General features: G+C 38.4%; 1 long non-coding RNA gene and 6 gene segments (V, D, J or C); all 7 read left to right on the top strand.

The window, feature by feature from the left end:
* The first annotated feature begins 1,720 nt into the window (after positions 1–1,720).
* On the top strand, positions 1,721–2,479 carry LOC120434905. The segment is given in 2 exon segments: positions 1,721–1,826; positions 2,000–2,479. Coding segments are annotated over 2 exon segments (429 nt in total).
* Positions 2,480–7,347: 4,868 nt separating this feature from the next.
* LOC120434961 lies at positions 7,348–7,891 on the top strand. The segment is given in 2 exon segments: positions 7,348–7,436; positions 7,521–7,891. Coding segments are annotated over 2 exon segments (432 nt in total).
* Positions 7,892–13,358: 5,467 nt separating this feature from the next.
* On the top strand, positions 13,359–14,482 carry LOC120434962. The segment is given in 3 exon segments: positions 13,359–13,475; positions 13,561–13,865; positions 14,351–14,482. Coding segments are annotated over 3 exon segments (489 nt in total).
* Positions 14,483–14,590: 108 nt separating this feature from the next.
* On the top strand, positions 14,591–15,124 carry LOC120434963. The segment is given in 2 exon segments: positions 14,591–14,656; positions 14,787–15,124. Coding segments are annotated over 2 exon segments (396 nt in total).
* Positions 15,125–29,363: 14,239 nt separating this feature from the next.
* LOC120434964 lies at positions 29,364–29,905 on the top strand. The segment is given in 2 exon segments: positions 29,364–29,483; positions 29,583–29,905. Coding segments are annotated over 2 exon segments (357 nt in total).
* A 6,927-nt stretch (positions 29,906–36,832) lies between these two features.
* Positions 36,833–37,430, top strand: LOC120434965. The segment is given in 3 exon segments: positions 36,833–36,903; positions 37,017–37,306; positions 37,404–37,430. Coding segments are annotated over 3 exon segments (369 nt in total).
* Positions 37,431–43,038: 5,608 nt separating this feature from the next.
* Positions 43,039–44,091, top strand: LOC120434917. Its single transcript, XR_005609428.1, has 3 exons — positions 43,039–43,080; positions 43,157–43,732; positions 43,919–44,091. It is a non-coding gene; the product is annotated as an uncharacterized LOC120434917 (long non-coding RNA).
* Positions 44,092–50,991: the final 6,900 nt, after the last annotated feature.

The following is a 50,991-nucleotide window of genomic DNA, read 5'->3' on the forward strand; positions in this document are numbered from 1 at the left end:
ACAGCAAAACCTGATCATGATTTTGGAAATTTCAGCAGGGAGAAATTTGCAGCCACCAAGCCTGACGCTTACACTGGGACGTTCACAGTGAAGGATCTGGTGCCTACAGACAAAGGCTTGTATTTCTGTGCTGTGAGCAAACACAGTGATACAGATGCACCCAGTAGCTGAACAAAAACCCCAGTACACTGTCAGTGCAAAGTTTTACCTACTAATCTCCTCTACTGTGGTACCCACCACACAATACATGCACCTGCAGCTTTTTATCTTTATATTCTGACTTTATAGAGATGATCCAAAACCATCTTGGGAGCTTTTAACTGTACAGTACAAAGAAAGGTGCATGAGATATTTGTGCTCCTCTGTACAGCATTTGTTTAGGATAAAGAAATAATCGGCAAGTGTCACAAATTGCTGTAAATGTTCTACTATATCATAGTAAAATTTTCTGGTCATGTTAACAGTTTTAGATTCAGTCACACTGAAATTAAAAAAGAGGAACACGTTGTGTTGGACTATTAATCAGACACACAACCACAGTTATTTTCTTTAGAAAGAATAAGTGTTGAGACCCAGCTCCACACCATTTACAGTACCCTTACTCCAGCAGATGGAGACAGACTTCAACAATAATCACTTTCACAGATTGCAGTATGAAGATTCTGCTCTTAAATCAATGACGTAGACAACTGCTGACACCTCCCATGTTCATCATCTGGTAACCACAATCTATTCTTAACCACAAGTGATGAACCGACTATACTGAAAGGATAGCTGGCTTAAATTGTTTAACATGATTGCTGTTGTCGCTGTACTTTGTTTCCTTTTCTTGTCAGAATTTACAGGTAGGAAAATGAACAATAGTGATAACAATATAATGCAAAGTTAACGATTCCTATATTTAAACTGCTGTTTGCTTTTATCCACAGGTGCATCTGACACAAAAAGTGCCAACCAAACACCTCCATCCATCATTAAGAGAATTGGTGAATCTGTTCAAAGTGAATTCAAATGTTCACACAGCATACCAAGTTATGATGTCATTCTTTGGTACAAGCAAGATGAAAAAGGAGTCCTACAACTTCTGGGATACCTAAATGTGGAATATCCAAACATTGAGGATGATGTGAAAGGGAAAATCAGCTTTGATGGAAATGGCAGAAAACATTCAAACCTGACCATTTCTAATGTTTCAGTGACTGACAGTGCTGTGTATTTCTGTGCTGCTAGTCAGCACAGTACTACAGATTCCACTAAAGTCAATACAAAAACCTCTCCTAATGTCTCTGACAGATTCATATCTGAACACCTGCAGCCAGTCTGCAACCAAATCTAGACATTGAAAAAAATGACTGACTAATTGAACAAGTTTGATCCCCTTTGAAGTCACATTTGAGGCTCAATTAAATCCTTAAGATTTCCTTTAATTGGTGAAAGCAGCAACAAATTAATTATGTTCACTGATAAAATACTGACATGCAATTCCTATAATCAAGATGGACCAGTTTCCTTGTCAAGAATTTCAGGCAGGCAGAGAAAATTTCAAAAAAGTTTTAAAACAAACAAACAAAAAACACCATTACCAAAATCCAGCTTCCTCAGTCATCATATGTTGTTGTTAATGGAAATGATGACCTGTGGGCGGACCAGCAGCGTCACATATACTTGCATCTACATCTGGAGTGACAATTTCATTGAGCAACACTCCCACCTCCAACTCTTCACACAACTGTCTCAAACAGGTCATGCCAAACAGAACATGGACATCTTCATCATGAGCAAACGACGTCTCCTCATATTTTCATTCTTATTGCTGTGGGTATCAGGTAATTCCCAATAAGCTTTATAATACAAATTCAACTTAAACCATTTTATGTTTTGAAGCAATTTATTTTAATTGCCTGTCATTTTGTTTTAAGAGATTTAGGATAACAAAAAATTATTTAATGCTTAGTAGAAATGAACCAGTGATCATGATCGCTTCTATCATTACACACAGGTCTAACTGATGGGGGGGAAGTCAAGCAGACCGCCATGCTGTGGAAAAACCAGGGTGATAATGTATCTATAGAATGCAGTCATACCTATGGCAGTAGCTATTACTATATGTACTGGTACAGACAGCTGCCTGGAGAACTAATGAAACAAATGGTGTTTACTATTGCAAACTCCAAACCTGACTTTGAACCAGACTTCAGGGATAAAAAATTCTCAACCACCAAGCCTGACGCTGACAGTGGGACACTGATAGTGAAGAATTTGGTGCCAGGAGATCAAGGCTTGTATTTCTGTGCTGTTAGTATGCACAGTGATACAGCCACACTCAACACCCGTACAAAAACCTCAGATCATGAACTGTAGGGGGATGTCAAGGATCACAAATACTCACAACTGAACATGGATTCATCATACCAATTCAACTCAAACTGCTTAATGTTTTGAAAGAATTTATTTCAACTTACAGTTATTTTGTTCCAGGAAATTCTGGATTACCAAAAATCTTTAATGCTGTAGAAGTAGAAATGAACAAAATTTTAAATTATAACTTTTATCGTTACATACAGGACAAACCTATGGAAGTGATGTCAACCAGACCTCCATGTTATGGAAAAAAGAGAATGAAGATGCAACTATACACTGCAGCCATACCAAGGGCAGCAGCTATTACCAGATGTACTGGTACAGACAGCTGCCTGGAGAACTAATGAAACAAATGGTGTTTGTGTGCTGTCAGTGAGCACAGTGATAGAGCCACACTCAACACCTTTACAAAAACTCCAGATCATGAACTGTAGGGGGATGTCAAGGACCACAAATACTCACAACTGAAAGTTGATTCATCACGTGAATGGTGACACCACAGACAACAGGATGGCAGAGCTCCACACAGAGCAGTGACTCTCCCACCTGCAACTCTTCATAGCAATATAAATTCATACTGTCATTTATTCGTGTTTTACAAACTACTACAACACAGACATGATCAAACACATTCACCTCTATTGTTTGATGCTTCTGCTATGGATGAGAGGTGAGTTTGACTAAGGTCACATTTAGAGTATTCAGTATTTCAGCGGCACACCGAGTCAGTTTCTATAGAAGGATGAGTGCCAGAATCTAACTCCACATGGCTTGTGCTCCATTTACAGTACCCTTACTCCAGTAGGTGGAGACAGACTTCAACAATAATCACTTTCACAGATTGCAGTATGAAGATTCTGCTCTTAAAGCAATGACGTAGACAACTGCTGACACCTCCCGTGTTCATCATCTGGTAACCACAATCTATTGTTAACCACAAGTGATGAACCAACTATACTGAAAGGATAGCTGGCTTACACTGTTTAACATGATTGCTGTTTTCACTGTACTTTGTTTCCTTCTCTTGTCAGAAGTTACAGGTAGGAAAATGAACAATAATAATAACAATATAATGCAAAGTTCCTGTATTTAAACTCTTGTTTGCTTTTCCACAGGTGCATCTGACACAAAAAGTGCCAACCAAACACCTCCATCCATCATTAAGAGAATTGGTGAATCTGTTCAAAGTGAAATCAAATGTTCACACAGCATACCAAGTTATCAGGTCATTCTCTGGTACAAGCAAGATGAAAAAGGAGTCCTACAACTTCTGGGATACCTAAATTTGGAATATCCAAACATTGAGGTTGATGTGAAAGGGAAAATCAGCTTTGATGGAGATGGCAGAAAACATTCAAACCTGACCATTTCTAATGTTTCAGTGACTGACAGTGCTGTGTATTTCTGTGCTGCTAGTCAGCACAGTACTACAGATTCCACTGAAGTCAATACAAAAACCTCTAACCATAATGTCTCTGAGACAGATTACTATCTGAACACCTGCAGCCAGTCTGCAACTAAATCTAGACTTTGAAAAATATTACTTATTGACTGAACACAACTTTGATCCCCTCTGAAGCATGCTGTAAAGGAATGTAGATTGACTGGCTCGGCTCTCTCTTCACCACAACAGATCAGTACAGTGTCCACATCACTGCAGTCGGCGCTTCAACCTGTCTGTCAATCTCATGCTCCTCCCTCCCCTCACTTGTGAACAAGACTCTCCACCTGGGGTAGTAACTCTGACCCTCTGTGGGTACATCACCATTTTGCAGGTCTTGCACTTGGAGGCGCTGATTCTCATTCCCGGTGTTTCACACTTGGCCTTGAACATCTGTAGTGGCAGCTGCAACAGTTTAAGTCTTGGCTAAGCCATTTACAGACTTAAGGGGGACCCTGAATGACATTTACAATCCCATCTACAATTAGAAAGTATGTATATATACACGCATACACACATACAGTGGGATGCAAAAGTTTGGGCAACCTTGTTAATAGTCATTATTTTCCTGTATAAATCGTTGGTTGTTACAATAAAAAATGTCAGTTAAATATATCATATAGGAGACACACACAGTGATATTTGAGAAATGAAATGAAGTTTATTGGATTACAGAAAGTGTGCAATAATTGTTTAAACAAAATCAGGCAGGTGCATAAATTTGGGCACTGTTGTCATTTTATTGATTCCAAAACGTTTAGATCTAATTATTGGAACTCAAATTGGCTTGGTAAGCTCAGTGACCCCTGACCTACATACACAGGTGAATCCAATAATGAGAAAGAGTATTTAAGGGGGTCAATTTTAAGTTTCCCTCCTCTTTTAATTTTCTCTGAAGAGTAGCAACACGGGGGTCTCAAAACAACTGTCAAATGACCTGAAGACAAAGACTGTTCACCATCATGGTTTAGGGGAAGGATACAGAAAGCTGTCTCAGAGATATAAGCTGTCTGTTTCCACAGTTAGGAACATACTGAGAAAATGGAAGACCACAGGCTCAGTTCAAGTTAAGGCTTGAAGTGGCAGACCAAGAAAAATCTCGGATAGACAGAAGCGACGAATGGTGAGAACAGTCAGAGACAACCCACAGACCAGCACCAAAGACCTACAACATCATCTTGCAGCAGATGGAGTCACTGTGCATCGTTCAACCATTCGATGCACTTTACACAAGGAGATGCTGTATGCGAGAGTGATGCAGAGGAAATCTTTTCTCCACCCACAGCACAAACAGAGCTGCTTGAGGTATGCTAAAGCACATTTGGACAAGCCAGCAGGAAGCGTTTAGAGGTTGTAATTTCTGCAAAAGGCGGATCTACTAAATATTGATTTCGTTTCTTTTTTTGTGGTGCCCAAATTTATGCACCTGCCTGATTCTGTTTAAACAATTATTGCACACTTTCTGTAAATCTAATAAACTTCATTTCACTTCTCAAATATCACTGTGTGTGTCTCCTATATGATATATTTAACTGACATTTTTTATTGTAACAACCAACGATTTATACAGGTAAATAATGACTATTAACAAGATTTCCCAAACTTTTGCATCCCACTGTACACACACACACACACACACATACATACGTGTTTGTGGGATCAAATTCTAAACTATAGTGACAGTCTCACCTGCAGCCAATAGGACATGGATATTGTTTTCATCAAACAGGTAGTCCTCTGATTATTCTTCATTTTAAAGTGGACTTCAGGTCATTTATAATCTGATGAACATATTCATATTTTTCCCATTAATGTAAGAGTTCCAGGGGTTTTCAAAGTGTTTCAATGGAAAACTGTGTCAAATATATATTGCATGCCGTAAAATTTTGTGTTAAACTCACAGGTCTGTCACAGAGACCTCCATAATCTAGGGGAAAAAACAAAACAAAACACGGCAAAGATGCAACGATCAGCTAAAACCACATCAATTCATCATTATAAAATTAATCGTGTTCACCAGTTATAATGTTTACCGTTTTAGGTACAGTCCCACTGAAAAGAAACAAAAGGAATACATGTGTTGAATTAATAATCAGCGACACACCGAGTCAGTTTCTATAGAAGGATGAGTGCCAGAATCTAACTCCACATGGCTTGTGCTCCATTTACAGTACCCTTACTCCAGTAGGTGGAGACAGACCTCAACAAATGAAATCTTCACGCCCACAGATTGTCGAATGACGACAGTGTTTTCCACTGCTAGTTTAAGCAATGAAGTAGAAACCTGCTGACACCTCCCATGTGCATCATCTGGTAACCGCGATCTATTCTCATCCACAGCTGATGAACCGACTATACTGAAAGGAAAGCTGAGATAAATCGTTTAAAATGATCATTGTGGTCACTATATTTTGTTTTCTTCGCTTCCCAGAAATTACAGGTAGGAAAAACAACAATAATTATAACAATACAATAATTATAACATAATGATTCCTGTATTTAAACTCTGTTTTTCCTCAGGTGCATCTGACACAAAAAGTGTCAACCAAACACCTCCTTCCATCATTAGGAGAATTGGTGAATCTGTTCAAAGTGAAATCAAATGTTCACACGGCATTAAAGATTATGAGGTCATTCTCTGGTACAAGCAAGACCAACACCAAACTTTGGAGATTCTGGGATATGTCAACCTGCAGTTCGTGAATAAAGAAAGCAATCCGAGTGGAAATATCAGCTTTGACGGAGATGGCCGCAAAAAGTCAGCCCTCACCGTCTATAATCTAAAGTTCAATGACAGTGCAGTGTATTTCTGTGCTGCCAAACGCCACAGTGCTGCAGTTCACTGTAAAGTCAGTACAAAAACCTTTTCCCTTATCTGCCTGACAGAACAACAAAGTACTGGGGCTCCTGAGCACCTGCAGCTAGCTTCCCTTTCAAGTTTGAGTTTGTTAAATTCATGTTCAATTAGAGCTGGGCGATAAAACGATAACAATATGTATTGCGAAATAACTTTTTCTCGATAGAAAAATTAAACTATTGCAATAGGCCTCATCTCTCTTGTCCTCTTAAAAAAAAGAAAAAAAGAACAGCCAATCCAAATTAAGTAGCGCAGAGCCGAAGGGACTGTTCTGTGTTTCAGGGACCAACGTGCAGCATCTGTATAAGACAGACATTCATTTTCATCACAAAGTGGCATACATGATCCCTCTGCACGTATGAATTGTGCATCAAGAATAGTTTACACAAACTCATTTTCACTAGTTGATAAATGCAAGTCAGTCAGTGGATACAAAACTAAGTGACTCAGTAAAATATAGAAAGATAACTTTAGATACAGATTGGAATATCGATGCTAAAGTGACTACCAACAAAGGGGAAACAGGGGAGAGAGAATGATTTTTTACACCCCCAGGGGGAGACAAATGTCAGCAAATGACATAAGGTAGCAAACATATTGCACATGCCCAAAACCACAATATCTACACACTGCCTGCAGATAAAGTCAAAGCTTTGGTTTCATATCTGTCATGCATTAACTGTGATGTGCTTCACAGGAGAGGAAAGGAAGAACCCATGTTCAACATGATCTCCACAGTCTTCATTCTCTTTGTCTTTCAGCTGATGGGGGATAATGGTGAGTATTCTAAGATCAGGAAATCATCACACAGCTGGTAATTTCATTTTTAAAATAATAATGTGTTATTTTATTCCCCCACAGGAGTTTCTAGCACCTACACTGTCCAGCAAACACCTCCTTCCATCATTAAGAAAGTTGGTCAAGCTGTTTCCAGTGAGATCCACTGTTCACATGAGGTGTTAATTTTTGAACGGATTCTCTGGTACAAACAAGACAAAGACAGAGCTCCACAGTTCCTCGGATACCTAAATCTGAACTCTCCCTACCCCGAGGAAGATGTGAAAGGAAAAATCAGCTTTAACGGAAATGGCAAAAAATATTCAAACCTGACCATTTCTAATGTTTCAGTGACTGACAGTGCTGTGTATTTCTGTGCTGCTAGTCAGCACAGTACTACAGATTCAACTGAAGTCAATACAAAAACCTCTCCCAATGTCTATGAGACAGATTAATATCTTAACACCTGCAGCCAGTATGCAACTACATCTAGCCTCGGAAAAAAGTTACTGAAAGTTTCAAGACAAATTTCATCCCATCTGAAGTCGTGTTGCTGGCTCAGTTCAAACCTAAAGAGTTGCTGTAGTTATTGGAAAAAGCACAGCATTAATTATGATAATGATTAAAGTCAGACACATAAGTCGTACAATCAAGCTGGATCTGTTTTTCAGGAATTTGACAGTTAGAAATATAAATTTTTAAACAATGAAATATGCTGAAATCTTCATCGGGTATTGCTCATTAGATATTGTTAGCAAAACTAATGACCTGCAGGGGGATCAACAGCACCATATATACTCTGATCTACACATCATGACAGTTTTGTTGAGTGACACTCCCGCCTGAACTCTTCATGTAACTAACCCAGTGAGTTCTTGTCAAAACAGAACATGGACATCATTATTAACAAAAGAGGCCTCCTCATAATATTAATCTTCTTGCTGTGGGTATCAGGTTACTCCCAAAAAACATCTATATAATACAGATTCAACTTAAACTACTTTGAAGCAATTTATTTGAACTGAAAGGTTTCTTTTTCATGAGATATAGGATGAGAAAAACCTTTAATACTTGATAGAAATTGATTTTAAAAAAATAAGTTACACAATAACTTGTTTTGTTACACACAGGTCTAATTGATGGAAAAGATGTTACCCAGCGCTCCACGCTTTGGAAAAACCAGGGTGATAATGCAACTATAAACTTCAGCCACACCAAGTGAGCTACCTATTTCCAGATGCACTGGTACAGACAGCTGCCTGGAGAACTAATGAAACAAATGGCGTTTACTACTGCAAGCTCTGAACCTGACTTTGAACCAGACTTCAGGAGTAAAAAGTTCTCAGCCATCAAGTGTGATGCTCACAGTGGGACACTGATAGTGAAGAATTTGGTGCCAGGAGATCAAGGCTTGCATTTCTGTGCTGTCTGTGAACACAGCGATGCAGCCACACTCAACGCCTGTACAAAAATCTCACATAATGAACTGTAGGGGGATGTCAAGGACCACAAATACTCACAACTGACGATGGAGATACCACAGATCACACAGCTCCCCACAAAGCAGTGACACGCCCACCTGCAACTCTTGATATCAACATAAATTCAAACTGTCATTTATTCATGTGCTCCCATCTTCTACAACATGGACATTTTCATATATGGTCACTTCAGCTTTTTGATATTTCTGCTTTGGATCAAAGGTGAGATGTACTGAGATCTCATTTATGCTGGTACTTATTTTAGGGACGACAGAAACAAGTGATCATAAATAAAAGTTTTATACTTAAACATCTGCGTTATTAACCAAACTGTTCTACACACACAGGTCTAAGCAATGCCAAGGATGTCACACAAACTCCCATGCTGTGGGAACAACAGGGTAATAATGCAACAATGGACTGCAGCCATACCAAGGGTGCTACCTATTATCAGATGTACTGGTACAGACAGCTGCCAGGAGAAAATATGGAACTGATTGTGTTCACGACAACAGCCAAAAAATACGATCACGACTTTGGAAAATTCAGCAAAGAGAAATACTCAGCCACAAAGACTGAGGCTCGTGATGGGACATTTACAGTGAAGGACCTGCAGCCAAAAGACAGTGGCTGGTATTTCTGTGCTGTCAGTGAGCACAGTGATACAGACTCATGTGAAAGTTGAACAAAAACCTCACTGAATGGTTGGAACAAGTGTTGCAATTATTTCCTGTACTGTAGGGGGACCTCAAGTACAACTACAGATCAGAATCGTATGAAGGTCTTCAACTTCCTACCACACACACATTTAAGTTTAGGTTCCACTGAACAGGATGATGATCACAGCTGGTCTGATCAAACTCTCTTCAGCTCTATCTTCATTGGAGGTACTGTCCACTATGATAGTGATCTGTACTTTTCACTCTGCTCACCCCACAGTAGTTTCTAGCACCTACACTGTCCTGCAAACACCTCCTTCCATCATTAAGAAAGTTGGTCAATCTGTTTCCAGTCAGATCCACTGTTCACACGATGTGTTAACTTTTGATCGGATTCTCTGGTACAAACAAGATGAACACAGAGCTCTAAAGTTCGTGGGATACCTAAACGTGGAATATCCAAACCACGCAGATAATGTGAAAGTGAAAATCAGCTCTGATGGAAATGTCAAACAACATTCAAACCTGACCATTTCTAATGTTTCAGTGACTGACAGAAACATGTGCATTATTGGGCTCAGTATAGTATTACAGCTTCCACTAAAGGCAATACAAAACCTTACCTAATGTCTCTGAGGCAGATTAATATCTGAACACCTGCAGCCAGTATGCAACTAAATCTAGCCTTAAGGTTTTGAGAGTTTCAAGGCATATTTGACCCCATTTGAAGACATGTTGCTGGCTTAGATTAAACCTTAAGCGTTGTTATAATCGTTGGAAAAAGCAGGGAATTAATTCTGATCAATTGTTAAAGTCACACACATAATTGTGTTTCCTGCCACCATGCTAGATGTCTTGTCCTCTGAAGAATTTAACAGTCAGGAATAAAAATACAAGCTCGTGAACTGTAGGGGGATGTCAAGCACCACAAATGCTCACGACTTCTCTTTGATTCAGGATCACACAGCACGGCACAAAGCAGCGACACTCCCACCTGCAACTCTATATATCAACGTAAATTCATACTGCCATTTATTCATGCATCTCCAACAAGATGGACCTCATCAAGCATGGTCAGCTCAGCTGTTTGACTTTTCTTCTTTGGATGAAAGGTGGATTAGACTAAGATCTCATTTACATAAGGTGTATATGGTTTAACGTTGTACTTTTAAAAAATGTCATTATTAACCAAACATTTATAAACATACAGGTCTAACTGATGCCAATGATGTCACACAAACTCCCATGCTGTGGGAACAACAGGGTAATAATGCAACAATGGACTGCAGCCATAACAAAGGTGCTTTCTATGTCCAGATGTACTGGTACAGACAGCTGCCAGGAGAAAATATGGAACTGATTGTGTTCACGACAACAGCCAAAAAATACGATCACGACTTTGGAAAATTCAGCAAAGAGAAATACTCAGCCACAAAGACTGAGGCTCGCGATGGGACATTTACAGTGAAGAACCTGCAGCCAAAAGACAGCGGCTGGTATTTCTGTGCCGTCAGTAAGCACAGTGATACAGACTCATGTGAAAGCTGAACAAAAACCTCACTGAATGGTTGGCACAAGTGTTGCAATTATTTCCTGTACTGTAGGGGGACCTCAAGTACAACTACAGATCAGAGGATCATATGAAGGTCTTCAACTTTCCACCACACACACATTTAAGTTTAGGTTCTGAACAGGATGATGATCACAGCTGGCCTGATCAAACTGTCTTCAGTGCTTTGTCTGCACATATGAGCCTTCCACATACATGACCGCATGAAAAAACATTTACAGAAAATTATAAACCCATATTCACAGGCTGATTAACTCATTCAGTGGATACAAACAAAATTAATCAATAAAATAAAGAAAGATACATTTAGTTACAGGTTTAAATGACCGGTTAATGATATGACATACAGAACGATATACACTCATGTGAGAAAATTAGGACACCCTATGAAAGCCTGTATATTTTAAAATATATTCAGCCATATGGATATTTTATACCAATTTTAATGATACTGAGGGATCCAAATAATATAACTAAACAATTAAAAAATAAGAAAAGCCTTTTTAAAACTTTACGTGAAATGTAATTTACAAAGAATGCAATTTCTGGTGAGGAATAAATTAGGACACCCCCACATATTATCCCACTTAAAATGGTTAAAATCACACACAGGTGTATCACATCAGGTGCACATGATCAGTACATCATTAACCAGCATTTTAAAGGAGGCTTGCCTTATTTAAACCTCAGATTTAGTTTGATGTGCTCCTGACTGTTGAAGTGTTGAAGTGAGCACCAAGGTGAGATCTAAAGAGCCGTGTGATGCCCTCAGAAAGAAGATTGTGGCTGCTTACGAGTCTGGTAAGGGATTTAAAAAGATCTCAAAAGAATTTGATATCAGCCATTCCACCATCCGGAAAATTGTTTACAAGTGGAGGACATTCAAAACAACTGCCACTACGCCCAGGTCTGGCCGTCCAAGCAAATTCACCCCCAGAGCAGACGGCAAGATGCTCAAAGAAGTCATCAAAAATCCTAAAACGTCATCACGGGAACTACAGCAGGCTCTGGCTACTGTTGATGTGAAAGTGCATGACTCTACTATCAGAAAGACATTACACAAGTTTGACTTTCACGGGAGGTGTGCAAGGAGGAAACCTTTGCTCTCTAAGAAAAAGATTAAGACCAGACTGAAATTTGCCAGAGCGAACGTAGACCAGGACCACGACTTCTGGAATAATGTTCTTTGGACAGATGAGTCTAAAATTGAATTATTCGGACACCAGAACAGTAGACATGTTTTGCGTAAACCAAATACAGCCTTCCAAGAAAAGAGCCTCATACCAACTGTGAAGCATGGAGGTGGCAGTATCACAGTTTGGGGATGTTTTGCTGCAGCAGGACCTGGCCAGCTCACCATCACATAATCCATCATGAATTCTGCTGTGTATCAGAGGGTGCTTGAAGAACATGTGAAACCATCTGTTAAAAAATTAAAGCTGAAGCAGAACTGGATACTGCAACATGACAATGACCCAAAGCATTCCAGCAAATCCACCAAGGACTGGCTAAAAACTAAGAAGTGGAGAGTCCTGGAATGGCCAAGTCAAAGCCCTGATCTTAACCCCATTGAGATTCAGTGGGGTGACTTGAAACTGGATGTATATGGCAGAAAACGCTCAAACATCTCACAGCTGAAAGAATTCTGCATGGAGGAGTGGGGCAAACTTTCTTCTGATCGATGTCAGAGATTGGTAAAAGGTTACAAAAGGTCTCGCTGAAGTTATATCAGCCAAAGGAGGCAACACTAGTTACTAGGGGGTAGGGTGTCCTAACTTTTTCCTCCATTGAAATAAACATTTTTGCTTATCTTTTTTTTTCCATGTTTCACAAAATGTTCATTTTTGTAGTTTAATTGCAATTACGCCACTTTCTTTTCCAGTAATACACAAAATCATGATTGGAAATTGATATGTGAACATTTCATAATAAAGAGCTGATTATTTAATGGGGTGTCCTAATTTTCTCACATGACTGTACAAACACTGAAATTACTACCAACCATTATGTTAAAAACAAAACAAACAAAAACCCCCAAAACATATTTCACTCAAGGCACAACTTCGTAAAAATCTGTTTTTGCTGATGACAAAGATGATATATTTCACACCCACAGGGGGAGACAAATGTCAGCAAATGAAATAATGTCACAAACATTTTGCATACGCCCAAATGCCACAATATCTACACAGCATACTGATAAAGTCAAAGCTTTGGTTTCACATCTTTAACTGTGATGAACTCCACAGGACAGAAAAGGAAGGGTCTATATTCAACATGATATCTACAGTCTTCTTGATCTATTTCTTTCAGCTCATAGCGAAGTATGGTGAGTATTCTAACGTCAGAAAATTTCCACTCATCTGGAAATTTCACTTTTTAAAAATCATATGTTTTTCTTTTTCCCCCAACAGGAGTTTCTAGCACCTACACGGTCCAGCAAACACCTCCTTCCATCATTAAGAAAGTTGGTCAATCTGTATCCAGTGAGATCCACTGTTCACATGAGGTGTCGTCTTTTAATCGGATTCTCTGGTACAAACAAGATGAACACAGAGCTCTAAAGTTCCTCGGATACCTAAATGTAAACTCACCAATCCCCGAGGATGATGTGAAAGGGAAAATCAACTTTGATGGAAATGCCAGAAAACATTCAAACCTGACCATTTCTAATGTGTCAGTGACTGACAGTGCTGTGTATTTCTGTGCTGCCAGCACGGTACTACAGATTCCACTAAAGTCAATACAAAAACCTCTCCTAATGTCTCTGCAGAGAGATTAATATCTGAACACCTGCAGCCAGTATGTAACTAAATCTAACCTTACCGAAAGTTTCAAGCTAATTTTCATCCCCTTTGAAATCACATTGGTGGCTCATTTCAAATATTAATAGTTGCTTCACTCACTGGGAGAATTAGAGCATTAATTTTGATCTATGATTAAAGCCAGACGCATAATTTTGCTTCCTGCAGTCAAGCCGTAACTATTTTTCTGTCAAGATTTTCACAGTTAGCCACATACATTTTGAAACAACGATCACAAAAATGAAAAGCATCTTGTAATCTGTTTTTCTCAGCCTTCATCTAGTATCGGTAAAATTTGTAACCAACAGTTGCACTTCATGAAACCATTTAAAAACAGCATGGACATAATGGTTAAACGATCCCTCCTCATATTGTTTCATCCATTTGCTGTGTGTATCAGGTGTTTCCTAATAAAGAGGTGGGGTACACACTGGACAGGTTGTCATGCTGTGGCAGAGCTAACATAGAGACACAGAGGCATCATGAACTGCAGGGGGATGTCAAGTACCACAAATACAACTGTCAGTGGTGACACCACCTAACAGGATCACAGAGCTCCCCACAAAGCAGTGACACGCCCACCTGAAACTCTTGATATCAACATAAATTCAAACTGTCATTTATTCATGTGTTCCTGTCGTCTACAACATGGACATTTTCACATATGGTCACCTCAGCTTTTTGATATTTCTGCTTTGGATCAAAGGTGAGTTGAGTAAAATCTCATTTATGGTGTTTCTTATTTTAGGGAAGGCAGAAACAAGTGATTATGATTTAAAGTTTTATACTTAAAAATGTTCATTATTAACCAAACTGTTCTACACACACACACACAGGTCTAATTGATGCCAAGGATGTCACACAAACTCCCATGCTGTGGGAACGACAGGGTAATAATGCAACAATGGACTGCAGCCATACCAAGGATGCTACCTATATCCAGATGTACTGGTACAGACAGCTGCCAGGAGAAAATATGGAACTGATTGTGTTCACGACAACAGCCAAAAAATACGATCACGACTTTGGAAAATTCAGCAAAGAGAAATACTCAGCCACAAAGACTGAGGCTCGCGATGGGACATTTACAGTGAAGCACCTGGAGCCAAAAGACAGCGGCTGGTATTTCTGTGCCGTCAGTAAGCACAGTGATACAGACTCATGTGAAAGCTGAACAAAAACCTCACTGAATGGCACAAGTGTTGCAATTATTTCCTGTACTGTAGGGGGACCTCAAGTACAACTGCAGATCAGAATCGTATGAAGCTCTTCAACTTCCCAACTCCCATCTCACACACACTAACAGAGACTCTGGTCTCTTAAGTTTAAGATCCCCAGAACACAATAAAATAAAAATGTTCTTCACTGGAAGTGCTGATCTGTACTACTCACTTACAGTCAAACTGCTGAATGCATGCTTATTATTCCATCTTCATTCAAAGGAAGCTTGATAGTTTTTAACCTGCACAGATTTAAAAAGCTGCCATGTGAGGGAATGAAGTATGTCCTTTTCACGTCTCTAAATCTCCTGCAAAAATATGAAGGAGGCCTCATGAGGACAAATGTTCAGTAACAAAGAGTGACATTCAAACTGGATCTCTGACAGTGGAGAAGCTGCTGGATGAAGAGAAGAGTGCATTTCTGTGCTGTAAGTCAACACAGTCAAACAAGTGACTTAGACACTTGAAATAATACCGCACTGCTGGTGTCAGGAAGCAGAAGATAATCTCACACACAGGGAACTTTAGACTCATTATTTGTAATGGCACTTAGAGACTGTGGATGCTTTTCAGCTTTACTATTACTGTATAGCTGTTAGATAGACTACTACTAGTGTTGCAACTGTAACTGAAAAGACCGTCTCTTAAAGCAGGCTTGTATTTCTCTGCGGTGCGTCAGGGGCCGCAGTACCATGACTAACTGCAATAATGTTCAAAGAAATCTGTATAAGTCAAAAAACATAAATCCATGGATTAAACAATTATTTTTTTTTATCATAAAGCTGCATATATGAACCTTCCACATAGATGACCACATGAAAAACCATTCATAGAATATTATGAACTCATATTCGCAGGCTTATTAACTCATTCAGTAGATACAAACAAAATCAATCGGTAAAATAAAGAAAGACAGATTTAGTTACAATTTTAAATGACTGGTTAATGATATGACATACAGAACCATATACACACACCCTCTGAAATTACTACCAACCATTATGTTAAAAAAGCAAAATAAAACAAACAAAACATATTTCACTCAAAGACAGCCCAACTGATAACAAAGAAATCTATATTTCACACCCACAGGGGGAGACAAATGTCAGCAAATAAACTAATGTCACAAACATTTTGAATACGCCCAAAATGCCACAATATCTACATAGCATACTGATAAAGTCAAAGCTCTGGTTTCACATCTTTAACTGTGATGAACTCCACAGGACAGAAAAGGAAGGGTCTATATTCAACATGATATCTACAGTCTTCTTGATCTATTTCTTTCAGCTCATAGGGAAGTATGGTGAGTATTCTAACATCAGGATATGGCCACACATCTGGTAATTTCTTTTTTTTTTTTTTTTTTTAAATCATGTGTTTTTCTTTTCCCCCCCACAGGAGTTTCTAGCACCTACACGGTCCTGCAAACACCTCCTTCCATCATTAAGAAAGTTGGTCAATCTGTATCCAGTCAGATCCACTGTTCACATAATGTGTCAATTTTTGATCGGATTCTCTGGTACAAACAAGACGAACACAGAGCTCTAAAGTTCCTCGGATACCTAAATGAGGGATATCCAAACCATGAGAATGACGTGAAAGGGAAAATCAGCTTTAATGGAAATGCCAGAAAACATTCAAACCTGACCATTTCTAATGTGTCAGTGACTGACAGTGCTGTGTATTTCTGTGCTGCCAGCACGGTACTACAGATTCCACTAAAGGCAATACAAAAACCTCTCCTAATGTCTCTGCAGAGAGATTAATATCTGAACACCTGCAGCCAGTATGTAACTAAATCTAGCCTTGGACAAAATTTACTGAAAGTTTCAAGCTAATTTTCATCCCATCTGAACTCACATTGGTGGCTCATATCAAATATTAATAGTTGCAAGAATCATTGGATGGAGTAGAGCATTTATTTTGATCTATGATTAAAGCCAGACACATAATTCTGTTTCCTGAAATCAAGCCGTACCCATTTTTCTAACATGTTGAAACAACGTTCACAAAAAGACAAAGCATCTTGTAATCTGTCTTCTTCAGCCTTCATCTAGTATCATTAAAAGTTGTAACCAACAGTTGTGCTTCATGAAACCATCTGAAACAGCATGGACATAATGGTTAAACGATCCCTCCTCATATTGTTTCATCCATTTGCTGTGTGTATCAGGTGTTTCCCAATGAACTTCTTCCATTAATCCATTCTGTTCTGCTTATCCAATTCAGGGTCACAGGACGAGAGGTGGGGTACACACCGGACAGGTTGTCATGCTGTGGCAGGGCTAACATAGAGACACAGAGACATCATGGACTGTAGGGGGATGTCAAGTAGCACAAATACAACTGTCAGTGGTGTAACCGAAGATAACAGGATCACAGAGCTCCCCACAAAGCAGTGACACGCCCACCTATTACTCTTGATATGAACATAAATTCAAACTGTCATTTATTCATGTGTTCCTGTCGTCTACAACATGGACATTTTCACATATGGTCACCTCCACTTTTTGATATTTCTGCTTTGGATCAAAGGTGAGTTGAGTAAAATCTCATTTATGGTGTTTCTTATTTTAGGGAAGGCAGAAACAAGTGATTATGATTTAAAGTTTTATACTTAAACATCTTCATTATTAACATATTGTTCTACACACACAGGTCTAACTAATGCCAACGATGTCACACAAACTCCCATGCTGTGGAAACGACAGGGTAATAATGCAACAATGGACTGCAGCCATACCAAGGATGCTAACCATTTCCAGATGTACTGGTACAGACAGCTGCCAGGAGAAAATATGGAACTGATTGTGTTCACGACAACAGCCAAAAAATACGATCACGACTTTGGAAAATTCAGCAAAGAGAAATACTCAGCCACAAAGACTGAGGCTCGTGATGGGACATTTACAGTGAAGAACCTGCAGCCAAAAGACAGCGGCTGGTATTTCTGTGCCGTCAGTAAGCACAGTGATACAGACTCATGTGAAAGCTGAACAAAAACCTCACTGAATGGCACAAGTGTTGCAATTATTTCCTGTACTGTAGGGGGACCTCAAGTACAACTACAGATCAGAATAGTATGAAGCTCTTCAACTTCCCAACTCCCATCTCACACACACTAACAGAGACTCTGGTCTCTTAAGTTTAAGATCCCCCGAACACAATAAAATAAAAATGTTCTTCACTGGAAGTGCTGATCTGTACTACTCACTCACAGTCAAACTGCTGAATGCATGCTTATTATTCCATCTTCATTCAAAGGAAGCTTGATAGTTTTTAACCTGCACAGATTTAAAAAGCTACCATGTGAGGGAATGAAGTATGTCCTTTTTCACGTCTCTAAATCTCCTGCAAACATATGAAGGAGGCCTCATGAAGACAAATGTTCAGTAACAAAGAGTGGCATTAAAACTGGATCTCTGACAGTGGAGAAGCTGCTGGATGAAGAGAAGAGTGCATTTCTGTGCTGTAAGTCAACACAGTCAAACAAGTGACTTAGACACTTGAAATAATACCGCACTGCTGGTGTCAGGAAGCAGAAGATAATCTCACACACAGGGAACTTTAGACTCATTATTTGTAATGGCACTTAGAGACTGTGGATGCTTTTCAGCTTTACTATTACTGTATAGCTGTTAGATAGACTACTACTAGTGTTGCAACTGTAACTGAAAAGACCGTCTCTTAAAGCAGGCTTGTATTTCTCTGCGGTGCGTCAGGGGCCGCAGTACCATGACTAACTGCAATAATGTTCAAAGAAATCTGTATAAGTCAAAAAACATAAATCCATGGATTAAACAATTATTTTTTTTTATCATAAAGCTGCATATATGAACCTTCCACATAGATGACCACATGAAAAACCATTCATAGAATATTATGAACTCATATTCGCAGGCTTATTAACTCATTCAGTAGATACAAACAAAATCAATCGGTAAAATAAAGAAAGACAGATTTAGTTACAATTTTAAATGACTGGTTAATGATATGACATACAGAACCATATACACACACCCTCTGAAATTACTACCAACAATTATGTTAAAAAAGCAAAACAACACAAACAAAACATATTTCACTCAAAGACAGCCCAACTGATAACAAAGAAATCTATATTTCACACCCACAGGGGGAGACAAATGTCAGCAAATGAAATAATGTCACAAACATTTTGCATACGCCCAAAATGCCACAATATCTACATAGCATACTGATAAAGTCAAAGCTTTGGTTTCACATCTTTAACTGTGATGAACTCCACAGGACAGAAAAGGAAGGGTCTATATTCAACATGATATCTACAGTCTTCTTGATCTTTTTCCTTCAGTTCATAGCGAAGTATGGTGAGTATTCTAACGTCAGGAAATTTCCACACATCTGGTAATTTCTTTTTTTAAAAATCATTTGTTTTTCTTTTTCCCCCAACAGGAGTTTCTAGCACCTACACGGTCCAGCAAACACCTCCTTCCATCATTAAGAAAGTTGGTCAATCTGTATCCAGTGAGATACACTGTTCACATGAGGTGTCGTCTTTTAATCGGATTCTCTGGTACAAACAAGATGAACACAGAGCTCTAAAGTTCCTCGGATACCTAAATATAAACTCCCCAATCCCCGAGGATGATGTGAAAGGGAAAATCAACTTTGATGGAGACGCCAGAAAACATTCAAACCTGACCATTTCTAATGTTTCAGTGACTGACAGTGCTGTGTATTTCTGTGCTGCCAGCACGGTACTACAGATTCCACTAAAGGCAATACAAAAACCTCTCCTAATGTCTCTGCAGAGAGATTAATATCTGAACACCTGCAGCCAGTATGTAACTAAATCTAGCCTCGGAAAAAAATTACTCAAAGTTTCAAGCTAATTTTTATCCCCTTTGAAGTCACATTGGTGGCTCTTTTCAAATATTAATAGCTGCAAAAATCATTGGGAGAATTAGAGCATTAATTATGATCTATGATTAAAGCCATTTTGCTTCCTGCAATCAAGCCGTAACCATTTTTCTGTCAAGATTTTCACAGTCAGCCACATACATTTTGAAACAACGATCATAAAACAGCAAACCCTCTTGTAATCTGTCTTTCTCAGCCTTCATCTAGTATCGGTAAAATTTGTAACCAACAGTTGCACTTCATGAAACCATTTAAAAACAGCATGGACATAATGGTTAAACGATCCCCCCTCATACTGTTTCATCCATTTGCTGTGTGTATCAGATGTTTCCTAATAAAGAGGTGGGGTACACACTGGACAGGTTGTCATGCTGTGGCAGGGCTAACATAGAGACACAGAGACATCATGGACTGTAGGGGGATGTCAAGTACCACAAATACAACTGTCAGTGGTGACACCACCTAACAGGATCACAGAGCTCCCCACAAAGCAGTGACACGCCCACCTGAAACTCTTGATATCAACATAAATTCAAACTGTCATTTATTCATGTGTTCCTGTCGTCTGCAACATGGACATTTTCATATATGGTCACCTCAGCTTTTTGATATTTCTGCTTTGGATCAAAGGTGAGTTGAGTAAAATCTCATTTATGGTGTTTCTTATTTTAGGGAAGGCAGAAACAAGTGATTATGATTTAAAGTTTTATACTTAAACATCTTCATTATTAATTGAACTGTTCTACACACACAGGTCTAACCGATGCCAAGGATGTCACACAAACTCCCATGCTGTGGGAACAACAGGGTAATAATGCAACAATGGACTGCAGCCATACCAAGGGTGCTTCCTATTTCCAGATGTACTGGTACAAACAGCTGCCAGGAGAAAATATGGAACTGATTGTGTTCACGACAACAGCCAAAAAATACGATCACGACTTTGGAAAATTCAGCAAAGAGAAATACTCAGCCACAAAGACTGAGGCTCGTGATGGGACATTTACAGTGAAGAACCTGCAGCCAAAAGACAGCGGCTGGTATTTCTGTGCCGTCAGTGAGCACAGTGATACAGACTCATGTGAAAGCTGAACAAAAACCTCACTGAATGGTTGGCACAAGTGTTGCAATTATTTCCTGTACTGTAGGGGGACCTCAAGTACAACTACAGATCAGAGAATCATATGAAGGTCTTCAACTTCCCACCACACAGACATTTAAGTTTTGGTTCCTCTGAAAAGGATGATGATCACAGCTGGCTGGATAAAACTCTCTTCAATGCTCTGTTTGCATATATGAACCTTCCACATAAATGTCGGCATGAAAAACCATCCATAGAAAATTATAAACTCATATTCACAGGCTCATTAAGTCATTCAGTAGATACAAACAAAATTAATCAGTAAAATAAATAAAGATATATTTAGTTACAGTTTTAAATGACCGGTTAATGATATGACATACAGAACCATATACACACACACACTGAAATTACTGCCAACCATTAAGTTAAAAAAAAAACAAAATAAAACAAACAAACATATTTCACTCAAAGACAGCACAACTGATAACAAAGAAATCTATATTTCACACCCACAGGGGGAGACAAATGTCAGCAAATGAAATAATGTCACAAACATTTTGCATACGCCCAAAATGCCACAATATCTACATAGCATACTGATAAAGTCAAAGCTTTGGTTTCACATCTTTAACTGTGATGAACTCCACAGGACAGAAAAGGAAGGGTCTATATTCAACATGATGTCCACAGTCTTCTTGATCTATTTCTTTCAGCTTACAGGGAAGTATGGTGAGTATTCTAACATCAGGATATGGCCACACATCTGGAAATTCCTTTTTTAAAAAAAAAAATCATATGTTTTTCTTTTCCCCCCAACAGGAGTTTCTAGCACCTACACGGTCCTGCAAACACCTCCTTCCATCATTAAGAAAGTTGGTCAATCTGTTTCCAGTCAGATCCACTGTTCACATAATGTGTCAATTTTTGATCGGATTCTCTGGTACAAACAAGACGAACACAGAGCTTTAAAGTTCCTCAGATACCTAAATGGGGAATATCCATACCCCGAGAATGATGTGAAAGGGAAAATCAACTTTGATGGAAATGCCAGAAAACATTCAAACCTGACCATTTCTAATGTTTCAGTGACTGACAGTGCTGTGTATTTCTGTGCTGCCAGCACGGTACTACAGATTCCACTGAAGGCAATACAAAAACCTTTCTTAATGTCTCTGCAAAGAGATTAATATCTGAACACCTGCAGCCAGTATGCAACTAAATCTAGCCTTGGACAAAAGTTACTGAAAGTTTCACATTGGTGGCTCATTTTAAATATTAATAGTTCCAAGAATCATTGGAAGAATTAGATCATTTATTTTGATCTATGATTAAAGCCAGACACATAATTCTGTTTCCTGCAATCAAGCTGTACCCATTTTTCTATCAACATTTTCACAGTCAGCCGCATAAATGTTGAAACAACGATCATAAAAATGTAAAGCATCTTGTAATCTGTCTTCTTCAGCCTTCATCTAGTATCATTAAAAGTTGTAACCAACAGTTGTGCTTCATGAAACCATCTGAAACAGCATGGACATAATGGTTAAACAATCCCTCCTCATATTGTTTCATCCATTTGCTGTGCGTATCAGATGTTTCCCAATGAACTTCTTCCATTAATCCATTCTGTTCTGCTTATCCAATTCAGGGTCACAGGACGAGAGGTGGGGTACACACTGGACAGGTTGTCATGCTGTGGCAGGGCTAACATAGAGACACAGAGACATCATGGACTGCAGGGGGATGTCAAGTACCACAAATACAACTGTCAGTGGTGAAGCCACATAACAGGATCACAGAGCTCCCCACAAAGCAGTGACACGCCCACCTGAAACTCTTGATATGAACATAAATTCAAACTGTCATTTATTCATGTGTTCCTGTCGTCTACAACATGGACATTTTCACATATGGTCACCTCAGCTTTTTGATATTTCTGCTTTGGATCAAAGGTGAGTTGAGTAAAATCTCATTTATGGTGTTTCTTATTTTAGGGAAGGCAGAATCAAGTGATTATGATTTAAAGTTTTATACTTAAAAATGTTCATTATTAACCAAACTGTTCTACACACACAGGTCTAACTGATGCCAAGGATGTCACACAAACTCCCATGCTGTGGGAACGACAGGGTAATAATGCAACAATGGACTGCAGCCATACCAAGGATGCTAACTATATCCAGATGTACTGGTACAGACAGCTGCCAGGAGAAAATATGGAACTGATTGTGTTCACGACAACAGCCAAAAAATACGATCACGACTTTGGAAAATTCGGCAAAGAGAAATACTCAGCCACAAAGACTGAGGCTCGCGATGGGACATTTACAGTGAAGGACCTGCAGCCAAAAGACAGCGGCTGGTATTTCTGTGCCGTCAGTGAGCACAGTGATACAGACTCATGTGAAAGCTGAACAAAAACCTCACTGAATGGTTGGCACAAGTGTTGCAATTATTTCCTGTACTGTAGGGGGACCTCAAGTACAACTACAGATCGGGAAATCATATGAAGCTCTTCAGCTTCCCAAATCACAGCTCACACACACGCTTGTTTCTTAAATTTAGGTTCGTCAGATCACAATTATTGATCACAATTGATCTGATCAAGCCCTCTTTAGCTCTGTTCTTCATTAGAGGTACTGTCCATTAAAATGGTCATCTATACTCGTCACTCTGCTCACTTAAATTAACTTATGCCAACACATGGGGAAAACACGAGTTCACATTCCCCTCAGGTACTCGTGATTTCTCCCACAGTCAAAGGACATGCAATTAGCAGGGCTATGTTAACTGGGGGTTCTAAATTGCCCATAGGTGTCAATGTGACTATGAACGGTTATCTGTTTCTCTGTGTTAGTCCTGTGACAGACTGGTGACCTGTCCAGGGTGTTTCTCCGAATCCAGACAGAATGACTGGCATCCACACACCCACCCATTCTTTTCCACTTATCCTACAGGAAGACGCGGGATACCCCGTCTCTTAACATAATATCCAACCTTCTAACTTCATTTAAATAGCTAATCAGAGAGCTTAGGAACATAGATGGAAAATATATATATTTTCTACTGGATAACCAGGGTTTTGGAGTTTCAGTTCAGGTCAAGTACTGCGATACTTTGATCACTTCTACAGGTAGCAGCAGAACTTCAGTATAGTGACAGTTCAGGAAGAGAAGAGTGCATTAAAGCACCACCTAATGAACTAACCCCTCACCCCACCCATGGGACGGTTAAACTCACATAAGAAATCAGAACTTCATACACGCAGTTTTAGAGCACAGAAGGAGTTACAAGGACCTTCTTAAATGAAACTATGAAAGACAAAATGATGACACCTGTCTTCTGTATAATCTTTAATATCATACAGGTTTCAGGTAACTGACTTTTTATATGTCTTGATAATTAAGATTGGTTTTACTTTTCCATGTGTAAAGTTGTTTGTTTCAGTACTGCTCAATGGTTAATTATGGTTAATTATGATCCATTTCCCACAGGTTCTTCACTCAGTGACCAAGTCCACCAGACTCCAGCTGATATGTTCCAAATTCAGGGACAAACGGCCACAATCAACTGTTCGCACAGTATAGATGACTATGATCGAATCCTCTGGTACAAGCAAACAAAAAGCAAAGAGCTTCATTTCCTGGGATACATGTTTGAAAACCTAAGAAACCCAGAGCCTGGAGTTAATGTGACAATGGCTGGAAATGCAAATAAAGATCAAACCTGCACATTAACAATCGCAGATCTCACAGTGAGCAGCAGTGCAGTGTACTTCTGTGCTGCTCGTTACCACAGTGCTACTTATCACTGTGCCTCAATACAAAAACTCCCTCTCCACAATATGCACTGTTTGAGGACTCTAATGTGCTACAACAGCAAAAGTTATAGGTGATACATTTAGTAACAGGTTATATGCTGATGACTGTACTTAATTTATATATAATATTTATATTTATTTATTTTATTTTATTTATTTTATCTTTATTTATTAAGTGTTGCTGTAGGTTATCACTTTTTGGTCTTGGGATCTGTGTATTATTTTTAGGTACAAGAATGAATTTCTTTAGGCCAAACATTTCAAACGTTACTATGGTGTGTTTATACTGTACATCATAGTCGTTAAAATGACACAAATATTTGTCGATACAAAAAAAAATTTACTTTTTCAAAATAAAATTGCATATGGTGAAATATATAATATGATGGAAACTGACATAATATGGTAACTAACTTGATGCAAAGATGGTACCTCATATTTAAAATGTATGCATATGGCTCGAAGATACATAAATACACCTGTAAATTTGACCAACTGGTGTTGTTAGAGGTTTATGCATCACACTGTCGCAAATTTCAGAACCTCTTACCATATCATTCTACTGGGTTCAGGCTGCCACTGACAAAGAAAGAAGGGAAAATTTTAACAGAAAATGTAGAAACACTATTGGAGAGCTTACAAAGCTTTGCCATCAGCTTTCCAGCAGGTGCTGAAAAATAGCAATCTACTACACCAGGTGTTTCTGGGTTGTTGTTATTTTGAGTCCTGTCATGAGGTGGCAGTATGTCAACAGTTTGTGGCTGTTCAGAACACATTGCCCACCTAAAAGAAGTTGATTTCCAAATGGGAGGGGTTAATTCAGATATGAGATATCAGTGTTACAGAAGCTGCAGCTACGAAAGTAAAGAAGCAATAACGCAGACAACATAAATCCATGCTGTGTGCAACCAAAAATGATCATCTTTTTGTTCTGTATGAGCTTTAAAATGATCCTGGTGTCAGGTAATGAGCTCTTTTTACTTTTCCATTTTTTGAAGATTCTCTCTCATATTACTATGTTTTACATTTTTTGTTAACATTTTTTCACAGGTTCCTCACTCAGTGACCAGGTCTACCAGAATCCAGCTAATATGTATAAAGAACAAGGAGAAACAGCAGACATCACCTGTTCACACAGTATAGACAACTATGATCGAATCCTCTGGTACAAGCAAACAAAAGGCCATCTACAGTACCTGGGGTACATGCTACAAAAACAAGGCTATCCAGAGACTGGAGTGGATGTGACAATAATGGGAAATGCAAATAAAGACAAGACCTGCATGTTGACTATTAAAGATCTCACCCTGAACAGCAGTGCAGTGTATTTCTGTGCTGCTAGATTCCACAGTGCTACATATCACCGATCCACAATACAAAAACCTCTCAATCATATTTCATTTGATCTCTATGTCACAGCTCACAGGCCCATGCACCTGTTTTGCAATATCTGGAATATATTCATTTGTATTGCGAATGTAAAGCATATGTTTAGGTGGAGGAGGGTTTACAGTGACACCACCCACAAAATTGCTGGGGAAGGCTTACTCAAAAAGGAGGTTATAAATATTGCAACTGCTTCATTTGATGTATCTGATTGCATCTAATTCAAGCCAGGAGTCAAAATGATCATCTTATTTCTTTCCATTATTTTAAAATGTTTTCTGGTTTCAGGTATTAAACATACCAGTGTTTACTACAATCTTGTAAATGTGCAGTTTAAGTATTACTTCATTCAATTTTTTAAATTGGTTTTTAAATTTGGCTTTGCATCTTGGCAGCCTCAATGCTCATGTCCTTTTTTGGTCTAATTCTTTCTTGTTTCTTTCCCCACAGGCTCCTCTCTCAGTGACAAAGTCCACCAGAGACCAGCTGACATTTATATAAATTCAACAGATACAGCCAAAATCTACTGTTCACACAGAATAGACAGCTACGATCAAATCCTTTGGTACAAGCAGTTAAAGAACAAGCAGCTACAGTTTCTGGGACGCTTGTACATAAGCATGGCAAATGTAGAGACCGGAGTGAACGTGTCAATAACTGGGAGTGCAGATAAAGACCAGACCTGCACATTAACTGTTAAACATCTCACCCTGAACAGTGGTGCCGTGTACTTCTGTGCTGCTACATACCACAGTGCTACATATCACTCATCCTCAATACAAAAACCTTATCATAGTGGTTTCCACGTCTGCATGAAACTCCATGACATGCAAGCTTAAAGCCAGTTATATTGTTTCCTTTCATAAGGTGGCAGTACAGCCCCACAGTAGCTGACTTGATTGTAACATTAAGAGGAGGTTTATCCAAGTCCACCCATTTCCTGTTTATGTCTGTGTGCTGATAGGCAGCTTGACTTGAAAGGAGGCTGGAAATTACCAGTATAAATGTTTATGAACTGAAGGAAAAAAAGACCATAAGAACAACACTGCAGTCTCTTATTTTTCCACTAACATTTAGAAAACACAAAATGTTTGTCTTATTGCTAAGCACTACTTTTAACACCATACTGGTTTCAGGTAATGACATTTTTGAAATTTATAAAATCTATTAATATATTTGGCTGATAAAGCAATTCTCTAAACATGCTAAAACCACAGTATTTTAACTTATTACATTTAATTAAGTCTTGTGTATTTTCTTTTCCGATTTTTTTTAACAGGTCTCTCTCCTAGCGACCGTGTCCACCAGGAACCAGCTGACATGTACAAAACATCTGAAGATATAGCCAAAATTCAATGTTTGCAGAGTATCGACGACAACCACAACCGAATCCTCTGGTACAAGCAATCAAATAACCAGCTGCAGCTCCTGGGGTATGTTAGCAAACAGAGGATCTCCAGAGACCGGACTGAACGTGTCAATAGAGGGGAGTGCAAATAAAGACCAGACCTGCACATTAACAATTAAAAGACTCGACTTCAATAGCAGTGCAGTGTATTTCTGTGCAGCGAGTTACCACAGTGCTACATATCACTGAGTCACAATACAAAAACCTTGCACTTGGCAGTTTCTCCCTTACAACCCCTTGCACCTGTGTTCTAACCAACATTGGTCTTCTGGTTAGAACGAAGCATTGAAATGGGAGGTCCTTAATGTGAAGTAAAGCTTTTAATTGCTACCCATCATTACACAGGCTTCTTACTTACAGTGTCAGCTGTATCTCACTGTAGAATATAACTATGATTGCTAAAGCAGTCACCATATTTTTAGTCTCATCCCTGTGGCTTCCAGGTACATGAACATTTTAACATATGTGATTAAAAGAAGAAAAAAACCCTCTTTATTAGAAAATCTTTGGTATTAAATTGTATTTTATTCTTACAGGTCAATCCCAGGATGTGATTCAACAACCTGAAATCAGATGGAGTTATGTTAACAAAGCTGCAGAGATGAACTGCAGCCACAACAAAGATAAGGGCCACAACCAGATGTACTGGTATATTCAAAGACCAGGAGAAACCACGAGACTCATCGTCTACACAATATTTGGTGGGAAGCCGGACTATGGTGGAGCCCCTGAGAATAAATATTTAGCCAGCAGAAAAACCATTGAGAACGAACTGTGAACGATTTGCAGCAGAACGACAGCGGTGTGTATTTTTGTGCTGTCACCAAACACAGTGATGTGAGAAGTAAAAGAAGCTGTACAAAAACTGCCTGACAATTAATCTGATATTAGAGATGACTTGATATTCATGTCCTCCAGTAGGTGGCGCTGGAGCTCAAGAAATACTGACATCAAAACCTTTAGCAGCTGGTTTCAAAAGGAGGGCATCAGTAAAAGTGTGCATGGCAAAACTGTCTCAGTCACTATGTGTTCTTAGACAGAAGCTCATCACGCTGACATTATTCAGTTTGTTTTGGCTCACTGGTAATCACATTCATCATTCCCACTTTATATTATTTATGGTATCCATGTAGATTATTCATTTTTTGTCTTTCTAGGTGTTTGTCTGGGTGTTAAAGTTTTCCAAACACCTGTGGAAATTTTCAGAACACCTGGAGAAAAAGTCCAGCTGGTCTGCAGCCATGAAAAGACCGACTACCCACTCATGCAGTGGTACCAGAAATCCCCTGGAGACCAGGCTCTGAAGCGCATTGGACATTTATATTACAACAACAAAGAACATGAGGAAGTGTTTAAGACACATTTTAATATTAGTGGAGATTTGAGTGGAGAGAAAGCAAAGAGTGCTTCTCTGTTTATAGTGGACCTAAAGGCACCTGAGCACAGTGCAGTGTATTACTGTGCAGCAAGCTTTGCACACTGAGAGGAAAACCCCTCCCTGTAATACCAAAACTCAAACCCAATAAAGTGAATGGTTTTAAAGTGAATGCACTCGCCCCACCTTGTTGTTAAATCCCCGCCAGTATAATTTTCACTTCACTTTCCTCTTAAACCTCAGTCAGTCGAATCCCAGTAATTAAAAAGTAAACTCTAAAACAAATCAAAGGAATATAAAGATGATTCCCTTTCTTGTCTTCTGGTGTCTGACAGGTAATAACTTGTTTGCATAACATAAAATTATCTAAAAGCGTGAATGTTTATGATTTAAACAAAATGTTTTTCTTTTTTTTGTTTTTTTCCTGTATCCAGGTGTCTGTGTGGGTATTGAGGTCCGCCAGACTCCCTCTGGGGTCATCACTGATGTCAGATCCAAAGTGGAGATTTTTTGCAGTCATGACAAGACTAACTACAGAGTGATGCTGTGGTACCAGCAGCTGCCTGGAGACACAGCTATGAAACTCATTGGGTATTTGTACTACAAAGCGGTCACATTTGAAGAACAATATAAAGATCATTTCAATATCACTGGAGATTTGGGTGGGAATACAGCAAAGAACGGCTCTCTGATAGTCAAAGGTGCAGAACAAGAGCACAGTGCAGTGTACTACTGTGCAGCTAGAGAAGCACAGTGACAAAAAGCTCCTCTGAACACTACAAAAACTACACAGCCTTGAATCAGTGGTTTGACACAAGTATAGGGAATAAACTGATCTCAGACACCTGCTTTTGTGGTTTCAGTTTTCAACTGTGATGTTATCGTTGGTTCATTCTAATTATATCACACTAATAACATTTTTAATATATAATAAAAGTCAAAAGCAACAGCTTGTTTGTTGGTGATTCAGATGAAAATATGAGCATATTAGGATCTAAATCACAAGGATTACATCAGTCACACAGAAAGGAAATAACTGGCAAGTTTAAGTTTCTTTTAGTGTTATAGGAAAATTAATCTTTGCACCTCACTAATCAAAATAAACGGTCTTATCCCTGTGGGCTTTACAAAGTGGTGATTAGCATTTTCTATTAAATATTCATTAAAGAGGTTGCATGATTTACCAAAAAACCATGGCACTGACTAATGATATTCTTATGTGCTTAGATATGGGTGAATATTCCATTTTAGTTCAACTAGATTTATCTGAACACCACTGATCATGGCATTCTTATTAACAGCCCAGGCACTGCTTGCAGACGGATCTCTACAGGTCCCATCTCAACACAGATTTTTGACAAACTATAGAAAAAAGTGGTTCATATTTGCCAGCTTTGCCACTGATTTTACTGACTTTGACAGATTTCTTTCTAATAAAATTAAAAATCCAAAAATGTTGGTGCATCTTGTGCAAACTTTGGTGGAGACCACAAAAAACTGTGGTCTTTGGATATTTTTAAATCTTCCAATAAAAATTTGGGCAGTTGCAGGAACTTTGTTGGCATTACAATATTAAAGATTTACTTGGTGACCTGTATATTGCAAAAAACAAAAAAAAGAAAAAAGAAAAAGTTTTCTTTAAGGTAAATAACCTTTCAATCCCTACCCACAGCTCATGACCTTAAGTGTGGTTTGAGAAAAATTAAAGTTTTCAAGAAATTGAATATAACTGAAAAACTTAGTGGGTTAGAAAATGACATTATACCGTTCATAGGAACCCAGCAGTATCACACAAAATGCCCACATAATATATTTGAAAATATAGGTCATAAAGACACCTCCAATTTAGAACCAAGTCATTTCATAACCTGGCAGTATGTCTGTGGCGTAGTGGCTATTCAGAACACACAGCAACACCACTGGATTTCCGCATAGGAGGGGTTTACCAAGAAATGGCCTATGAATGATCAGCAGAACTGAATATACAGTTATGAAAGCATAGACAACTCAACAGCTCTGTTCCTGAGTTTAGTTATGCAACACAACATGATAATACCTTTCTTCTGCATAAGCTTTAACATTATCCTGGTGTCAGGTAACGCACTCTCGTTAACTTTTTTAATTTTTCAAGATTTACTCTCATTCTATATTTTATATTGATCTGAGGTTGCTGATTATTCATTTTTACAGGTTCCTCACTCAGTGACCAAGTCCACCAGAATCCTGCTGATATGTATAAAGAACAAGGAAAAACAGCACAACTCACCTGTTCACACAGTATAGACAGGTATAATATAATCCTCTGGTACAAGCAAACAAAAAACAGCCAACTGCAGCTCCTGGGATACATGTTAGGAAGAAGCCCATATGTAGAGCCTGGAGTGACTGTGACAATTGGTGGGGATGCAAATAAAGACCAGAACTGCACACTGACAATTAAAGATCTCTTCATGAACAGCAGTGCAGTGTACTTCTGTGCTGCTAGATACCACAGTGCTACATATCAGTGATACTCAATACAAAAACCTTCCAATTGCCAGTTTTTATCTCTTACAGCTCACAGACGTTTGCACCTTTATTCTAACCAATGTTTTTCTTGTGATTATAATCCGGTACTAAAATGGGAGGTCCTTAGATTTATTTATAATAATAGGTGAAGGTTAAAGGTTTTAATTAACAACAGGCATTAATATTTACAATGTCAGCTGTATCTCATTGTAGAGTATCACTATTATTCCTCAAGTGCTTTTCACGTTTGTTGTCTCATCTCTGTGGCTTCCAGGTACATGATTCATGCAAGAGATTTAAAAAACAAAAGGAGCTCCCCTTTCAGATAAAAATATGCTTCTCTTTTTATTAATATCCTCTGGAAGGCCTTTTGAGTTATTACACCACATCTACTGTCAAACTACTGAAACAGTTGCTCAGGAAACATCCTCTGCATCGAGTTAGCTATGACAACAATCATTTTAAAAGGAAAAAAAAGCAACTTCAGAGCTGTCAGCAACTTTGGGACTTGGAACCTTTGAATAAAATCCAGTTTTACACAGCTTATGATCACACATGTGGTCTGAGAAAAATGCAGCTTTTTCATCAATCTGGATATAGTGGAAAGAATTCGGTGATAGAAATGAAAAATTCAAGCATATTAATGCACCATCAATTTTGACCCAATGGTGCTGCTTGAAGCTTGGATGCACAGCTTCCTGAGCAGATAGCAGATAGTTCTGCATAGATGAAGGAAAAGATGTGAAAAGAAGATGTGCAAGGAGATATAGAAAAACATAGTAAGGTGCTGAAAAATGACAATCTGTTACAGGTTTTTGTCACTTTAAGCCATTTCATAACGTGGCAGTATGTCTGTGGCGTAGAGGCTGCTCAGAATTCACTGCATCACTGCCCATTTTTTGATGGGAGGGTTTAACCAGAAATGACAAATGAATGATCAGTGTAGCTGAATACACAGTTATGAAAGCACCGAAGACTTAACATGCAACTTATTTAATATAATCATGCAACACAATATGTTAATCACTTTCTTCTGCATAACCTTAAACATTATCCTGGTTTCAGGTAATGCACCTTTTGTACTTTTTAATCCTTTACTCACATATTTGTTGTTTTATATTGTTGTGGAATTTTTTTGTTGACATTTTTCACAGGTTCCTCACTCAGTGACCAAGTCTTCCAGACTCCAGCTGATATGTATAAAAATCAAGGACAAACAGCAGAAATCAACTGTGTACACAAGATAGCTAGCTATGATCACATCTTGTGGTACAAGCAAACAGAAAACAGTCAACTACAGCTCCTGGGATACATGGTAGTAACCCGAGACGTGTTAGAGCCTGGATGGATGGTTGAAATCAAAGGGAGTGCAGATAAAGACCAGACCTGCACATTAATAATAAAAGATCTCACCCTGAACAGCAGTGCAGTGTACTTCTGTGCTGCTAGTTACACAGTGCTACATAACAATAATCCTCAATGCAAAAACATCTTCACTGTTAGTCTTCTTACAGCTCATAGCTGCTTGCACCTATATTCTAACCAACATTGGTTTTGTGATTATAACCCAGTAAGGGAATGGGAGGTCCTTACTGTGAGGACAAGCCTTTAACCTCCACCTTCCATTATAAATAGCAGCAGACTTAAATAATGAAAATCTCTCTCATCACATTGTACAGTAACACTATGATTGCTCAACCGGTCATCGCTTTCATACTCTCATCTCTGTGGCTTCAAGGTACATAAACATTAATCATTTTTGTTCATGTAAGACCTGAACACGTTTGCTCAGAGCATTTTTAATATTCATTTATATTTTCTTCTTTCAGGTCATTCCCAGGATGTGATTCAAGAACCTGAAATCAGATGGAGTTATGTTAACAAAGCTGCAGAGATGAACTGCAGCCACAAAAAAGATATAAGTCATAACCAGATGTACTGGTATATTCAAAGACCGGGCGAGACCATGAGACTCATCATCTACACAGCTTTGGGTGGGGTGCCCGACTATGGTGGGGCGCCTGAAAACAAATATTCAGCTACAAAAGCAAAAGCTGAGAACGGCGCTCTAACTGTGAATGATTTGCAGCAGAATGACAGCGGTGTGTATTTTTGCGCTGTCAGCAAACACAGTGATGTGAGAAGTAGGAGAAGCTGTACAAAAACCGCTCAACAATTAATCTGATATTAGAGATGACTTGATATTCATGTCCTCCAGTAGGTGGCGATGAAGCTCAAGAAATACTGATATCAAAACCTTTAGCAGCTGGTTTCAAGAGGAGGGCATCAATAAAAGTGTGCATGGGGAAAATGTTCATATCACTCACTGTTCTGTTTTCAGACAGAAGCTCATCATGCCGAGATTATTTAGTTTGTTTTGGCTCACTGGTAATCAAATGCATCATCCAAGTATCCCAATTTATATTTAGTTTATATGCTGATTACTCATTTTCTCTTTTTCTAGGTGTTTGTCTGGGTGTTAAAGTTTCCCAAACACCTGTGGAAGTTTTCAGAAGACCTGGAGAAAAAGTCCAGCTGGTCTGCAGCCATGAAAAGACCGACTACCCACTCATGCAGTGGTACCAGAAATCCCCTGGAGACCAGGCTCTGAAGCGCATTGGACATTTATATTACAACAACAAAGAGCACGAGGAAGTGTTTAAGACACATTTTAATATTAGTGGAGATTTGAGTGGAGAGAAAGCAAAGAGTGCTTCTCTGTTTATAGTGGACCTAAAGGCACCTGAGCACAGTGCAGTGTATTACTGTGCAGCAAGCTTTGCACACTGAGAGGAAAACCCCTCCCTGTAACACAAAAACTCAAACCCAATAAAGTGAATGGTTTTAAAGTGAATGCACTCGCCCCACCTTGTTGTTAAATCCCCGCCAGTATAATTTTCACTTCACTTTCCTCTTAAACCTCAGTCAGTCGAATCCCAGTAATTAAAAAGTAAACTCTAAAACAAATCAAAGGAATATAAAGATGATTCCCTTTCTTGTCTTCTGGTGTCTGACAGGTAATAACTTGTTTGCATAACATAAAATTATCTAAAAGTGTGAATGTTTATGATTTAAACAAAATGTTTTTCTTTTTTTTGTTTTTTTTCCTGTATCCAGGTGTCTGTGTGGGTATTGAGGTCCGCCAGACTCCCTCTGGGGTCATCACTGATGCCGGATCCAAAGTGGAGATTTTTTGCAGTCATGAAAAGACTGACTACAGAGTGATGCTCTGGTACCAGCAGCTGCCTGGAGACACAGCTATGAAACTCATCGGGTTTTTAAACTTCAAAGCGGTCACATTTGAAGAACAATATAAAGATAATTTCAATATCACAGGAGATCTGGGTGGGAATACAGCAAAAAATGGCTCGTTGATAGTCAGAGTTGTACAAAAAGAGCACAGTGCAGTGTACTACTGTGCAGCTAGAGAAACACAGTGACAAAAAGCCCCTCTGAACACTACAAAAACTCCACAGCCTGAAATCATCAGTGGTTTGACACAAGAAAGGGAATAAACTGATCTAGAACACCAGCTTTTGTGGTTTTGGTTTTCAATTTTTATATAATTTTGCTCTAATGATGCCACACTGATAACATATTTAATACATAATAATATGTCAAAGACAAGATGTCATGTGGATGGTTCATGTAAAAATAATGGTATATAAAGAGCTAAACTGAATATTTATTTAAAAAAAAAAAACAATTTAGTTGCAGCTGAAATCTACATGTCCATATTTATTAGCACAATGACAGGATTTTTGTAATTGTGTCTCTGTAAACCAACACAGTGGATTTTAATACAAACAAGATGTCTGACTGATGCTGACTTTCAGCTTTAACTCAGTGAGTTTCACAAAACACTGCATTCACTTTTTAGACCTATAAAAAGCTCCCAATTTTCAGAGGTTAAAAAGTATTTGAACAATTGACTAGCAAACATTTTTATGACCATGTGAGCCTGTTGCCTAATTATTCCATGAAAGATTAAGCAGTGGTAAGAGTTTAACAATTAGTGTTGAACTTGAATTTGGTAGCTTCTTAATGAAACATTTCAATATGAGGACGAATGACATGCAGATAAAAGTGAGGAAGGCAAAAAACATATTGCAAAACATAAGAATTTTTTTCTTTAAGTCAAATAGACTTCACTCACTTCCCACAGCCCATGGCAATAAGTGTGGCTTGAGAAAAAATCAAGTTTTTAATAAAAGTGAATATAGCCAAAACATTTAAGGTAGAAATACCTCATACTGTCCCTATACAGTATGATGGTTTAAAGCTGATAGAAAGGTTCTGGTAAAGATTGAAAATGTGTAACTCAAAGTAAAAGATACTATTTTAAGTCCTTTGATAAGCTGGCAGTATGTCTGTAGTGTAGTGGCTCTTCAGAATCCACTGCAACACCACCCAATTTCCTGGTGGGAGGGTTTTAAAGAAATGGTGTATGAATAATTAGCAGAACTGAATATACAGTTATATCAGCTCTGTTCCTGTGTTTAATTATGCAACACAACATGATGATCACTTTCTTCTGCATAAGCTGTAATATTATCCTCGTGTCAGGTAACGCACTCTTGTTAACTTTTTTTTGTTTTTCAGGATTTACTCTCATTCTATATTTTATATTGATGCAAGATTTCTGATATTTCTCACAGGTTCCTCACTCAGTGACCGAGTCCACCAGGATCCAGCTAATATGTATAAAAAATCAAGGAGAAACAGCTGAAATCACCTGTTCACACAGTATAGATAACTATGATCAAATCCTCTGGTACAAGAAAACAAAAAGCAGCCAACTGCAGCTCCTGGGATACATGTTGGGACCAAGCAAATCTCGAGAGCCTGGAGTGACTGTGACAATTGGTGGGAATGCAAATAAAGATAAGAACTGCACACTGACAATTAAAGATCTCTTCATGAACAGCAGTGCAGTGTACTTCTGTGCTGCTAGATACCACAGTGCTACATATCAGTGATCCGCAATACAAAAACCTTCCAATTGCCAGTTTTTATCTCTTACAGCTCACAGACGTTTGCACCTGTATTCTAACCAACATTGGTCTTGTGATTATAATCTGGTAGTGGAATGGGAGGTCCTTAGAGAGAATTAAAACCTATAACCTCCACCTACCATTATAAATAGCAGCAGGCTTTAATATTGTGTCAGCTGTATCTCATTGTAGAGCATCACTATGATTGCTCAAGCCCTCATCGTACTTGTTATCTCATCTCTCTGGCTCCAAGGTACATGAACCGCTCAAGAGATATCTGGACTTTAAAGATTTCTTTTCACCATCTAATGCCTGAACATTTTGCTCATAGAATTATTGGTATTAAATTATATTTTGTTCTTACAGGTCATTCCCAGGATGTGACTCAACAACCTGAAATCAGATGGAGTTATGTTAACAAAGCTGCAGAGATGAACTGCAGCCACAACAAAGATAAGGGCCACAGCCAGATGTACTGGTATATTCAAAGACCAGGAGAGACCATGAGGCTCATCGTCTACACAGTGTTTGGTGGGAAGCCGGACTATGGTGGAGCCCCTGAGAATAAATATTCAGCCAGCAAAGCAGCCATTGAGAACGGGGCTCTAACTGTGAATGACTTGCAGCAGAATGACACTGGTGTGTATTTTTGTGCTGTCAGTAAACACAGTGATGTGAGAAGTAGGAGAAGCTGTACAAAAACTGCTCGACAACCAACCTGACATTAGAAATTACTTTCGTCTCCTCCTGTAGGTGGTGCTGGAGCTCAAGAAATACTGATCAACACCTGCAGTAGCTGGTAAAAGTCACTCAGTGTTCAGACAGGAGCTCATCATGCCAACAATATTCAGTTTTATATTGTAAGGTAAAGACCCAACAATAATACAATAAGAATAATAAAAACAACAAAAAAAAATAAACAGAGAAAACCCCCAATAGCGCTTCGGTGACAGTGGTAAGGAAAAACCTCCAAACTATATGCTTATGAAAAAGAAAAGTTTTGAGCCTAATCTTAAAAGTGGAGATAGTGTCTGTCTCCTGAAACCAAACTAGAAGCTGGCTCCAGAGAAAAGGGAGCCAGTTGAATGGGAAGGAAAGCTGAAGGCTCTCCTTCCCATTCAACTTTTAAATACTCTAGGAACCACAAGTTAGCACTTGGAGCTGAGAGAAGTAGGAGAAGCTGTACAAAAACTGACCTTATAGTAATGGGCCGATACTCTACTATAAGGTCATTAAGATAAGATGGGGCCTGATTATTCAAGACCTTGTATGTGAGGAGCTGGATTTATTATGGATTATTAGTAATCACATTTATTATTTAAAAATACTACTTAATATTATCTTTAGTTTAGATGTTATCATAAATAGATAGACAAAAAGATTATAAAGAACAGATTATGAATGATAAAGCATCTTGAGGCAACTGTTGTTGTGACTTGGCGCTGTATAAATAAAATAAAAGGTGTTGCAGGTTGCCAAACACCTGTGGAAGTTTAGTGCAGCTCATCTGCAACCACAGAAAGGCAGAAATTCCAAGTTATTAAGTGCACTGGACATTTGCATTACAACAAAGACTGTCATAATAAATGATGATGTGATGTTTGCTTCTGCCATTAGAGTTTGTGGGGGTATGTTCAGCTTTCTCTCCTCTGTGTGAGTTTAACATGAGTATGAAGATTTATTTTAATATTAATGGTGATTTGAGGAAAGCAAAGAATTCTTCTATGTTTATAGTTGACCTACAGGCACCTGAGCACATTGCCTTGTACTACAGTGCAGCAAGCTATGGACACAGAGGAAAACCCCTCCCCTTAATACAAAAACTGAAAAAAACCCAAAACATTTATTTTGTTGGATTTTGAACTGTTCATACTCCTCCTACCAGCCAGCATAGTGCTCACTTCACTTTCCTTTTAGGTCTTAGTTCAATGTGGTCACACAGCTGATCTGAAGTCACATCCCAGCAATTTAAATTCCTACAACTCTTAGGCTCATATAGTTTGACGTTATCAAAGGAAGGTCAACATGATTAATTTTCTCTTTTTTTGTTGCCTAACAGGTAATAACTTCTTTACTTATCTGAACAAGGTTATCTGAACATGCATGGTTTCATTAAATGTGGCATTATGTTATCATTTAAATTGAATTTGTTTTCATTCTTTAACCAGGTGTCTGTGTGGGTATTGAGGTCCGTCAGTCTCCCTCTGAGTTTATCACAAAAGCTGGATCCAAAGTGCAGATTTCCTGCAGTCATGAAAAGACTGACTACAGGGTGATGCTCTGGTACCAGCAGCTGCCTGGAGACACAGCTATGAAACTCATTGGGTATTTGTCATACAAAGATGCCAAATTTGAAGACCAATATAAAGATGATTTCAATATCACTGGAGATTTAAGTGGGAATACAGCAAAGAACGGCTCTCTGATAGTCAAAGGTGCACAACAAGAGCACAGTGCAGTGTACTACTGTGCAGCGAGAGAAGCACAGTGACAAAAAGCTCCTCTGAACACTACAAAAACTACACAGCCTTGAATCAGTGGTTTGACACAAGTATAGGGAATAAACTGATCTCAGACACCTGCTTTTGTGGTTTCAGTTTTCAACTGTGATGTTATTGTTGGTTCATTCTAATTATATCACACTAATAACATTTTAAATATATAATAAAAGTCAAAAGCAACAGCTTGTTTGTGGGTGATTCAGATGAAAATATGAGCATATTAGGATCTAAATCACAAGGATTACATCAGTCACACAGAAAGGAAATAACTGGCAAGTTTAAGTTTCTTTTAGTGTTACAGGAAAATTAATCTTTGCACCTCACTAATCAAAATAAACGGTCTTATCCCTGTGGGCTTTACAAAGTGGTGATTAGCATTTTCTATTAAATATTCATTAAAGAGGTTGCATGATTTACCAAAAAACCATGGCACTGACTAATGATATTCTTATGTGCTTAGATATGGGTGAATATTCCATTTTAGTTCAACTAGATTTATCTGAACACCACTGATCATGGCATTCTTATTAACAGCCCAGGCAGACTGATCTCTACAGGTGCCATTTCAACACAGATTTTTGACACACTATAGAAAAAAGTGGTTCATATTTGCCAGCTTTGCCACTGATTTTACTGACTTTGATGGATTTATTTCTAATAAAATTAAAAATCCAAAAATGTTGGTGCATCTTGTGCAAACTTTGGTGGGGACCACAAAAAACTGTGGTCTTTGGATATTTTTAAATCTTCCAATAAAAATTTGGGCAGTTGCAGGAACTTTGTTGGCATTACAATATTAAAGATTTACTTGGTGACCTGTATATTGCAAAAAAAAAAAAAAAGAAAGAAAAAAGAAAAAGTTTTCTTTAAGGTAAATACCGTTCAGTCACTACCCACAGCTCATGACCTTAAGTGTGGTTTGAGAAAAATTAAAGTTTTCAAGAAATTGAATATAACTGAAAAACTTAGTGGGTTAGAAAATGACATTATACCGTTCATAGGAACCCAGCAGTATCACATAAAATGCCCATATAATATATTTGAAAATATAGGTCATAAAGACACCTCCAACTTAGAACCAAGTCATTTCATAACCTGGCAGTATGTCTGTAGGGTAGTGGCTATTCAGAGAACACAGCAACAGCACTGGATTTCCGCATGGGAGGGGTTTACCAAGAAATGGCCTATGAATGATCAGCAGAACTGAATATACAGTTATGAAAGCATAGACAACTCAACAGCTCTGTTCCTGAGTTTAGTTATGCAACACAACATGATAATCACTTTCTTCTGCATAAGCTTTAACATTATCCTGGTGTCAGGTAACGCACTCTTGTTAACTTTTTTTATTTTTCAAGATTTACTCTCATTCTATATTTTATATTGATCTGAGGTTGCTGATTATTCATTTTTACAGGTTCCTCACTCAGTGACCAAGTCCACCAGAATCCTGCTGATATGTATAAAGAACAAGGAGAAACAGCAGAAATCACCTGTTCACACACTATAGTCAACTACAATGTAATCCTCTGGTACAAGAAAACAAACAGCCAACTGCAGCTCCTGGGATACATGTTGGGAACAAGCAAATCTCTAGAGTCTGGAGTGACTGTGACAATGGATGGGAGTGCAGATAAAGACAAGACCTGCACACTGACAATTAAAGATCTCTTCATGAACAGCAGTGCAGTGTACTTCTGTGCTGCTAGATACCACAGTGCTACATATCACTGACACTCAATACAAAAACCTCCTCACTGTCTTGTCATCTCATAGCACTCAGTTTCTTGCACCTGTATTCTAACCAACACTGTTTTGTGATTATGATCCAGTACAGGAATGGGAGGTCCTTATAGTGACTTAAAAATAAATAGCAGCAGGCTATAATATTTACAATATCGGTCATATCTCATTGTATCACTATGAGTGCTCGTAGAATTTGTTGACTCGTCTCTCTGTCTCCAAGGTACATGAAGCCTGCAAGAGATACCTAGACTTTAAAGATTGTCTCATCTCTCTGTTTGACAACCAATGTGATACATGTCTTCCCAGTAGGTGGCGCTGGAGCTCAAGAAATACTGGTATCAAAACTTGTGTGGGTATGTTCAGCTTTCTCTCCTCTGTGTGTTCTGCTGAGACAGGTGGAGATTTCTTATTAGCTGGTTTGCAGAAAATACTGCGTGCAAATCGGATATTTGGACAGACAGAAGCATCTTAATTTCCAGGTGACAGCCACCTCACCCCACTGCTTGCTTCCCCTGCAAACAACGAGCCAGCAGTTAGATTGCTACTAGCATTGAGTGTTTGTGTGAGAAGTCTGAGTATAAGCTAATAATTGAAATGTGAAAGCTGAAAAATGCATTCTGAAATCTTTGTGTTTTATATTACTGCCAATATGAGTGGTGAGTAAGCAAAGAATACTTCTCTATTTATAGTTCAGGTAAAGGCATCTGAGCACAGTGCAGTGCAGTAGTGTGCACTCTGAAAGGAAAACCCCTCCCATTAATACAAAAACATCAAAGTGGATTGTGATCTCTTAAATAGATGCCAGCCAGCATAGTGCTCACTTCACTTTCCTTGGATCTTAGTTCAGTAGGGTCACACAGTTGATCTGAAGTCAGATCCCAGTGATTTAAATCCTAAAGCCTTAGGCACACAGTTTGACATGTTATCAAAGGAAGGTCAACATGATTAATTTTCTCTTTTTCTGTTGCCTAACAGGTAATAACATGTTTACCTAGAATAAGATCTTCTAAACATGGAAACTGATCGGATTATATAAATGCGTCATATGTTTTGGGTTAAACTGAATGTTTTTTTTAACATTTTTATCCAGGTGTATGTCTGGGTGTTGAGGTCCATCAGTCTCCCTCTGAGTTCATCACAAATGTTGGATCCAAAGTGGAGATTTTTTGCAGTCATGAAAAGACTGACTACAGGATGATGCTCTGGTATCAGCAGCTGCCTGGAGAGACAGCTATGAAACTCATTGGGTATTTGTCCTACAAAGATCCCAAATTTGAAGAGCAATATGATGATTTCAATATCACCGGAGATTTAAGTGTGAATACAGTAAAAAAAGGTTATCTGATTGTTCAAGTCGCACAACAAGAGCACAGTGCAGCGTACTACTGTGCAGCTAGCAAAGCACAATGATAAAAAGTCCCTCTGAACTGTACAAAAACTCTGCATTATTTTTCATCATTGTGGTTTTGATAAAACACACTCTGAAGCACCTGCTTTAGTGGTTGTCTAGTGGCTTAATCCATCCATAGAACAACATGTTAACACACCCATGTTTTAGTCTTATCTATCTATTCATGTTGTTCAGATATGTACTCTTTATATGACCAGGAAGCAAGTCCAAATAATAAGTACAACAAAGCAGACATGCCTCTACAAGCCTCATGAAATTTTTCTGCTAAGATTTGAAAAGATATCTTCATCTCAACACACATGTACATGCTTTAATGCCATGAAGTACTTAAGAATGCTTAAAGGTGGTGCAGTATAAATACCCACAGTTTGAGGTTATTACTATTCAGGTAAAGAAGAAAAATTTTATCTTTTTTTTTTTTTAAATCTATCAAAAAAACATTAAGAAAGGGGCTCTAACTGTGAATGATTTGCAGCAGAATGACAGCGGAGTGTATTTTTGTGCTGTCAGCAAACACAGTGATGTGAGAAGCAGGAGAAGCTGTACAAAACTGCTCAACAATTAATCTGATATTAGAGATGACTTGACTTTTATGTCCTCCAGTAGGTGGCGATGAAGCTCAAGAAATACTGATATCAAAACCTTTAGCAGCTGGTTTCAAGAGGAGGGCATCAATAAAAGTGTGCATGGCAAAATGTTTAAGTCACTCACTGTTCTGTTTTCAGACAGAAGCTCATCATGCTGACAGTATTCAGTTTGTTTTGGCTCACTGGTAATCAAATGCATCATCCAAGTATCCCAATTTATATTTAGTTTATATGCTGATTACTCTTTTTCTCTTTTTCTAGGTGTTTGTCTGGGTGTTAAAGTTTCCCAAACACCTGTGGAAGTTTTCAGAAGACCTGGAGAAAACGTCCAGCTGGTCTGCAGCCATGAAAAGACCGACTACATGCTCATGCAGTGGTACCAGAAATCCCCTGGAGACCAGGCTCTGAAGCGCATTGGACATTTATATTACAACAACAAAGAGCATGAGGAAGTGTTTAAGACACATTTTAATATTAGTGGAGATTTGAGTGGAGATAACGCAAAGAATGCTTCTCTGTTTATAGTGGACCTAAAGGCACCTGAGCACAGTGCAGTGTATTACTGTGCAGCAAGCTATGCACACTGAGAGGAAAACCCCTCCCTGTAATACAAAAACTCAAAACCACCCACTTTAATGGTCTGATGGATCTAAACTGAACATACTCCTCCCACCTCTTGGTTAGATCCCAGCCAGTATAGTGTTCACTTCATTTTCATCTTAAAGTTTAACACAGATCAGTAAAGTCTGACATCAAAACACAGCAAGTTCAATTTAAAGACACGTTATCAAAGGAGGGTCAAAATGATTGTTTTTCTCTTTTTCTGGTGCCTGACAGGTAATACCTTGTTTACACACCATAAGATCCTGTTGACATTTATATTGTGTCATTAAGTGTATCATCTGTTGTAATTTAACCAGAATTTTTTTATTTTTGTCTATTCAGGCGATGTTAACATGGAAATGGTTTCATTAAATGTGTCGGGTTATGGTCTAAATTGAATTTTCTTCATTCTCTATCCAGGTGTCTGTCTGGGTGTAGAGGTCCGTCAGACTCCCTCTGAGTTCATCACAAATGTTGAATCCAAAGTGCAGATTTTCTGCAGCCATGAAAAGACTGACTACAGGGTGATGCTGTGGTACCAGCAGTCACCTGGAGAGACAGCTATGAAACTCATTGGATTTTTAAACGTCAAAGCTGTCACATTTGACCAAGACCAATATAAAGATCATTTTGATTTTACAGGAGATTTGAGTGGGAATACCGCAAAAAATGGCTCTCTGATAGTCAAAGTGGCAAAACATGAGCACAGTGCAGTGTACTACTGTGCAGCTAGATATGCACAATGACAAAAAGATTCTCTGAACATTACAAAAACCCCATGGTCTGGAGTCATCACTGGTTTGAAAAAAGAAAATAAACTGATTTGAGACACCTGTTTTCGTGGTTTTGGTTTTTAATTTAATACAATTTTGCTGGCTTGTTCCAATTTTACCAGACGTGTAACATTAGATTTCTGATGTGTAATAAAAACTTAAAAGCGACCCAAGTTTTTTTTGGATAATTCAGGTGAAATAACAGAATAGAGATTCATGCTGGAGCTTAAGCTTACAGTAATTCATCACCAGAAAAAAAGATGGTAAGTTTGTTAGTTTTAGTTTTACAATGAAACAAATCTTTGCATCTTGTCATGACCAACAGTGAAACAGTGAACATCAGCAGAACAAAAACATATAAAGTTAAATAGTAAAGAATAAAAAAGTATATATTTTTCAGTTGTCGCTTGAATATACAGATTCAGAATTATTTCGCACAACTTTTGTTATTTTGTCTCTGTAAATCACCACAGTGGACTTTAAATTAAACACACACAAAAAAGATGTGATCAAAGTGCTGACTTTCAACTTTAATTAAATGGATTTAACGCAAGCACTGCTTTAAATGTTTATGAACTACAGCTTTGAACAGTCTCCCATTTTCAGTAGTTCACTGACTGAGAAGTAGTTTCATGGCCATGCGAGCCTGTTTAGTCAAAGAGTTGAACTGTATTTGGTAGCTTCAAACTCATAATTCAGTATGACATCTAAAGCGATATCAGTGCAAATGAAAGAGGACATAATAAGGCTGCACCTCCACCCCCACAGACCACCTTCATGTTGGACATGAACATGTTGTTTGACATCAAACATGAAGCCTTTAAACTTGTTTTCATCATCATTTCTGTGCTCTTGAATTAAATGTATTATTTAACTGTGGTGATGAGAAAAACTGTCTGCAAAATTAACAAGCTGATCAAAGCTGTAGCATGTCAAACATTATATTTCTTAATAATTGCATAAAAAAAAGTAATATTTCAAAATAATCTGAGAAATTTTAAAACAATTATGACTGTGTACTCGTTCATCATGTTAACTAATAAGAAAAATGACTGTGTTTTCCAGAACATCTGCCTGAAGGGGTGCTGCATCAAAATGCTGTTTGTTGCCAAACTGAAGAAATAGTTGCTGAGAAGTAGTTTTTCATTGTGGTAGTAGTAGTTTCATTGCCTGTGACAGATAAATGTTTAATAAAATTACAAATCCCAATAACTTCTGTCTTGTTAAATGTTGCTGAACACCTCAAAAAATATTTTCATATTTTCTCATTAAACTTGATTTGGTGTTTGTACCAGTGTGATAGTTCTATTACACTGGAACATGTTCTTCTTATTATTGTAGAGTCTTTACCGTCTAACATGGTCACCAGTGTATAACCACAGATTAGAACCACTACAGGGAGGCTGCACAGTCCTGAGGAAATAATCGTCCATTAGGTTATGATTTGTGTTACACATCTCTGTTCAGTTTAGGTCTTTGTTATTTGAAGTCCTGTCATAAGGTGGCAGTATGTCTGTAGTGTAGTGGCTCTTCAGAATCCACTGCATCACTGCCAATTTCCTGATGGGAGGGTTTACCCAAAAATTACACGTGAATGATCAGCAGACTGAATGTACAGTTATGAATGCACAGAAGACATAATGTTCATGAATGTAGTCATGCATCACAACATGATGATCACTTTCTTCTGCATAAGCTTTAACATTATCCTTGTGTCAGGTAATGCACTTTAACTTTTCCATTTTCCAAGATTCACTCTCATATTCCTTGTTGTAATTTGTTGTGATGTTTTCATTGATATTTCTCACAGGTTCCTCACTCAGTGACCGAGTCCACCAGGATCCAGCTAATATGTATAAAAATCAAGGAGAAACAGCTGAAATCACCTGTTCACACAGTATAGATAACTATGATCAAATCCTCTGGTACAAGAAAACAAAAAGCAGCCAACTGCAGCTCCTGGGATACATGTTTGGAACAAGCAAATCTCGAGAGCCTGGAGTGACTGTGACAATTGGTGGGAATGCAAATAAAGACAAGAACTGCACACTGACAATTAACGATCTCTTCATGAACAGCAGTGTAGTGTACTTCTGTGCTGCTAGATACCACAGTGCTACATATCACTGATCCACAATACAAAAACCTTCCAATTGCCAGTTTTTATCTCTTACAGCTCACAGACGTTTGCACCTGTATTCTAACCAACATTGGTCTCGTGATAATAATCTGGTAGTGGAATGGGAGGTCCTTAGAGAGAATTAAAACCTATAACCTCCACCTACCATTATAAATAGCAGCAGGCTTTAATATTTACAGTGTGAGCTGTATCTCATTGTAGAGCATCACTATGATTGCTCAAGCCCTCATCGTACTTGTTATCTCATCTCTCTGGCTCCAAGGTACATGAACCGCTCAAGAGATATCTGGACTTTAAAGATTTCTTTTCACCATCTAATGCCTGAACATTTTGCTCATAGAATTATTGGTATTAAATTATATTTTGTTCTTACAGGTCATTCCCAGGATGTGACTCAACAACCTGAAATCAGATGGAGTTATGTTAACAAAGCTGCAGAGATGAACTGCAGCCACAACAAAGATAAGGGCCACAACCAGATGTACTGGTATATTCAAAGACCAGGAGAGACCATGAGGCTCATCGTCTACACAGTATTTGGTGGGAAGCCGGACTATGGTGGAGCCCCTGAGAAGAAATATTCAGCCAGCAAAGCAGCCATTGAGAACGGGGCTCTAACTGTGAATGACTTGCAGCAGAATGACACTGGTGTGTATTTTTGTGCTGTCAGTAAACACAGTGATGTGAGAAGTAGGAGAAGCTGTACAAAAACTGCTCGACAACCAACCTGACATTAGAAATTACTTTCATCTCCTCCTGTAGGTGGTGCTGGAGCTCAAGAAATACTGATCAACACCTGCAGTAGCTGGTAAAAGTCACTCAGTGTTCAGACAGGAGCTCATCATGCCAACAATATTCAGTTTTATATTGTAAGGTAAAGACCCAACAATAATACAATAAGAATAATAAAAACAAAAAAAAAAATAAACAGAGAAAACCCCCAATAGCGCTTCGGTGACAGTGGTAAGGAAAAACCTCCAAACTATATGCCTATGAAAAAGAAAAGTTTTGAGCCTAATCTTAAAAGTGGAGATAGTGTCTGTCTCCTGAAACCAAACTAGAAGCTGGCTCCAGAGAAAGGAGCCAGTTGAATGGGAAGGAAAGCTGAAGGCTCTCCTTCCCATTCAACTTTAAATACTCTAGGAACCACAAGTTAGCACTTGGGGCTGAGAGAAGTAGGAGAAGCTGTACAAAAACTGACCTTATAGTAATGGGCCGATACTCTACTATAAGGTCATTAAGATAAGATGGGGCCTGATTATTCAAGACCTTGTATGTGAGGAGCTGGATTTATTATGGATTATTAGTAATCACATTTATTATTTAAAAATACTACTTAATATTATCTTTAGTTTAGATGTTATCATAAATAGATAGACAAAAGATTATAAAGAACAGATTATGAATGATAAAGCATCTTGAGGCAACTGTTGTTGTGACTTGGCGCTGTATAAATAAAATAAAAGGTGTTGCAGGTTGCCAAACACCTGTGGAAGTTTAGTGCAGCTCATCTGCAACCACAGAAAGGCAGAAATTCCAAGTTATTAAGTACACTGAACATTTGCATTACAACAAAGACTGTCATAATAAATGATGATGTGATGTTTGCTTCTGCCATTAGAGTTTGTGGGGGTATGTTCAGCTTTCTCTCCTCTGTGTGAGTTTAACATGAGTATGAAGATTTATTTTAATATTAATGGTGATTTGAGGAAAGCAAAGAATTCTTCTATGTTTATAGTTGACCTACAGGCACCTGAGCACATTGCCTTGTACTACAGTGCAGCAAGCTATGGACACAGAGGAAAACCCTCCCTTAATACAAAAACTGAAAAAACCCAAAACATTTATTTTGTTGGATTTTGAACTGTTCATACTCCTCCTACCAGCCAGCATAATGCTCACTTCACTTTCCTTTTAGGTCTTAGTTCAATGTGGTCACACAGTTGATCTGAAGTCACATCCCAGCAATTTAAATTCCTACAACTCTTAGGCTCATATAGTTTGACGTTATCAAAGGAAGGTCAACATGATTAATTTTTCTTTTTTTGTTGCCTAACAGGTAATAACTTCTTTACTTATCTGAACAAGGTTATCTGAACATGCACGGTTTCATTAAATGTGGCATTATGTTATCATTTAAATTGAATTTGTTTTCATTCTTTAACCAGGTGTCTGTGTGGGTATTGAGGTCCGTCAGTTTCCCTCTGAGTTCATCACAAAAGCTGGATCCAAAGTGGAGATTTTCTGTAGCCATAAAAAGACTGACTACAGAGTGATGCTGTGGTACCAGCAGCAGTCTGGAGACACAGCTATGAAACTCATTGGGTATTTGTACTACAAAGATGACAAATTCGAAGACCAATATAAAGATCATTTCAATATCACTGGAGATTTAAGTGGGAATACAGCAAAAAATGGCTCTCTGATAGTCAAGGATGCACAAAAAGAGCACAGTGCAGTGTACTACTGTGCAGCGAGAGAAGCACAGTGACAAAAAGCTCCTCTGAACACTACAAAAACTACACAGCCTTGAATCAGTGGTTTGACACAATAGAGCTGGGCGATATGACCCAAAATTCATATCTCGATATTTTTTAGCTGGATGGCGATATAAGATATATATCTCGATATTTTTTTAAAGCCATAAAGTAAGAACAAAAAGAGAGTTCTTAGTCAAAGCTGTGTCCCAGATGTCACACAGGCACTTTTATTAACTTAGAGCATAGATGTACATGAAAAAAACTACTCAAAAATAAATTATGAGCATTTATTAAATAATGATGCTCTATAAATAAAAGAAAACTATGTTGTTTTGTGCACAACAAAGAGCAAATTGTGCAGTCAAAATGTAAACTAAAAGACGCTGAGCATAATAACAAAGACAGATTTCACAGCTGCTCTGTTCCCAACTTCTACTGCGTGACTGACAGCCTGGAGTTTGAAACCGCTTCGTAACCATGTCTCTGAACAGGTGCCATTTATGGTCCTTATACACACACAATACGGTAATATTACGTTGAAGCACAGTGCACGTATCACTCCGCGAGGCTCCTCGGTAGCCGTAATGCTCCGACAATCCATCAAGCGGTGCAGCTCCGTAGCTTAGCAAAGTCGAACTAAAACATTTTTTGACAGATTGCTGAGCGCCGTGTATCACATAAAATCGGTTCGCGGTCATCAAGCACAACCAGAATTCATACAAAAGGCGCGCAGTCAACTTTTGAGAAAATGAAAGGATTTCAGGCCGTGCATGGCGTTAGCATGGCTAGCTCGTTAGCGTGGTTAGCTCGTTAACACGTTGACGCCATCCAGCCCCCCACACGGGGCGATGCGCAGTAACTCATTAACGGAGATTTGCCGTGTCCATCTTGTCGCTGCCTGCACGTGAAGCGATGGGGGAGGAGGGGGAGTTGTGTTCAGTGAAGGAGAGGTAAGTGGACGAAAGAGAGGCAAACTTGCGGCTCCGCAACTATAATTAAAAGGTAACATAGACTATATCGATATAAAGGATATTGTCACATCTTATATCTCGTATAAAAATATATCGATATTTTTAAAAAAACTCGATATATCGCCCAGCTCTATGACACAAGTATAGGGAATAAACTGATCTCAGACACCAGTTTTTGTGGTTTCAGTTTTCAATTGATGTTATCGCTGGTTCATTCTAATTATATCCCACTAATAACATATTTAATATATAATAAAAGTCAAAAGCAACAGCTCTTTTGTCAGTGATTCAGATGACAATATGGGCATATTAGGAATTAAAACACAAGGATTACATCACACAAAAAGGAAATAACTAGGAAATCTCCCAAGTTTAGTTTCTTTTAGTGTTACACGGGGAAATTAATCTTTGCATCTCACTAATCAAAATAAATGGTCTTATCCCTGTGGGCTTTACAAAGTGGTGATTAGCATTTTCTATTAAATATTCATTAAAGAGGTTGCATGATTTATCAAAAAACCATGGCACTGACTAATGATATTCTTATGTGCTTAGATATGGGTGAATATTCCATTTTAGTTCAACTAGATTTATCTGAACACCACTGATCATGGCATTCTTATTAACAGCACAGGCACTGCTTGCAGACGGATATCTACAGGTCCCATCTCAACACAGATTTTTGACAAACTATAGAAAAAAGTGGTTCATATTTGCCAGCTTTGCCACTGATTTTACTGACTTTGATGGATTGACTTCGAATAAAATTAAAAATCCAAAAACGTTGGTGCATCTTGTGCAAACTTTGGTGGGGACCACAAAAAACTGTGTCTTTGGATATTTTTAAATCTTCCAATAAAAATGTGGCGGTTGCTGGAACTTTATTGGCATTACAATATTAAAGGTTTACCTGGTGACCTGCATAACGCAGAAAAACAAAATGAAAAAGTTTTCTTTAAGGTAAATACCGTTCAGTCACTACCCACAGCTCATGACCTTAAGTGTGGTTTGAGAAAAATGTAAATTTTCAAGAAATTGAATATAACTGAAAAACTTAGTGGGTTAGAAAATGACATTATAGGGTTAATAGGAACCCAGCAGTATCACATAAAATGCCCATATAATATAT

The sequence above is a fragment of the Oreochromis aureus genome, linkage group 19, assembly GCF_013358895.1.
Source record: "Oreochromis aureus strain Israel breed Guangdong linkage group 19, ZZ_aureus, whole genome shotgun sequence".
Lineage (NCBI taxonomy): Eukaryota > Metazoa > Chordata > Actinopteri > Cichliformes > Cichlidae > Oreochromis > Oreochromis aureus.